Below are 72,089 nucleotides of genomic sequence, written 5' to 3'. Positions count from 1 at the left end.
GGTAAGGCATGCCACCTTCCGGTGGAGATTGAGCATAGAGCCTATTGGGCGGTTAAGCAGTGTAACATGGATTTCACCAAGGCGGGTGTAGCTAGAAAATTGCAATTAGAGGAGCTTGAGTGTCTTAGGAACGAGGCATATGAGAATGCTCGAATCTACAAGGAAATAACTAAGGCATTTCATGACCACCATATTCGAAAGAAGGATTTTCAAGAAGGTGACGAAGTTCTCCTCTACAACTCGAGGCTCAGATTCATGCCCGGGAAGCTCCGTTCAAGATGGGAATGACCCTTCAAGGTGAAGGAGGTAAAGCCTTATGGAGTGGTGGAATTGTTTGACCCTAGAAGCGATGCAACTTTCAAGGTGAATGGACATAGAGTGAAGAAGTACCATGGCTACAAGTCTCCAAAGGAGCTAGAGGTGTTCCTGCTTATGGATGCACCTAGAGGAGGAGAAGCTTAAGCGACTGACCGTCCAACTTAAGGACGTTAAAGAAAAGTGCTTGGTGGGAGACACCCCACCGTGGTAAGATCTTCCTTGTATATACCTTCTTGCTTCTAGCTTTAGATTCTTGTGAATTTTGTGATTTCTTGGTGTTGTTGAGTTCTTAGAAAGGCTAGCTTTGTTGATTTTGTTGAATTGTTAGGATATTCATATAGATTTCATTACTCTTGGTATGGATGGATTGTTGAAGTTAGAGAAAATACCTTATTTTGGATAGTGCATGAATTTGTGTGTGTTTTCTTGACTATCTAGCTTGAATACCTGCTAGGAATGTGTTAAAATATCTTTCTCTATGTTGTATAAAAAAAAGGGGATGCACGCGTGCGCGTCGATTGCGTTTTTCGCAATTCTGGGTACATTTTCCCGAGAATTGCGCAAGCATTGTGCAAAACACACAGCTGCCAACCCATGCGTGTGTGTGAAGCACGCCTGCGCGTCTCCTGCCCCCAAACTTGTCCACCCGTACGTGCACACGACGCGTACGCGTCGGTTGCTCAGCGTGCCACTCTTGGTACATTTCACTCGAGAGTTTCACAAGCATTGCGTGAAACGTGCAGTTATTCCACGCTTGCGCACGCTGTGATGCGTATGCGTCCCTCGCCTGTTTCCCTACCCACGCGCGCACGGGGGTGGTGCTCGCACGTCTCTTCCCTTTTTTTAATTCCCACGTGCGCGTGGCGTGCGCGCGCGCGTCGATCTTGCGACGCAGATAATGAACAAGGGCGCTCTGTTTCAAACTTTCCTTCCTTCCTTTCTTCTTCTTCTTCTTCTTCCCCTCCCTTCTTCCCCTTTCCTCTTCCCCATTTCTCTCGCCCACCACCATTGACGACTTCACCCACCGGCGACCACCACTTCCTGCGGTCCCTTTTCCTCCCTCCTCTTCTCTCTCTCTCTTCTCTCTTTCCCTTACTCTTACTTGCACCTCATCTTCTCTACTCCTCTTAAGGTCATATTTTTTTCCCATTCTCTTTATTTTTACTTTATGCCTTTCTTTCTTCATTGAATGTCTTTACTTTCTTTTAATTCTCTTAGTTGCACTTTGTTAAATTCTCTCTTGTTTATTTGCTTTTTCCTTTTTCTTTACCATTTTATATGTATGTTGAATTTTGCTATTACCTCTTGCTTTGATGGGTTGATTTGTTATCTTTTGAACCCTTTGTGATTATGTGATATTGTTTTGATGTTGGGTATATCATTTTGGGTATTGCACTTTTGCATTTATTCAATGTGCTTATAGTTTGGATGTTGCACGCCAAGTGTTTGTTGAATTGCACCTATCATATTTTTAGTCAATTTTGACGCTATACTTCCAAATTGGTGCTCTTCTATCAACACACTTGCCTTTTTATTGTACATTACGCTCATTGCATTTCCTCTTTACCACGCATATGTGCATACCCATAACTTGCTCCCATAGGACATATTGCAAGAATTGTATTCCAACCCTCTCTAACTCCATTCTTATTCCTTTTTATTTTGGAGTTAGCTTGGGTACTTGATTTTCTTCGCTATCTCTCTTGCATATGTCACTTGGGGATGTTGGCAATGCTTGAGTTTATTCTTCTCATGCCTTACTTGCATGCTGTTTTCACTCTTGCATCCCATGCTAGTGTATTGCTCCGTATTTCAATAGTTGTCTTGCTTGCATGTTACAGCTGTCATGTTTGCATGATACCTTTTCTTTTGTGGCACTTTTTTTTCTCACTAGCATGTTATAATTTGAGTGTGGTCTCTTTGAGTTTAATGTCTTCTTTTTCCTCACCTTTTTCAGATGGCCATAAAAAAGGACAAGGAAAAAGTACAGAAGAAGCCGCCTTCCAAAAGGGCACCTCAAAAAGCCACCGCCAAAGCGCAACATACGCTCAAAGCCAAACCTCTCCCCAATAAGGCGCGAAGCATCATTAAAATTTATAACCAAGAGAAGGACAACCCAGCGAAAAATTCCACTAGGTTTCCCAACCGCTATTGCGAACTCATGTTCCCCATCGTGATTGCACGGAATTATCATTTTGAACCCCTTCTTAACCCTCCGGGTCATGTAGTTTAGTTTATCATACCTCGCATTGAGCGACGAGGATGGGGCTTTGATGAGCGGATAATTTATACGCTTTTTGGCATTGTTTTTAGTATGTTTTTAGTAGGATCTAGTTACTTTTAGGGATGTTTTCATTAGTTTTTATGTTAAATTCACATTTCTGGACTTTACTATAAGTTTGTGTATTTTTCTGTGATTTCAAGTATTTTCTGGCTGAAATTGAGGGACTTGAGCAAAAATCAGATTCAGAGGTTGAAAAAGGACTGCTGATGCTGTTGGATTCTGACCTCCTTGCACTCAAAGTGGATTTTCTGGAGCTACATAACTTGAAATGGCGCGCTTCCAATTGCGTTGGAAAGTAGACATCCAGGGCTTTCCAGCAATATATAATAGTCCATACTTTGGCCAAGAATTGACGACGTAAACTGGCGTTCAATGCCAGCCTTCTGCCCAAATCTGGCGTCCAGCGCCAGAAAAGGATCCAAAACCAGAGTTGAACGCCCAAACTGGCACAGAAACTGGCGTTCAACTCCACAAATGGCCTCTGCACGTGCAACACTCAGGCTCAGCCCAAACACACACCAAGTGGGCCCCGGAAGTGGATTTATTCATCAATTACTTACTCATGTAAACCCTAGTGACTAGTTTATTATAAATAGGACCTTTTACTATTGTATTAGGAATCTTTGGTCTCAGTTTTATTTCATTGTTCATCTTAGGAGACTATTGATCTCGTTTAGGGGGCTGGCCATCTCGGCCATGCCTGGACCTTCACTTATGTATTTTCAACGGTAGAGTTTCTACACTCCATAGATTAAGGTGTGGAGCTCTGCTGTTCCTCAAAGATTAATGCAAAGTACTACTGTTTTCTATTCAATTCTTCTTATTTCGCTTCTAAGATATCCATTCGCACCCAAGAACGTGATGAAGGTGATGATTATGTGTGACGCTCATCATCCTTCTCCCTTATGAACGCGTGCCTGACAAACACTTCTGTTCTACATGAATTAAGCTAGAATGAGTATCTCTTAGATCTCCTAACCAGAATCTTCGTGGCGTAAGCTAGAATGATGGCGGCATTCAAGAGAATCCGGAAGGTCTAAACCTTGTCTGTGGTATTCTGAGTAGGATTCAATGATTGAATGACTGTGACGAGCTTCAAACTCGCGAGTGCTGGGCGTTAGTGACAGACGCAAAAGGAGGGTGAATCCTATTCCAGCATGATCGAGAACCGACAGATGAATAGCCGTGCCGTGACAGGGTGCGTGAGCATATGATTCACTGAGAGGAGGGGATGTAGCCACTGACAACGGTGATGCCCTTGCATACAGCCAGCCATGGAAAGGAGTAAGACTGATTGGATGAAGATAGCAGGAAAGCAGAGGTTCAGAGGAACGAAAAGCATCTCCATTCACTTATCTGAAATTCCTACCAATGATTTACATAAGTATCTCTATCCCTATTTTATTATATTAAATTTGAAAACACCATTATCACTTTATATCTGCCTGACTGAGATTTACAAGGTGACCATAGCTTGCTTCATACCAACAATCTCCGTGGGATTCGACCCTTACTCACGTAAGGTATTACTTGGACGACCCAGTGCACTTGCTGGTCAGTTGTATCGAAGTTGTGACAATTATGAATTAAGATCAAAGCACCAAGCTTTGGAGCCATTACCAGGGATTGTTCGAGTCTGGACATCACAATTTCGTGCACCAGGCTTTCTCATGAGGAGACCACAAGAAGCTAATCTCTCGTGGGTGGTAGAGTTCTATACCAATTACTTCCCACCTTCTCTTCAGACTGTCTTCATGCGCCGGAAGCAAGTTCCAGTTCCCGAGAAAGCTATTCAAGAAGTACTCCGAGTCCCACCCATACCGGATGAGGTAGATGGTTACCAAGAGACCCTCCGACAACGCGATGACTTTGATTATGTTTTTGATTGGGATGCTGTCCACCGGGTTATTGCCAAATCGGATACATTTTGGACCCGAGGAAGGCTTAGGCCCCGACCTAAGGGCATTCTTGCGCGCTTTCTGACCGTCGAGGCTAGAGCATGGACCCAGATCTTGTCTCATTGCGTGTTTTCCAGCACTCACGAGACCGTGATCACCGCGGACCTTGCCTTACTAGTTTGGTGTATACTCACAGAGCGGCCGGTTAACATTGCTCGCCTCATCCACCAAGCCATGGGTCATGTTCATGCCAAGGGTAACCTACTCTTCTCGGCCTTGGTGACGGAGCTAGTTGCTAATGCTGGTGTTCTCCGGGAGGCTAAGGATCGAAAAGCAATGATTCCGGTAGAGGGCGACTGGTGCGCAGAAATTGTGATTACACTTTGATTATGTAAAATTCATTGCTCTTTCTTTCCCTGGCAATGGCACCAAAAACGCGATGCCAATACCATGGTTCACAACTTCACACAACTAACCAGCAAGTGCACTGGGTCGTCCAAGTAATACCTTACGTGAGTAAGGGTCGAATCCCACGGAGATTGTTGGTATGAAGCAAGCTATGGTCACCTTGTAAATCTCAGTCAGGCAGATATAAAATAGTTATAGAGTTTTCGAAAATGATATAATAAAATGAGGATAGAAACACTTATGTAATTCATTGGTGAGAATTTCAGATAAGCGTGTAGAGATGCTTTCGTTCCTCTGAATCTCTGCTTTCCTGCTGTCTTCATCCAATCAGTCTTACTCCTTTCCATGGCTGGCTTTATGCAAGGGCATCACCGTTGTCAATGGCTACATCCCCTCCTCTTGTAAAAATGGTCCAAATGCTTTGTCACAGCACGGCTAATCATCTGAGGTTCCCGATCATGCTGGAATAGGATTCACCCTCCTTTTGCGTCTGTCACTACGCCCAGCAATCGCGAGTTTGAAGCTCGTCACAGTCATTCAATCCCAGAATCCTACTCGGAATACCACAGACAAGGTTTAGACTTTCCGGATTCTCATGAATGCCGCCATCAATCTAGCTTACACCACGAAGATTCTGGTTAAGAAATCTAAGAAATACTCATTCAATCTAAGGTAGAACGGAAGTGGTTGTCAGGCACGCGTTCATAGGGAATGATGATGATTGTCACGTTCATCACATTCAGGTTGAAGTGCGAATGGATATCTTAGAAGCGGAACAAGTTGAATTGAATAGAAAACAGTAGTGCTTTGCATTAATCCTTGAGGAACAGCAGAGCTCCACACCTTAATCTATGGAGTGTAGAAACTCTACCGTTAAAAATACATAAGTGAATAGAGGGTAAGCATGGCCGAATGGCCAGCCTCCCATGGAGGTCTAGAGATCTAAAAATGATCAAAAGATGTCTCAAACAATAGTAAAAAAGTCCTATTTATAATAAACTAGCTACTAGGGTTTACAGAAGTAAGTAATTGATGCATAAATCCACTTCCGAGGCCCACTTGGTGTGTGCTTGGGCTGAGCTTGAAGTCTACACGTGGAGAGGTCATTCTTGGAGTTGAACGCCAGCTTTTGTGCCATTTTGGGCGTTGAACTCCACTTTGCAACTTGTTTCTGGCGCTGGACGCCAGAATTTGGCAAAGAGCTGGCGTTGAACGCCAGTTTGCATCATCTAAACTTGAGCAAAGTATGGACTATTATATATTTCTGGAAAGCCCTGGATGTCTACTTTCCAACGCAATTAGAAGTGCGCCATTTCAAGTTCTGTAGCTCCAGAAAATCCATTTTGAGTGCAGGGAGGTCAGAATCCAACAGCATCAGCAGTCCTTCTTCAACCTCTGAATCTGATTTTTGCTCAAGTCCCTCAATTTCAGCCAGAAAATACCTGAAATCACAGAAAAATACACAAACTCATAGTAAAGTCCAGAAATGTGAATTTAACATAAAAACTAATGAAAACATCCCTAAAAGTAACTAGATTCTACTAAAAACATACTAAAAACAATGCCAAAAAGCGTATAAATTATCCGCTCATCACAACACCAAACTTAAATTGTTGCTTGTCCCCAAGCAACTGAAAATCAAATAGGATAAAAAGAAGAGAATATACTATAAATTCCAAACTATCAATGAAACATAGCTCCAATTAAATGAGCGGGACTTATAGCTTTTTGCCTCTTGAATAGTTTTGGCATCTCACTTTATCCATGGAGGTTCAGAATGATTGGCATCTATAGGAACTCAGAGTTCAGATAGTGTTATTGACTCTCCTAGTTCAGTATGATGATTCTTGAACACAGCTTCTTTATGAGTCTTGGCTGTGGCCCTAAGCACTTTGTTTTCCAGTATTACCACCGGATACATAAATGCCACAGACACATAATTGGGTGAACCTTTTTAGATTGTGACTCAGCTTTGCTAAAGTCCCCAATTAGAGGTGTCCAGGGTTCTTAAGCACACTCTTTTTTTTTTTTCGCTTTGGACCTTGACTTTAACCGCTCAGTCTCAAGTTTTCACTTGACACCTACACGCCACAAGCACATGGTTAGGGACAGCTTGGTTTAGCCGCTTAGACCAGGATTTTATTCCTTTAGGCCCTCCTATCCACTGATGCTCAAAGCCTTGGGATCCTTTTTATTTGTCCTTGCCTTTTGGTTTTAAGGGTTATTGGCTTTTTGCTTTTTCTGCTTGCTTTTTCTTTTTCTTTCTATTTTTTTTTCGCCTATTTTATTATATATTTTTTTTCTGCAAGCTTTGTTCTTTGCTGCTTTTTCTTGCTTCAAGAATCATTTTTATGATTTTTCAGATTATCAAATAACATGTCTCCTAGTCATCATTCTTTCAAGAGCCAACATATTTAACATTCTTAAACAACAACTTCAAAAGACATATGCACTGTTCAAGCATACATTCAGAAAACAAGAAGCATTGTCACCACATCAATATAATTAAGCTAAGTTCAAGGATAAATTCGAAACTCATGTACTTCTTGTTCTTTTGAATTAAAATATTTTTCATTTAAGAGAGGTGATGGATTCATAGGACATTCATAACTTTAAGACATAGTTACTAACTACTAATGATCATGTAATGAAGACACAAACATAGATAAGCACATAGCATAGAAAACGAAAAACAGAAGAAATAAGAACAAGGAATGAATCCACCTTAGTGATGGTGGCGTTTCCTTCTTGAGGAACCAATGATGTCCTTGAGCTCTTCTATGTCTCTTCCTTGTCTTTGTTGCTCCTCCCTCATTGCTTTTTGATCTTCTCTTATTTCATGAAGGATGATGGAGTGCTCTTGATGTTCCACCTTTAGTTGTCCCATATTGGAACTCAATTCTCCTAGGGAGGTGTTGATTTGCTCCCAATAGTTTTGTGGAGGAAAATGCATTTGAGGCATCTCCGGGATCTCATGGTGATGAGCTTCATACGCCTCTTGAGCTCCATGAATGGGCTCTCTTGCTTGCTCCATCTTTTTCTTAGTGATGGGCTTGTCCTCTTTAATGAGGATATCTCCCTCTATGTCAACCCCAGCCGAATTGCATAGGTGGCAAATGAGGTGAGGAAAGGCTAACCTTGCCATAGTGGAGGACTTGTCAGCCACCTTGTAGAGTTCTTGACGTATAATCTCATGAACTTCCACCTCTTCTCCAATCATGATGCTATGGATCATGATGGCCCGGTCTATAGTAACTTCAGACCGGTTGCTAGTGGGAATGATTGAGCATTGAATGAACTCCAACCATCCTCTAGCTACAGGCTTAAGGTCCAGTCTTCTTAGTTGAACCGGTTTGCCTTTTGAGTCAATTTTCCATTGAGCTCCTTCTACACATATGTCTATAAGGACTTGGTCCAACCTTTGATCAAAGTTGACTCTCCTTGTATAGGGGCGTGCGTTCTCTTCCATGTTTGGCAAGTTGAACGCCAACCTCACATTTTCCGGACTAAAATCTAAGTATTTCCCCCGAACCATTGTAACATAGTTCTTTGGATCCGGGTTCTTACTTTGATCATGGTTCTTGGTGATCCATGCATTGGCATAGAACTCTTGAACCATTAGGATGCCGACTTGTTGGATGGGATTTGTTAGAACTTCCCAACCTCTTCTTTGAATTTCATGTCGGATCTCCGGATACTTATTTCTTTTGAGTTTGAAAGGGACCTCGGGGATCACCTTCTTCTTGGCCACAACATCATAGAAGTGGTCTTGATGGGCTTTGGAGATGAACCTTTCCATCTCCCATGACTCGGAGGTGGAAGCTTTTGTCTTCCCTTTTCCTTTTCTAGAGGATTCTCTGGTCTTAGGTGTCATCAATGGTAATGGAAAAATAAAAAGCTTATGCTTTTACCACACCAAACTTAGAATTTTGCTCGCCCTCGAGCAAGAGAAGAAAGAATAGATAAAGAGGAAGAAGAAATGGAGGAGAGGGAGAAGGGGTTGTGTTTCGGCCAAGAAGAGAAGAGAGGGTTGTGTTATGTGAAAATGAGGAAGAATGGAGGGTTATATATAGGGATGGGAGGGGGTGGAGTTTCGGCCATTTAGGGTGGGTTTGGGTGGGAAATTGATTTTGAATTTTGAAGGTAGGTGGAGTTTATGAGGTAGGTTTATGGGGATGAGTGGATGGATGTGAGTGGTGAGGAGGTGATGGGGAAGAGAGATTGAGGTGATTGGTGAAGAGTTTTGGGGAAGAGTGTTTATGGGATTTTGTGAAAGAGAGTGGTGAGGGGTGAGAAGAAGTGAGTGGAGGTAGGTGGGGATTCTGTGGGGTCCACAGATCCTGAGGTGATCCTGTGGGGTCCACAGATCCTGAGATGATCCTGTGGGGTCCACAGATCCTGAGGTGTTCAAGGATTTACAACCTTGCACCAAATTAGGCATGTAAAATGCCCTTGCACACAACTCTGGGCGTTCAGCGCCAGGTTGGTGCCCATTTTGGGCGTTCAACGCCCATTTGTTGCCCATTTCTGGCGTTGAACGCCAGAACCATGCTTGTTCTGGGCGTTCAGCGCCAGCTCCTCTCCAGGGTGCAATTCTGGCATTCAGCGCCCAGCTGCTGCCCATTTTGGGTGTTCAGCGCCCAGATACTGCCCATTTTGGGCGTTCAGCGCCAGAACCATGCTCTGTTCTGGCGTTGAACGCCAGGCAGATGCTTCCTCCAGGGTGTGATTTTTCTTCTGCTGTTTTTGATTCCGTTTTCAATTTTTATATTTATTTTGTGACTCCTCATGATCATGAACCTATAAAGACATATAACTAAGAAAAAAAATATAGTTAGATAAATAAAAATTGGGTTGCCTCCCAACAAGCGCGTTTTTAATGTCAATAGCTTGACAGTGGGCTCTCATGGAGCCTTACAGATGTTCAGAGCATTGTTGAGACTCTCCAACACCAAACTTAGAGTTTGACTGTGGGGGCTTTGGTTGACTCTGCTTTGAGAGAAGCTTTTTCTGCTTCCTCTCCATGGAAGCAGAGAGAGATCCTTGAGTTGTAAACACAAGGTTGTCCTTATTTAATTGAAGGGTCAATTCTCCTATGTCCACATCAATCACAGCTCTTGCTGTGGCTAGGAAAGGCTTTCCTAGGATGATGGATTCATCCTCTTCCTTTCCAGTATCCAAGACTATGAAATCAGTAGGGATGTAAAGGCCTTCAACCTTCACTAACACGTCCTCTACTTGTCCATAAGCCTGTTTTCTTGAATTGTCTGCCATCTCTAATGAGATTTTAGCAGCTTGCACCCCATAGATTCCCAGTTTCTCTATTACAGAGAGGGGCATGAGGTTTATTCCTGAACCAAGGTCACACAGAGCCTTAAAGATCATGGTGCCTATGGTACAAGGTATTATGAACTTTTCAGGATCCTGTCTCTTCTGAGGCAATGTCAGTTGATCCAGATCACTTAGTTCATTGGTGAACAAGGGACGTTCATCTTCCCAAGTTTCAATACCAAATAATTTGGCATTCAACTTCATGATTGCACCAAGAAACTTGGCAGTTTGCTCTTCAGTGACATCCTCATTCTCTTCAGAAGAGGAATACTCATCAGAGCTCATGAATGGCATAAGGAGGTTCAATGGAATCTCTATGGTCTCTAGATGAGTCTCAGATTCCTTTGGTTCCAAAGAGGGAAACTCCTTATTGATCACTGGACGTCCCAAGAGGTCTTCCCCCTTGGGATTCACGTCCTCTCCTTCCCTTACAGGTTCGGCCATGGTGCTTATGTCAATGGCCTTGCACTCTCCTTTTGGATTCTCTTCTGTATTACTTGGGAGAGTACTAGGAGGGATTTCAGTGATCCTTTTACTCAGCTGGCCCACTTGTGCTTCCAAATTTCTAATGGAAGACCTTGTTTCATTCATGAAACTTACAGTGGCCTTGGATAGATCAGAAACTAAGTTTGCTAAATTAGAAGTATTTTGTTCAGAGTTCTCTGTCTGTTGCTGAGTGGATGATGGAAAAGGTTTATTATTGTTAAACCTGTTTCTTCCACCATTATTAAAGCCTTGTTGAGGCCTTTGATCCTTCCATGAGAGATTTGGATGATTTCTCCATGATGGGTTATAGGTGTTTCCATAAGGTTCACCTAAGTAATTCACCTCTGCTATTGCAGGGTTTTCAGGATCATAAGCTTCTTCTGCATAAGAAGCCTCTTGAGTACTGTTGGATGCAGCTTGCATTCCATTTAGAATCTGAGAAATCATATTGACTTGCTGAGTCAATATTTTGTTATGAGCCAATATAGCATTCAGAGTATCAACTTCAAGAAATCCCTTCTTCATAGGCGTCCCATTACTCACATGATTCCTCTCAGAAGTGTACATGAACTGGTTATTAGCAACCATGTCAATGAGTTCTTGAGCTTCTGCAGGCGTTTTCTTTAGGTGAATGGATCCACCTGCAGAAGTATCCAATGACATCTTTGATAGCTCAGATAAACCATCATAGAATATATCCAGGATGGTCCATTCTGAAAGCATGTCAGAAGGACACTTTTTGGTCAGCTGCTTGTATCTTTCCCAAGCTTCATAGAGGGATTCACCTTCTTTCTGTCTGAAGGTTTGAACATCAGCTCTAAGCTTTCTCAGCTTTTGAGGAGGAAAGAACTTGGCTAAGAAAGCCGTGACCAGCTTATCCCAAGAGTTCAGGCTATCTTTGGGTTGAGAGTCCAACCACACTCTAGCTCTGTCTCTTACAGCAAAAGGGAAAAGCATGAGCCTGTAGACTTCAGGATCTACTCCATTAGTCTTAACAGTATCACAGATCTGTAAGAATTCAGTTAAGAACTGAAAAGGATCTTCAGATGAAAGTCCATGAAACTTGCAGTCCTGCTGCATCAGAGAAACTAGCTGAGGTTTCAGCTCAAAATTGTTTGCTCCAATGGTAGGAATGGAGATGCTTCTTCCATGTAAATTGGAATTAGGTGTAGTAAAGTCACCAAGCATTCTCCTTGCATTATTGTTGTTGGGTTCGGCTGCCATCTCCTTTACTTGTTTGAAATTTTCAATAAGGTTGTCTCTGGATTGTTGTAATTTAGCTTCTCTTAGTTTTCTCTTCAGAGTCCTTTCAGGTTCTGGTTCAGCTTCAACAAGAATGCCTTTTTCTCTGTCCCTGCTCATAAGAAAGAGAAGAGAAAAAGAAAAGAAGAGGAATCCTCTATGTCACAGTAAAGAGTTTCCTTATTGTTAGTAGAAGATGAAAAGGAATAGGGGTGAAGAAAAATGAAGAATCCAAACACAAGGGTAAGGATAGGAGCAATGATGTGAGATGAAGAGAAGTGTTAGTCGATGAATAAATAAATAGAATAGGATGAGAGAGGGAGAGGATTTTCGAAAATAGTTTTTGAAAAAGAGTTAGTAATTTTCGAAAAGTAATTTTGAAAAAGGTTAGAAATTTTCGAAAATGAAAATCAAAAAAATTAAAATAATTAGTTAATTAAAAAGAAATTTTTTTGAAAAAAGGGGGAGATATTTTCGAAAAATAGAAAGAGAGAGAGTTAGTTAGGTAGTTTTGAAAAAGGTAAGAAACAAACAAAAAGTTAGTTAGTTAGTTGAAACAAATTTTGAAAATCAATTTTGAAAAGATAAGGAGATAAGAAGTTAGAGAAGATATTTTGAAATCAAATTTTTGAAAAAGATATGATAAGAAGATATTTTGAAAAGATATGTTTGAAATTAGTTTTTGAAAAAGATTTGATTTTTAAAATCACAATTAATGACTTGATTCACAAGAAATCACAAGATATGATTTTAGAACTCAAAGTTTGAATCTTTCTTAACAAGTAAGTAACAAACTTGAAATTTTTGAATCAAAACATTAATTGTTATTGTTATTTTCGAAAATTTGATATAAAAAAAATAAGAAAAATATTTTTGAAAAATATTTTTGGAATTTTCGAAAATAACTAAGAAAAATGAAAAAGATTTTATTTTTGAAAAAGATTTTGAAAAAGATAAGATTTTTAAATTGAAAATTTGACTTGACTCATGAAAACAACTAGATTTTAAAATTTTTTTGAAAAAGTCAAATCTAATTTTCGAAATTTTAAGAGAGAAAAAGGGAAAGATATTTTTTTGATTTTTGGAATTTTTATGATGAGAGAGAAAAATTAAAACATCATTTTCATGTTTTTCTCTTTTATTTTTGAATCAAAACAAGGAATGCATGCAAGAACACTATGAATGTCAAGATGAACACCAAGAACACTATGAAGATCATGATGAACATCAAGAACATGTTTTTGAAAAATTTTTAATGCAAAGAAAACATGCAAGACACCAAACTTAGAAATCTTTAATGCTTAGACACTAAGAATTCAAGAATGCATATGAAAAACACCATACAACACAAAACAAGAAAACATCAAGATCAAACAAGAAGACTTACCAAGAACAACTTGAAGATCATGAAGAACACTATGAATGCATGAATTTTCGAAAAATGCAAGATGAATATGCAATTGACACCAAACTTATAACATGACTCAAGACTCAAACAAGAACACAAAAATATTTTTGATTTTTATGATTTTTTAATTTTTTTTGTATTTTTTTCGAAAATTATTATGAAAAATAAAAATAAGGATTCCAAAATTTTTAATATGAATTCCAGGAATCTTATGCTTTTTAGTCTAAAGCTCCAATCAAAGGGTTAGGCATGGCTTAATAGCCAGCCAAGCTTTAGTATGTAACTCAGACATGACACGCCTGACATTCCCTACAGGCATGGCTTTACAGCCAGCCAGGCTTCAACATGCTTCATGAAACACTAGAATTCATTCTTAAAAATTCTGAAGAAAAATATATTTTTGAAAATTTTTTTTTTTCGAAAACAAAGGAGAAATTTTTGAAAGATTTTTTTTTTGAAAAAATTTTGAAAACTTTTTTGAAAAGAAAACGAAAAGAAAGTTACCCAATCTGAGCAACAAGATGAACCGTCAGTTGTCCAAACTTGAACAATCCCCGGCAACGGCGCCAAAAACTTGGTGCGCAGAAATTGTGATTACACTTTGATTATGTAAAATTCATTGCTCTTTCTTTCCCTGGCAATGGCACCAAAAACGCGATGCCAATACCATGGTTCACAACTTCGCACAACTAACCAGCAAGTGCACTGGGTCGTCCAAGTAATACCTTACGTGAGTAAGGGTCGAATCCCACGGAGATTGTTGGTATGAAGCAAGCTATGGTCACCTTATAAATCTCAGTCAGGCAGATATAAAATAGTTATAGAGTTTTCGAAAATGATATAATAAAATGAGGATAGAAATACTTATGTAATTCATTGGTGAGAATTTCAGATAAGCGTGTAGAGATGCTTTCGTTCCTCTGAATCTCTGCTTTCCTGCTGTCTTCATCCAATCAGTCTTACTCCTTTCCATGGCTGGCTTTATGCAAGGGCATCACCATTGTCAATGGCTACATCCCCTCCTCTTGTAAAAATGGTCCAAATGCTTTGTCACAGCACGACTAATCATCTGAGGTTCCCGATCATGCTGGAATAGGATTCACCCTCCTTTTGCGTCTGTCACTACGCCCAGCAATCGCGAGTTTGAAGCTCGTCACAGTCATTCAATCCCAGAATCCTACTCGGAATACCACAGACAAGGTTTAGACTTTCTGGATTCTCATGAATGCCGCCATCAATCTAGCTTACACCACGAAGATTCTGGTTAAGAAATCTAAGAAATACTCATTCAATCTAAGGTAGAACGGAAGTGGTTGTCAGGCACGCGTTCATAGGAAATGATGATGATTGTCACGTTCATCACATTCAGGTTGAAGTGTGAATGGATATCTTAGAAGCGGAACAAGTTGAATTGAATAGAAAACAGTAGTACTTTGCATTAATCCTTGAGGAACAGCAGAGCTCCACACCTTAATCTATGGAGTGTAGAAACTCTACCGTTAAAAATACATAAGTGAATAGAGGGTAAGCATGGCCAAATGGCCATCCTCCCATGGAGGTCTAGAGATCTAAAAATGATCAAAAGATGTCTCATACAATAGTAAAAAAGTCCTATTTATAATAAACTAGCTACTAGGGTTTACAGAAGTAAGTAATTGATGCATAAATCTACTTCCGGGGCCCACTTGGTGTGTGCTTGGGCTGAGCTTGAAGTCTACACGTGGAGAGGTCATTCTTGGAGTTGAACGCCAGCTTTTGTGCCATTTTGGGCGTTGAACTCCACTTTGCAACTTGTTTCTGGCGCTGGACGCCAGGATTTGGCAGAGAGCTGGCATTGAACGCCAGTTTGCATCATCTAAACTTGGGCAAAGTATGGACTATTATATATTTCTGGAAAGCCCTGGATGTCTACTTTCCAACTCAATTGGAAGCGCGCCATTTCAAGTTCTGTAGCTCCAGAAAATTCATTTTGAGTGCAGGGAGGTCAGAATCCAACAGCATCAACAGTCCTTTTTCAACCTCTGAATCTGATTTTTGCTCAAGTCCCTCAATTTCAGCTAGAAAATACCTGAAATCACAGAAAAATACACAAACTCATAGTAAAGTCCAGAAATGTGAATTTAACATAAAAACTAATGAAAACATCCCTAAAAGTAACTAGATTCTACTAAAAACATACTAAAAATAATGCCAAAAAGTGTATAAATTATCCGCTCATCAGCGACGTGGTCCCAACCGGAAAGTATCTCAAACCTCCGGCAGAACACAAGACCCTTGATATAGCCGCTCCCTCAGTTATTCCTACCACTTCTTCTACATCACAAGGATCTTCCCACCAACGGCTTGAAGACCTCCACAAGAAGATATATAGATATGAATGGCGGAACCAACGCCGGTATGCTTACATCAAGAAGCTTTTGAGTTGTGTGACTCCTTCTATGGAGGAACCGGAGATCTCCACATCCACCTCGTACTTAAGTGAAGAAGGCACTCGCGAGCGGGATAGTGGAAGTTCCAAACCCGACCACCACTTGCATCTTGCTAGTAGCACAGAGGACCGTGCTAATTCTTAAGTGTGGGGAGGTCGTTCGACCGATCTCCGTGGGTAATAATCTACTCTTTTCAACATTCATGGACTTTATTTCTCTTTTGTTTTGTTAATTAGGACACCTTGCATGTTTAGTTAGTTTTTCTTGTTAGGATTACTTGGTTAGTTAGGGTGATGATTTCTTTTCCAAGAAACTGTATTTTCAGGGTACCCTACCAATTTTGAAAATTTTTTTGCGATAAACTTGCTTGAAGAATGTATTTTGGAGTATAGTGATTAAGCTAAGAACACAAGCATGTGAGTTTTAAGCCTTATTGTGTGGTTATATCTTCTAACCATTATTTTCCATTCTTGTGTGCATTATTCTCTCTCTATGATTGCAATCCTTGCTTTGGCTGATTCTATATATCCATTACTTTGTGTATGAATACATTTACATGATTGAGGCCATCACTTCAATAGTCACTTTTCCCAAACAGCCTTAACCCTTTTATCTACCATTGCTAACCAATTTTGAGCCCATGATAAACCCTTTTTGTTCTTGAATGGAGCACATCAACACCCCTAAGTAAAAAACAATGAATGTCCCTGGATTTGGATCCTTGATTAGCTTAGGTGAGTAAAGGTGTGTATCATTCAAATGGGAGGGTGTACTTGGGAACTTGGGTAGATGTAAAGGTATGTAATTGTATTTGTAATTGAAAAATTTTGGGAATTGGGGACATACTCATGTATTGAATGATTGAACCATATGCATTAATACTTTTGTACATGAAACCCCAAAAAGGAGACAAACAAAGAAAAAAAATATATATATATATATAATATAAAAGAGAATGAAGGAAAAAGAATGTAAGAAAAAGAAATAGAAAAATAGAAGAAACAAGAATATGGAAAAAGAAAGCAATAAAAAGGGGACAAAAATACCCAAAAGTAAAGTAACAATAACAATGCATATGGAATGTGAACTAAAGAGAATGCATGAGTATATGAAAGGTGAAACCCATGGGTAGCTAGGCATTGTATTAGAATCATATAGGTTGTTTTGTGTGTGTAGTGAGATCTTAAGTTAATCAAGGATTCAAATTTCAAGCTCACTTGACCTCATACGTCCCTACCTTTACCCTAGCCCCATTACAACCTATGAACAAGACCTCATGATACTTGTATGCATGAATTGAGTAATTGTTGATTGTTAGATGAAAGACAAATCTTGGAAAGCATGATTAGAAGAGGATTGAGTGACGAACCCTATACACTCGAGGGAATAGAGCGTATACAGTTCCGGTGCAGGTTCGATGCTCAACCCGTTGTTTCCAGCTTTCACAAGCGTTCATCTCGCGAGTTATATGCACTTCATATTGATGTTCAAATTGGTAGGATTCATGGACTACATGTCATTTTAATCCTAATTGCTCATATGTGTTCTTGGAGGATAGATTTACCCTTGACCAAGTAGGTAGATGCCTTTGCATTAGTCGCATGTATTCATTTAGGTAATTTGCACTTCATGAACCCTTTCTTCCCATGGTCTTTGGTCTTTTTATTTTTAGCATGAGGACATGCTCGGTTTAAGTATGGGGAGGTTTGATAAACCCCAATTTTGTGGTTTATATTTGTAGAATTTGGGGGGTTATTATCAATATTTTCCATACTTATTCACAAGAATTGCATGATTTTGTGTTCTCTTCCTAATATTGCTTCATGATGGAAAACATACTTCTTTTGCCTTAAAATTTCCATATTTCGATCCTCTTTTATTGTCATTCGATGCCGTGATGTGTTTGTTGAGTGATTTCAAAGTTTATAGGGCAAGAGTGGCTTAGAAGAGAGAAAGAAAGCATGCACAAGTGGAAGGAACATGAAGAATTAGATTTTGGGAAATCAGCTTCGACGCGCAGGTGCACACCACGCGCACGCGTGGATGCAAGGAGTTGAGTGTGGCGTGCGAAGAATGGCGCATCCGCGTGGATTGGCATAATCTCCATCGACGCACACACGTGCATGACGCGCACGCGTGGATCACAAAAATTCAAGCGACGCGCACGCGTACATGACGCGTATGCGTGATGAGCTGCACGTGACCTCATTAAATAAAATCGTGCCTGGCGATTTCTGAAGTTGGACAGGACCAAATTGAAGCTAAATTTGCATGGAAAAGACCCAGGAACTCTAGGGGAAAAAGGGGGGATCATCCATTACACATGGAGACACAATTTTAGCTAGTTTTTAGTTTTTGTTCTTCTAGAGAGAGAAACCCTTATTCTCCTCTAGATCTAGTTTGATTTTGATCTCCCATTGCTGAAATTCTAAATTGGATTTTGTTGATTTCTAGTTTTGATTACTTAATTTGAATTCCTTAGTATAATCTTGTTTAGATCTTGTGTTAGATTCATGTTTTCTTGTTATTTCCCATTTTATATCCATTTTGTGAATCTTGTGGATCTTGAATTGTTAATGTTACATTGATGATTTCCATGATTGATTGTGTTATTTGAGTAATTTTCCATTGATAATTGTTAGTGGGTACTTTTTAAATTCAATTTAATTGCATTTTGAATATGTCTTTCAGTAATGCTTACCATGTGTTTGATAAAATGTTTCCTTTGATTATGTAGTAGTTTTTTTACTCTTGGCCTAGGCTAAGGGAATTGGGTAAACTTGAGTCATTGGGTCTAATGGATTTGGTGATTTGAGAACCCTTAGTGGTCAATTTGATAACCATTGACACTAGCCTACTACTAAGTCAATTGGTAGCTAGGTTGGGCCTTATGGATTGATGTTGATCAAACCATTTAATATACTTCAAGTATAGAAGTAAACTTAATGAGTTTGGTTTCTCATAATTGTCAAGATATGGTTATTAGACAAGGATAGTGATCCCAATTCCTATGCCTAGCCAAGAGTTGCTTTTATTATTCATATTTGAAACCCAAAAATTCCCATTGTTTAATTCTAGTTATAGTTACTTGTTTAGTTTTAAGTAGAATTATATTGGATGTTCTTTTATTAGTTTGAAATTGCTCATACCTTGCTTTAGTTGCTTGATTTAGTTTCTTGTACTTTAAGATTTCTTGCTTGAAAAGTTTCTTAGTTTAATTTCTTACTCATGACTTGCAACCCCGGAATTCTAACCAATGTTGATGCACATGTTTGCCCATTCCTTATGAGACGACCGAGGTTTGAATACTTCGGTTACTTTTATTGGGGTTGAACTTTGTGACAACCAATTCCTTAAAATTTGATTCGAGGATTATTTGTCGGTTGAGAGCTATACTTGCAACGTGAATATTCGTAGGGGAAGCAAAGTACAGAAGGGTATCGGGTACGAATGACATAAAGAGATCTCAGAGAGGACAAGATAATCAGAGCAAAATGGGTTGGCAACTTTAACGTGAGGAGGCTAGTGGCGACGTGCGGTTGAATACATCCGAGGTCAAAAAGGAGAAAAAAGAACAAGATTAACATGGGAACGGGGGGACTAAGAAGATCGAGGTAACGGTGACAAAAGAAAATCTCGATTGGTTGCAGAGAAGTCTAATAGGAGGGACGACAAAGGCCATTGACTTTTGTTCTTTGAAGGAGATGATTGAGATAAACTTGCCTCAAGTCATCCAAGTACGAGAACTGGGTGCGTATAAAGCCCTACTGACATTTGATTCTGTGCTGAGCGCCGAAGAAACCTACACTTTTAAAATGAATAGTCTTCTACAAATTTTCCATAGCGTATGGAGATGGGAGGAGGCGGAGAGGAGTGAAACTAGGAGAATGTGGTTAGAATGCTTTGGAGATCCTTTATATGTATGGTCAGCGGACACCTTCAAAATGATAGGAGGTTAATAGGGGGAAGTAGTTAGGTGTGATAATTTGACGGAATCGTGCAATTCCTTTAGTGTTGGACGTGTGCAGATCGATACATGCGTATTGGATGTAATCAACAAATGGGTGTATATTACAATAGGTCTCAGTGGTTTTGATGTATTGGTAAAAGAGGTAGGACGAGAGACATATGGCCTGGGGTGTAAGTTGGTAAGTGCGGATGATGGAGGCACAAGCAGCAAACAACGACTGAACGGTGTAACATTTGACCTTACAGAAAATGTTATAAAATCGGTACGGCAAACAAACATACAGAAACTCAAGGACGAGGCGGTGGAGCTGTTGACGATGGTGACGAGGGACGGTGAAGAAAATAAGGATAGGATGGTACTTTCAGAAGAAATTTTGAATGAATGAAATTATGACAAATCAAACATCAATCTCATGAATATGGTAATGTATAATTCTAATCAAGAGAGAATTAAAGATAGTGCTGATTTTGTGGGAGAGGATTTTGTCGGTGATGAGGACGATTCGGAAAGGACAAGATCCGGAATTTTTGAAAGCAGGCTAAGTGGGCCGCGAGCGGGTGTCAAAGGGGGGAAAAATAAATCCAAACTATTATGGAAGTTGGGCCAGATACACTAGTTGCTATAACAAGGGCTTGCTTTTGCAATTGGGCCCTATCTCTCCAGCTGACCCAATTGAAACAAGCGTTGGGTCAGTAGCTACTGGTGGGCTAGGCGCTACTCAACCGGGTCGGGTTGCAGCTCACATCGCAGGTGCAAGGAACACCTCTCCTTGCGTAGCTACTCCAGGGAAGGACTACGGCGATGGGGCCGCTGAATCGAACGGTCACTCATGGTCATGGTGAGGCGGAGAGGGCAGAGCAAAAAATGGTGGAAAGCAAGCCATGACGACCGGTGTTGGTGGCTGCTCGCCTATCTCTGGCACGGTGAAGGGTGGGGATGATGTTGAGGGGACTACCAGGGAGGGAGTAGGTGTAGGAGTAGGTGTTGAAAATATTGGGGAAACAGGCGACAATCTGAGTTTAATATTAGATGAGAAAATGCTGGAAAATAAAAGGACATGGGATCTAGTAGTGGAATCTGGCACAATTCTATATGATGAAGAAGAGGATATTATGGCTATTCTCCAATCTCAGAATGAAGAAAATGCTCAAAAAAGAAGGTTGGCAAAACAAAAGGCAAAATCAAGGCGATGCAGACCCAAAAATACCAAAAAGGTGTGTTATAATATTCTAAAATAATTTTTTGTTCCTGGAATGTTAGGGGGTTGGGGGGAGATTGAAAGCTGAGAATGGTTAAGGACTTAAAAATGAAAAATAGGCTGAATATGCTAGGTCTAGTTGAAACTAAAACACATGTTGTGATGAGATTTGATGTTGCACGTCTTTGGGGTTGTAATAGTGTAGGATGGGAATATGTTGCGTCTGATGGTGCTTTGGGTGAGTTGTTGTTAATGTGGGATGATTTCATGTTCAAGATGAATAATTGTTATAAAGGGGAGAGATGGCTGTGTGTCGAAGGGGTCTTGTTAAAGAATAATTTCAATTGTGCATTCTTTTTAGTTTATGGTGCTCGTGGTAGAGAGGAGAAACTTGTTGTGTGGGAGGAGTTGAGCTATATTGCTGGATTATGTCAGACCCTTTGTTGCTTCATGGGGGACTTTAATGAGATTGTCCAAATAGAGGAAACAAAAGATGCAGGTAGTTTAACAATAGTTGTTGAAGAGTTTAAAAATTGGATACAAGATATGCATTTGGTGGATGGTAGGCGAAATCATGATCTCAAACTTTTCTCACAACTCTGCGCAACTAACCAGCAAGTGCACTGAGTCGTCCAAGTAATAAACCTTACGTGAGTAAGGGTCGATCCCACGAAGATTGTCGGCTTGAAGCAAGCTATGGTCATCTTTTAAATCTCAGTCAGGCGGATTCAAATGGTTATGAGGTTTTAATAATTAAGATATAAATAAAACATAAAATAAGATAGAGATACTTATGTAATTCATTGGTGGGAATTTCAGATAAGTGTTTGGAGATGCTTTGTTGCTTTTGAACCTCTGCTTTCCTACTGCCTTCTTCCAACCATGCATTACTTCCTTCCATGGCAAGCTGTATGATCCTCTCGGATGAAAACAAATCCATATGCGCTGTCACCGCATGGCTAATCATCTGTCGGTTCCTGCTAGCGTCGAAATAGGACCATTGTCCTTTTGCACACTGTCACTGCACCCAACATTCGCAAGTTTGAAGCTCGTCACAGTCATCCCTTCCCAGATCCTACTTGGAATACCAAAGATAAGGTTTAGACTTTTCAGATCTCAGGAATGCTGCCAATTGTTCTATCCTATACCACAAAGATACTAATCTCACGGACTCGGTTCGTGTATTAGATATCCAAGAGAGTATACTCTAGCTGTCGTCCAATGACTACGTTGAACATCATGTAGATCGCTTTGTGGTTGTCAGGCACGCGATCTTGGCTAAGCGAGTAACGAAGATTGGGTGATTGTCACGGGTCACCCCTTCATTCTGACTTAACTGAATTAAGAACAAGAGTATATCTTGGAGAAGAAGTAGGCGTGAATTGAAGGAAAAACAGTAGTAATTGCATTAATTCATGAAGAACAGCAGAGCTCCACACCTTAATCTATGGGGTGTAGAAACTCCACCATAGAAAATACATAAGTGAAAAAGGTCTAGGCATGGCCGTGAAGCCAGCCTCCCAAATGATAGTCTATGATTACATCCGTCCAAAAGATGGTCAAAAGACTCTTAAATAAATCACTAAAAGTAGTTTTTATACTAAACTAGTAACTTAGGTTTACAGAAAATGAGTAACTAAGTGCAGATAGTGCAGAAATCCACTTCTGGGACCCACTTGGTGCGTGCTTGGGCTGAGCATTGAGCTTTACACGTGCATAGGCTGTTCCTGGAGTTAAAAGCCAGCTTTGGTGCCAGTTTGGACATTTAACTCCAATTCTGGTGCCAGTTTGGGTGTTTTACGCCAAGATATTTTAGGCTGACTTTGAACGCCAGTTTAAGCCATAAAATCTCGGGCAAAGTATAAACTATTATATATTTCTGAAAAGCCCAGAATGTCTACTTTCCAACGCAATAAAGAGCGCGCCAATTGGGCTTGTGTAGCTCCAGAAAATCTACTTTGAGTGTAGGAAGGTCAGAATCCAACAGCATCTCCAGTCCTTTTTCAGCATCTGAATCAGATTTTTGCTCAGGTCCCTCAATTTTAGTAAGAAAATACCTGAAATCACAGAAAAAATATACAAACTCGTAGTAAAGTCCAGAAATGTGATTTTTGAATAAAAAATCATAAAAATATAATTAAAAGTAATTAAAACATACTAAAAACTATGTAAAAATAATGTCAAAAAGGGTATAAATTATCCGCTCATCAGTGGACTTGCCGCTTAATGACCATAAGTATACGTGGTTTAGAGGCTGTTCATGTAGTCAGATTGATAGAGTAATGGTCAGCCTGGAATGGGTTGAGGAGTTCCCAGAGACTCGATTAAGAGGAGGACCAAGGGGTTTGTCAGATCACTATCCATTGATAGTGGAAGATACCAAGATGAAAGACGTGCCAAGACCCTTCAGAAGTCTTGACTCATGGTTTACTCATGAAGGTTTTCTAACAATGGTTAAAGAGGAATGGAGGGATTTAGGGGAGATAAATTTCACAGATAAATTGAAGGTTTTGACAGCACCTCTGGGAAGATGGCACAAGGACAATTTTGGGGACATGGATAAGAAAATTCTGCAGTTTGAGGAAGAGATAGAGAAGCTAGATGACAAAGTAAGTAGCGGGGTGTATGATGGAACAGTGGAGGTGAGAAGGAAGGCGTTGGTAACCTACTGTGATAGATGGTATATCAAAAAAGAGTTGCACTGGAAACAAATGTCACGATCAAGGCATGCGAAGGATATGGACAAAAATACCAGATACTTCCACCAGATAGCTTCCGCTAGAAGGCGGAATAACAAGATTGATGCTTTGATGATTAATGAGAGGTTGTTAGGAACTTAGCTAGAATAAAGATTGCTATCAGAGATTTTTATAAGCATTTGTATCATCAAAAGGAGTCTCCTAGGGTGGGCTTCAGGGATGGATTGGTGACTAGGATATCTAAAGAGGAGTATGTGGAGCTAGAGGTATTGCCATCAGTTGAAGAGATTAGAAAGGCAGTGTGGGACTGTGAATCGTCTAAAGCACCGGGTAGTGATGTGTACAACATGAACTTTATTAAGAAGTGCTGCGATGAGATCGGGTCTGAGTTTACGGCAGTTGTGATTGCTTTCTTTCAGACAGCCAAGTTACCTAAGGATGCCAATATCACTTGGGTTGCTTTGGCTCCTAAGTTTGTTAGGGCCAAGGAAATCAAGTACCTTCGCCCGATTAGCATGGTTGGATGTGTGTATAAGGTGATCTCTAAGGTGTTGGTTAGGAGGATGAGAGCAGTAATGCCAAGGCTGATTGGGGAGACTCAGAGTGCGTTTGTCAAAGGTCGCAAAATACATGATGGGACACTCATTGCGTGTGAAACTGTGCATTGGCTCAAATTAAGGAAAAAGGAGGCAGCAATCATCAAGCTAGACTTTCAGAAGGCATATGATAGAGTTAAGTGGAGCTTTGTGGATATCGTCCTGCAGAAGATGGGTTTCGGGAGAAGATTGAGGGCTTGGGTTATGGAGTGTGTGGGCACAGCTTCTATGTCAGTATTGATAAATGGTTCACCAACAAAGCCATTTATGATGGAAAGAGGTTTGCGACAAGGTGACCCAATATCTCCCTTCTTATTTATACTTGTTGTTGACATTCTACATAGAATGATCGGCGAGGTAGTTAGAAACGGCCGTATTTCTCCTTTGATGGTTGGGGGAGACAACATAGAATTATCGCATCTTTAGTTCGCAGATGACACTGTTTTGTTTTGTCCGCCAAATGAGGAGACTATCAAGAACTACAAGAGACTTTTACGCTGCTTTGAGCTGATGTCGGGGTTAAGCATCAATTTTGACAAATCTAGTTTAATTCCAATCAATTGTGACCAACAATGGGTGGGTCGTATGTGCAGCTTGTTGGAGTGCAAAGAAGCTACCCTACCAGTCAGATACCTTGGAATTCCTCTAGGAGCTAATCTGAGGTTGTAAAGACTTGGAAGCCAATAATAGATAAGGTGGAGGAGAAACTAAGCCTATGGAAGTCAAAAGTGCTAAACAAAGCGAGAAAGCTAGTGCTTATCAAAGCTGTTTTAAATAGCTTACCAGTATATTACTTAAGTTTGTATAAGATGCCCAAGGCTGTTGCTGAAAAATTGATTTCATTACAGAGAAAATTCTTGTGGAGTAAGGAGGACGGTAGTAATGGCATAGCTTTGGTTAGATGGGAAGTGGTTCAGGCTCTAAAAAAGCTAGGTGGTTTAGGTGTTGGAGATACGATGATCCGGAATACAGCACTCTTGTTTAAATGGTGGTGGAGGTTTTCAAAGGAGGAATGTCTGTTGTGAAAGAAGGTGGTTTGCTCTTGTTATAATCTCAATCCTAATGAGCTACTATCCACACAGACATTACCTACTAGAGGAGGACCATGGAAGGATATCTGTCAGCTACAGATCAAGGAGCAACATGTAAGAGATAAGATGATCACTGGACTCACCATGGAGGTTGGTGATGGTAGAAGAACCCGATTTCAGGAGGACGTTTGGCTATGTTGTGGTGCTCTAAAGGATAGGTTTCCAAGGCTCTTCTCGGTTTTAATCCAAAAAGGATAAGTCATTGGGACTGTGGGTTTTGGGATGGGTTAGAGTGGATTTGGAACTTCCAATGGAGGCATGAGCTGTTCCAATGGGAGTTGGAAATTGTGAATCAGTTGCACGATGCTCTGAGGCTAGTTAAACTAGTGGCTGACAGAGATGATAGGTTTGTGTGGAAGTTTGATAGACAAGGTGTTTTTACTACTAACTTATTTGTGCAGGTGTTGCAGGAGGAAACACTCCTGGAGGACATAACAAGTTATAGCTTCACCAAGACTATTTGGAAAGCCTTAGTTCCTCCAAGAGTGGAGCTGTTTGCTTAGTTTGTCTTGATTGGCAGGGTGCATACGAAAGAAAGATTGTGTCGGTTTGGAATAATTAATCAGGAAGATAATATGTGTGCTCTATGTAAAAAGGATGTAGAAAATGTTCATCACTGATTTCTTGGATGTGAATTTACTTGGCAGGTTTGGTGCGCATGGTTAGTTCATCTTGGCAGGAAATGGTCCTTTCCTGGTACTATGAAGGAACATTTTCAAAGTTGGACAGGAGCAACCAATCGAAAGGAGGAGTGCAGAAATTGGTTCATTTGCTATTTTGCGATAGTCTGGAACATTTGGCTGGAAAGGAATAGGAGGATATTTCAGAATAAAGAAAAAGGTGTAGAAGACATTATTGACATGTCCTTTCTTAGTTACCAAGAGTGGAAGTATAAAGATCCCTTGTGTTGTTGATGGCTATGCCGAAGATGACAATGGGATTTGTTTGATTCTGTAAGCTGCTAGATGGTTTCTGTTTGTGCTAGTCTTTTTGGACACTGTTTCTTGCTCCACCTTGGTGTTGAGCTCTTTTGTTTCAAAAAAAAAATTAAAATTAAAAATTAGCTTCGTAATCCCTAAACTTTCAAATTTTATGGTTCACTCTCACTCTCACTTTCCCTCTTCTCTTCAATCGCAAACCTTCATCTTCTCTATCATTTACCTTACTGCATGCCACATTATCCATCATCAATCAATAGCAACTAATCCACCTTCCTCTATTTGGGTGACAATGCCCTTTTCTTCCTCCTGAATTCTCCTAAAATGTCTCTATTTATCAATATGGTCTGTATTTGTTCTAGTCATAAATTAAAAATAATTTTCTTTAAATTTAAATAAAGTCAATATTTCTCTTTTTCTAAGAAGTCACACAAATTTGTAACTCTACTTTCTTCTTTAGTTTGATTTGACGTGAGTACTTTTCGTAAACAAATTAAAATACTTAAAGAATAACAATTATACTTTTCAACAAGGTTCTGAAAACCGGACTGGACCGGCCGGTTCGACTGGTTTAACTACGAACCGGCACTGCAAACGGTCCGGTCCTTATCTGAAAACCGCAGAAAAAAGAACCGCTCAAGAACCGGCGAACCGGTCAAAAAACCCGAACCGGTGACCGGCCAGTTACGCTAAACGACGCCGTTTTACGTGTTAAAAAAATAAAAAAAAATAAACCCGACCACCCCCCTTTCTTCCCCCGAGCCCCGACCCCATTCATTCATCAATCATCATCTAAATCATCTCCAATGGAGAAGGAGAACCCTAGCCACGCTGCCTGAACCATAGCCCCCTGTCGCCATCCTTCGCCCCCGTGGTGTCGCCATCCTCAGCTCCAGCAACCCTCCAATCTCCATCGTCGCCTGGTTCCTGCCCAGTAGCCCTCAATCTCCATCGTCTTCATCTTCTCAAGTCTCAACACCAGCACGCAGTAGCCTCTCATCGGCGGTCCTCAACAGTCAACACCGGTAGCCCTCCATCGACCCCAGGTGAGTGACTCGTCCTCTGCTCATTTCTCTTTGTCCTTCGCCTCTGCTCATGTTCTTCCATCGATGTGAACTGTTAAATTTCTGTGAACTTAGACCTCGGCTTAATTTTCTGTGAACTGAACTGAACTTAGACCTCTGCTCATGTTCTCTTTCTCTTTGTCCTCAATGTGAACTTAACTTAGACCTCGGCTTAATTTTCTGTGAACTTCATTTGTGAACTGTTCAATTTCTGTGAACTTGCTCTGTGCTGATTTCAGTGCTCATCTTCTTCCTTCTTCGTTCCTCTGCTCAATTTCTGTTTGACTGTTTGTTGGTTAGCAATTAGCATAAGAAATTAATAATCTGAAAAGTAAGTGGCTGTGTTTGGTCAATTTGTGTTTGGTCCTCTGCTCAATTTCTGCTCTATTTTGCAGCTTAATTCCTCTTTGTTGCACAATTTCTATTTGTTGGTCAATTTGTGTTTGGTCCTCGGCTCAATTTCTGTTTGCTGCTGAGCATAAGAAATAAAAAATCTGAATGTTAAGCTGGCTGGTCTTCTATTTTGCAGCTCAACTTCCTCTGTGAACTGAACTTAGATTTCTGTTTAATTTTCTGGAACTTCATCTGTGAACTGTTCAATTTCTGTGAACTTGCTCTGTGAACTTGCTCTGTGAACTGTTCAATTTCTGGAACTCCATCTGTGAACTATTCAATTTCTATGTATGTTCATTGTGTTGTGTTGTGGTGTGTTGTGTTGTTTAATTTCATACATGTTCTATTAATTTCAGTTATGGAAGATAGTATTAATCAAGAAGCAACTGATGATAACAATGCTTCTGTGAATAATAACATGCCTGCCAATACTCCTATTCCGAATGATGCTGCTAATCCTAATTCCCGTAGTGCTAACGATAGTCAGTCACAAGGTTCTTCTAACCTTAGGGGAAAAACAGATTTAGCTTGGAAATATGTTGCTCTACAACACGTGAATGGAAAATCACAATATCAATGTTTATTTTGTCTACAAGTTTTCAATGGAGGTGGAATTCACAGGATGAAGAAACATCTAGTAAAGATTACTGGAGACGTGAAAAAATGTCCTAAAGTTCCATATGATGTGGAAAAACAGATGGAAAGTTTGTTGAAAGATATTCAGGCCAGCAAAAAGAAAAGAAAAGTAAGTTTTGGTGAAGAGGGTGGTGATGAGGTAGAGGATGCAATTGATGAGGCAATAGCTCAAGAAGAATAGGAACAGCAGCGTACCTCGAGTCAGCAAGGAGTTGGAGGCGATCCAAAGAAAAAAGCCAAAGTCATTCCTCCTATGTTTGCACCAAGAACAACTCCAGGAGCTCAACCAAGTATTAAAAGTGTTATGCAAAACAAAGAGGCGATACACGAGGTTGATAAACGATTTGCTCGGTGGCTTTTGGATTGTAAAATTCCATTTAATGCTGTGATGTCGCCATATTTCCAAGATATGTTGGATGGTGTTGCTGATATTGGACCTGGTTACAAGGGGCCTTCTTATGATAAGTTAAGGGTTCATTTGTTGGCTGATCTTAAAAGAGAAAGTCAAATGCTAGTTGATAGTTATAGGAGTGCATGGAAGGAAACTGGATGTACCCTCATGGCTGATGGTTGGACAGATCAAAGACAAAGAACGTTAATCAATTTCTTGGTGTATTGTTCTAAAGGTTTGTGCTTTGTGAAATCAGTAGATGCTTCCAGTATGGTAAAAAATGCTTCACACTTGTGTACTTTGTTTTCTGAGGTGATTAAATGGATTGGCCCAAATAATATTGTGCATGTTGTGACTGACAATGTGGCCAATTATGTTGCTGCTGGTAGGCTTATCAATAGAAAATATGATAATATCTATTGGTCACCATGTGCTGCTCATTGCCTTAATCTTATTTTAAAAGATATAAGCAGCATGGCGCATATTTCTAACCTTGCAACTCGTGCTTCAAAGATCACAGTATTTGTGTACAATCGTACGGTTTTCTTATCTTGGCTAAGACAAAGACCTCATTGGAGAGAAATTGTACGTCCTGGTGCAACCCGGTTTGCAATTGTGTTTATTACATTGAAGAGCATCTTTGACCGTAAAAAGGAGTTGCAACAATTGGTTGTAGATTTAATTTTCACTGATCACAAATTAGAAAGGAGTGCTACTAGTAGAGCTGTGAGTGCTATTATTCTAGACGCCAAATTTTGGGACGATTGCTTTACTGTATGTAAACTTGTGGGCCCTCTGATTTACTTGCTAAGGGTTGTTGATGCTGATGACCCCCCATCTTTGGGATATGTTTATGAAGGAATGCTAAGGGCAGAAGATGCAATTAAGGAGATTTTTAGGCAATCCAAGACTGCATATCAGCCGTACATAGATATTATCAACTCAAGATGGGACAAGCATTTGAAGAAAGATCTTCATGCGGCAGCTTACTTCCTAAATCCTAAATTCTTTTATAATGAAAATTATAAAGAAGCACCTGATGTTATGCGAGGTTTGCTTGATCTTGTTACCTTGTATTGTAAGTGTAACAATTTGGATTCAGTTCAGGCAATGAAAGAAATACATTTATATAGAGATCGGAAGGAAAGTTTTGATAGACAAGAAGTTATTCCAGCTGCATCTGAACTTAAGCCTGGTAAGAATATGGTTGAATATTTGTTTAATCAATAGTAACTTGTTTTGAGCTCCTATGTTCTTAATTAATATCTTATAATATGTTATGGTTTTATAATTGGTAGATGAATGGTGGAGGTTATTCGGAGGCTCTGCTCCATGTCTACAAAAGATAGTTGTTCGCATTCTTAGCCAAGCATCTGCTTCTTCTGGGTGTGAGAGAAATTGGAGCCTTTTTGACCAGATTCATACAAAAAGAAGAAATAGATTGGAGCATGATAGACTGAATGACATTGTTTATGTTACCTATAATTTGCGTCTTAAATCCAGGTAATATATGTTACATGAAATACTATATTGTTTCATTTGTAATCTTTATCATAATAAATTTGTAAATTATTAAATCTCCATATATTGTATTTAACTTTTTAGGAAGGAAAAGGAAAAAAGAAAGCAAAAGACACAGCATGATCCAATTGATTATGAAAGTATCAGTCAAGTTGACTTCTGGGTGACTGAAGAGGTTGTAGAGAAAGAGCCTGATCTTCCTAGTAATGTGGATGACTTATTGCGTGAGTATATTATATTTAGTTTCTAATGATTTATTAGAATGTTGTTAGTTTATAATATAATGATAACATTTCTATTTTATTAGGTGAAATTGATGCTGATTTATATCAAAGTGGCGGTGGTAGTAGTGGTCTTTATGCTGCATCTCTTTCTTCTGCTGATCAGGGTGGGAATGAAGGTGAAGATCATCCCACCGAAGCAGATTTGCAACAAGTTCTTGCGGATTTTGATTATTGATAAACCATGATGTTGGGATTTAATATTTAGATATGCTTTTATTACTATTTAACTTTTGAGTTTGGATTTTGATAAGATCATATGTATTTGGTTGATGATATTTGATGTAGTGTTTTAAATTTCGAAGATATTTTAAGATTTATATCAGACTATAATTATATTTTAGGATGTGTATTTATAATTTATTTATTATTCTACTCTAAAACGGTTTTTTCGGTTGAACCACCGGTTGAACCGGTTAGACCAGTAAACCAATAAATCAGTAACTAGAGCGGTTTGATGACCGGTCCGGTTTTCTGAACCTTGCTTTTCAATCATCTCAAAAGCTTTCTTTTTTACTATAAGAAAATATTCAATAAATTTTAACTTATGATAACAAATAACAAATTTGGAAATAATAGTACTCGTAAAATTTGATAATAAATCTGACAAAAATTAATTAAAAACCCCACCTTTTCTAAGTTAATTAATTTCTCCAACCTAAAATCTTAATTCTCACTCTCTCTCTCCTTATTCTCACTAAAAAACACAATACTCATCACAATCTCAAACTTCCGATTTTAAGCACCAAAACAAACACACTTTTTCATTAATAACTTCACTCTTTTTTTTTTTATCTAAAATGAATCGAGTTGAATTTTTATTTTAAATAAAAAATGAGATAATTTAAATCTGATGTTTATGATCGTCTTTTAATTTTGTGATTTTTTGGGTGCATTTTTTTTTTGTTTGCAATTTTATTCGTATAATTTAGATCTTTTAAAATAAAAAATAGTAAAATGATAAAATAAAATATTAATTATTATTAAATTTATAATATTTATTATATATAAGTCTTATTATCTTAATATAAAAATGATTTAATTCTTTATTTTCTTTATCATTCAGATCGTATTGAATTGGCTGAAAAAAAAAAACAAAAACAAAAAAAAACTAGAATCTAATGAGAGGCATTGAGTTCGGATTGGATCTTGAATTTTCCTACATTATTCAATTCATTCTAACTTGATCCATTATCCATATATACCTCTAATCTTAGCAACAAATCGAACACATTATTTAAGTATTGTGCTCATTATATTTGTGTGTGAGTTGTTTATTTTAAAAATATGTTATTCGTATAATGTAACTGAATGATTGCACAAATTACTTTAGGAAATTAAAAAAAAAATCATTTTTTAATAAATTAAAAAAATTAAAAGAGAATTCAGTATAATTGTGAAAGTAACATTAATTGGTAAAAAATTATATTATTTAAAATATTTTAAATAAACCACTATTATAAAAAACTGAAAATTTCAAATTGTAAACTTAAGTACAATGTAATAATACTTCAATAGAATGCAACAAACAAAACAAAAAATGGAATATCTCCTAGTAATAAAAAATATTAGCGGGTAATAACTAAACATGATCTCCTTAAGAGTAAAGCTCCCATACACTGAGTAAATTATGACAATATGATCGTATATATAAAAATCATAATATTCAATATATATTATCTCGAAAACAAGGATCAACAATGTATTCAATATTAAATGAAAATTTTCATAGGTATCTTTTCACAAAAAAAAAAGTTAATTATTATTAGATCTACTATTTTATAGTTTTTATTTCTAAGGTATAATATTCGTTAATTAAAATGTCCCCTTTTTTCTAAGTAAGTAGTCTGAAGTCTAAAAAAACAGAAAAAAAAATATACTCCAGAACAAAAATAGTAGGTGCATACTATGATAAAGAAGAAAAATAGTGAAGACACGAAGACTCAACTGTATAATAGTTAGATACATTTTTAAAAAAATGTGTTATTTTATTTTTATTAATTTTTTTAAAAAAATATTACTTATCTTTTAAATTTTTAGTTTTTAATCAGTTTTTTTATTTAAATAATATTATTTAATTAATTTAAATATCTATTTTTATAGAAAATTACTTATTTTTTTTTATAGAAAGTTAACTTATTTTTTAATTTTTTTAAAAAATTATATTATAGACATTATTTAAATAAAAAAACTGATTAAAAACTAAAAATTTAAAAGATAAGAAAATTATATTATAGACAATTTTTAAAAGATATCTAATTACACTATCTATTAATATATAATAAGCAACTAGTGCATGTTTCTTTGTTTAACAAGTGTATAATTTCTATACATGACAAGTGTATAATTATTTAGTTGTCAAATGACAGCAAAAGAAAATAAGTAATAAAGTCATGTATTTGGACAGTAAATATTTTACAAACAAAATGAGTATAACCTATTTAAATTATTCAAAGTAAATATTTTATAAAAAAAAATGGCACATCAACTTTTTCATGATACTATTTAAATAGCCAATCCTACGCCCTGGGAAATAAGCATTTTATAAAAGTTATCTCTCCTTATCACTTTCTCCCTATCAACTTCATGCAGAACCTGAAAAAAATGGAAGAGAATTTTGATTTAGTAACTGATGTGAATCCAAAAAAGTTTCAATGACATTTCGAAATGTATGTTGTTAGGATATGGGAGGTTTTAAGCAAATACAATGAGAAAGAGATTAGGTCGATTGAAATGATTCTCCAAGATGTAAAAGTATCATTCTCACACTGAAATATGTATTCTTTCTATTTACTGTTGATATTTTTATAGTAGTGTGATACATGAAATAGACAAAATATATTACTTATTTCCAAATCTGTTTGTAATGCTAAAATAGGGTGGTAAAATTCATTGCACTATTCCCTGGGGGTTGGTAAAAAAATGGCGTGGTGCCATTCTTGAGTTTCAGATGTACACAATGGCTAATTTTATTGTGTTCGACTACAAGTATAAGGAGAAGAATGGTGTGAGTAGGATGGTATTGACATTCTCCCAGAGGACTTTGGTCAATCATGTTAAGAAGCCAAGCTTTCCCCTTGACGCTTTCTGCCTTAAGTCCTATGTGAATCTTCTAACTGTTGACAAATTATCAGATTCTGAAATGTTTGGTGAGTGTCATATATACTTATAGCATAGATTATGCATTTAAAAAAGTTTGGGTTTATGTTCTATAGAAGCTAATACCATTATTAACAAGTGTAGATCTGATCGGAGAGGTTGTTGGTAAGGAAGATCCTAGGGACTTGATCACTAGCAAAGGGAAGGAGACTAAGCAATTGGTTATCATCCTTCAAGACCTTGAGTATGTATTATATACACATTTAAAGGTTTAAGTTAAAATTTTTTTCTTGACAATTTATGGTGATAGAACCTTATCCTTGGTTGTGTTATATATACTTAGAAACAACAGGATTAATTGCATTTTGTTTGGTGAGTTGGTTGACCATCTCCTACTGCACCTTGAAGAGGAGAGAGCTGAACCACTTATTGTTGTGCTACAATATTTTAAGGCAACAAGGTGGAATGGAAAAATATCGGTGCAAAGAAACTTTAAAATCTCGAAGGTCCATATTAATCCCGAATTAACAGAAGTCATCCAATTCAAGAGCAAGTTAGTGTTGTAGATCTTCTATATATTTTGATTTAAGAAAAAGGTAAACTCTTTAGTTTTATCTAACATTTTGTGACCATTAATGATTGTAGGTTAAGTAGTCCTGCCGTATCAAATTCGACCAGGATCAGCCAGGTCAAGGTGTCATCTCCTAATGCTTGGTCTGCCTTAGATGAGTTAAAACACGGAAGTGTGGCTATCAAGACAATAGAGGAAGCTCTCAATTTCATGGAGGTCTAATATGGCTAAATTTTACACAATAAATTTTGATATTGATGGATAACACTACTGTAAATTGATAAAAAAACTAATCTTATTCAAAATCATTGATGACTCATATCCTATATTATTTTCACATCATTGTAGGAAGGTCCCATATGGATATTAGGGACGATTGTATCCATCAATGCGGGAAAGGATGATTGGTTTTACAAATTTTACAGAAGGTGCCCTAAAAAAGTTGAAACCCCATTGGAAATAGATATGAATGTGGCAAGTGCGGACACACACACAGAACATCGGCTCTTAGGTACAAATTAGAGGTAACGGTGTGCGATGGAACAGGGAGCATGTCACTACTCCTGTGGGATAGAGAGACCATACAGTTGTGTGAAAAGTCAGCGGACAAGATTATTTGTGAAAATGTAAGTAAATTTTGAGTTTATAAACTCACATTCCTTTAAAATTACTCTTAATTATGTTGTGTATTTAGGAACCAGAACACTGAAATAGTTGTTTTGATCTATGTACTTGGTTAGGGAGTTGGAGAAGATTATTACCCACAATTGCAGGACAATATAATGGATAAACGAGTGTTATTTAAACTAAATGTGAAGTCTGGCAATATAAAGCAGTATGATTTAGTGTACACAGTGATAAAAAATTTTGACGATGAGGATATTATCATGAAAAACATGCTAGAGAGCCTTCCTAATAAATTGGCTGCTAATGAAGATGTAATTATCTCAAATTACATGTTCCCACACACATTGTTGTTCTTACTTTGGTGAATCTTTAATGTGTTATCTATTTTTTAATAGGGTTTGTCTATTCTTATGACAAGTCTTTAACTTATAAAAATTATGAAATTAAACCTATTATGTGATAATGTATGATAAAACATCCTCCAATATATATACTTAAACAATTAGAAAAAGGTGTGAACTAAAAATCAAATGCCACAATTGAATAATGCATATTGAGCTAAATTTAATGAATATGTATTTAAGTTATTGATTTGATCTACTATTTGACAGTTAAATAATATGCACTTTAGTTATGAGTTCGCTATGAGTTGATATTTAGTCCCAAAACTTAAAATTTATATTTTTAATAAGATAAAGATGTAATCGGAGAAGAATAAATAGGATAAAATGGTAAATAAATTAGATGGTGACATTTAGGAGAATCCTTCATAAATTGAATATATCAAGAAAAATACATAATAGCACTCCCAAATTCCAACTATGAGCTAATTATTTTAATTTTTTTTATCTAATTAAAACTAGACAGCCAAAACTCATGGAGTTGGATCTGATTATTAACTGTTGACAACAAGGAAGAAAGTCATGGCAGAACTCACAAATGCTTCCTATTATTAATTGTTTAAGTCTCATGTGGTATTTCAAAACTTAATGACAGTGAATGAATACATTAAGTTGGAAAAAATTGAAATACTTTGCATGAAGAGTGTCAAGTCCAATTTTTGTTGGGAGAGGAAATAAAGTACGCATGATCACATTGTCAATATTGAATGTAGTGCAAAATCTGAACAACTTAGCAAAAAGTGTGTCAAGTCTAATTGTTTGGGATAGAAGAAATAAAGTAACCTGCTCAGATTATCAATGTTGGAGATAAGTATGCCCAAATAGTGAAGAAAGTTATTAGCGTGATACTATAATGGAGGCTACATTGTCAAAGCCTTGATGAAATAAAAAGTAATTTAACCATGTCATACTAATGATACTATGAGTAATAATTCAAAATTTAGAACAGGCTGCTAATGTATAGATCTATGCTGCATAAGGTGATCTTAAAGCAGTTTTGAAGAAATTAGGATACTGATAAACCCCATATTTAGGGTTTATCTTGTATTGATTTTAGGAGATTTTATCACCTTTTACCCACATTTATTTAATGAAATAGCATAGTTTTATGATTGTCTCCCAATTTGTGCTTAAGTGTGAAAACATGCTTTCTAGGTCCTTAATTAGCTAAATTCAATTCACCTTTGATTCCACTAGATGCCTTGATTTGTTTGTTAAGTGATTTCAGGTTGAAAAGGCTAGGATGAATCAAAGGAGTGAAGAGAAAAGCATACAAAGTGGAGAACACATGAAAAAGCCAAAGATTTGGATATCTTCATCTACGCGCACGCACACTGTACGCGCACGCGTGGATCACGAAAACGCAAGGGATGCGTACGCGCACTGTACGCGTACGCGCCGGTGGGCGCACGTGATTTTTTAATAGAAAACGTGCCCAGCGATTTTTGAGAGCTGTGGGGCCCAATTTGCAACTAACTTTGGCGCCATAATGCATTTAAAGGACCAAGGATTGAAAGGAATCAACACTTAGCATCATTTACACACATTAGGATTAGTTTTAGTTAGTTTTAGAGAGAGAAGCTCTCACTTCTCTCTAGAATTAGGATTAGGATTAGGTTTAGTTCTTAGATCTAGGTTTAGACTCATGCTTTCTTCTACTTTTGCTTCTAAATTCTTGTTGTTGCAATCATGATTCTTCTATTCTTTTGTTGTAATTTCCTTCATGTTGCTTCTATCTTTTGTTGTAGATCTACTCTTGTTCCTTCTCTACTCTTTCAATTCAATTAGAGGTAATTCATAATAATTGTGTTTCTTTTAATTGTTGTTGTTAATTCTTTGCAATTAGTTGTTGTTAGATTTTGCTCTTGTTGTTGATTTACTATGTTTTCCTTTTATGCCTTCCAAGTGTTTGATAAAATGCTTGGAAGGATGTTAGAGTAGATTTTAGTGCTCTTGGCTTGGGAAGGTAACTTAGGAACTCTTGAGTTACTAATGTCCAAGTGATTGACGATTGGGAGCCATTAACTCTAGATCTCACTAATTGAATTGGTGGAGAACTAGGACTTTTGGACTTGGATTGACATAGCTCATTTGACTTTCCTTTATTATTTAAAGGATGACTTAATAGGGTTGATCCTTGCTAATTCTCATGTTGTGGTTAGTGATAAGGATAGAGATCCTTGACCACCAAACCTTGCCAAGGCTTTTCTAGTTGTTAGTTTATTTCACTTACCATTTATATTTCTTGCCTATTAGCCCCAAAACCCCAAAATACATCTCATAACCAATAACAAGAACACTTTATTGCAATTCCTAGGGAGAACAACCCGAGGTTTAAATACTTCGGTTTTTAGGATTATTAAGGGTTTGTTACTTGTGACAAACAAAATTTTGTATGAAAGGACTATTGTTGGTTTAGAAACTATATTGCAACGAGAATTCAATTGTGAAATTCTAAACCACACAAGGATCTGTTCATCAGATACAAATAAGCTCGTGTGTACTAAATCCGATTTTCCATCCAGTTTGGGCTACACCTCACTAATACATCTATCAAGAAATGAGCTTAACAGGGGATTTTATCAAAAGTAGGCATTTAAGGTCCTACCATTATATAAATTTGTAGTTTTATTGGTCATGAAGTCTTATGCTACACACTCACCATGCTAAAGGTTCTAACTCATCACAAGTAATGAATTAAGCAAATCATTGGTATCTGAAGTAAACAAATCATGAAGTCTTATTTTATACCCTACATTCCGAGTCTAGGTACAACACCAATCCAGGCTCTATTTGTATGCTATTCAGACTCACAGAAGAAATTTCTCCAAACTAGCAATCAGTCAATGCTTTCACGAGGTTTAAGGTTTTTAAGGAATGCCATACATATCATATTACCAGTAATAAGTCAGAATTTAGACCAGACTGCATAATGAGTGGTCAGAATTGTGTGGCTCAATGATGCAAAAGGTGATATTAAACCAGTTTTCAAGAAACTAGGATAAAGATAACATTGTGGATACTAAAACCATTTTTTATGAAGTTTGGGTTAGAGTTGACTAATATAGGAAGCAAGAAATAGTGTTAAGAAGGACATTTGTGATTTTTAATGTCTGGGGGAGGATTTTATCAAAACTAGGTTATTATAACTAAGATAATTTTGGTGGATGTAGTTATATTGGTCAGCAAGTATTATGCTAAACACTTAACGTGCAAAAGGTTCCACATCATGACAAGTAACGCATTAAAAAAATTATTATGATCTTCTTACCCAAATTTACTTAGTTTTTTTGAATGATGAGTGTCCCCAAATAGATAGTTTCAAACTAAAATACAAACATATAAAAAGGATATAATGAAAAAAATCAAGAACAATAATTCAACAAAATTTAACATAGTTTTGGTAAAGCACTTTATGAAAAATAGATTTTTGAAGAGTAAAGATTATAAATTGAAGAAGATTTTCATGTTCCCAACAAAGATATCAAAATATTTTGACAAATGAAACAAGTTGCATGATGAGTGTTCAGTCAGGTTCTTATTCATGGTAAAACATTTCATGAAAAAGCATGATTTGATATTACTTCTTTAAAAGAACGGAGAAAGATTTCTATGTTTCCAACAAAGATATCAAATTAACTTCACAAATAAGTACTCTGATCAAATGGTCAATATTCATAGAACATATATCATAATAAGGAAGGGATTCAGAGTCTAGATACAATGCCAATTCAATCTCTATCTGTATGGTGTTCAGACTGACAAAAGAAATTTCTCCAAACTGGCTATCAGTCAATGCTTTCACAAGGTTTAAGGTTTTTAAGGGATGCCAGACATATCATATTACCAGTAATAATTCAAAATTTAGACCAGGCTGCATAAGGAGTGGTCAGAATTGTGTGGCTCAATATTACAGAAGGTGATATTAAACTAGTTTTCAAGAAACTAGGATAAAGATAACATTGTGGATACTAAAACCATTTTTTAAGAAGTTTGGGTTAGAGCTTACTTGGGAATAAAGTGCTCTAATCACATTGTCAATATTGTAGGGACACATATGATGATAATTAAGAAATTCATACTATAAGTGAAACACTAACCGAGGCTCTATCTGTATGGTGTTCTGCCTGATAGAAGAAATTTCTTCAAAACAGCCATCACTCAATGCTTCCTTGAATTTAGAATCAACTAAGGGATAGCATACAAAGATAGAGAGATTAATAAGTTAGAAAGTAGAGCAGGTTGCATAAGGACTGATCAATATAGGTGATGCTTGATGTGTAACACCCTACTACACAGAATTTTACGCTTAAGTCGTAGAACATAGGTAGTGTGGTGTTACGGACCTCTAAATAGCAAAATAAATACATAATAGAGAAGAATATAATATACTAGGAGCCTTGAAACAAAATGGTAAACAAAAATCGCAAAAAATGAAAAGTGCAACGCTCAACGGAAAAGATTACTTGCGTGCTAAGAAACTAAATAGGAACATGATAAAAAAAAATAAATAAAAGAAGAAAGGAAAGCCAAGGAAACATCATAACTAGCCCCTGACTCAGCCTGCGAAGCTAAGGCTGGCCGGAGGATACATATATACATATATATACATAAGAGTTCCCAAAATATCCCAAAATACACCAAAATATCAAAGAAAACTCCTATCTCTCCCTCAACATCTAAGAGGAGCAGCATATATAAGTTACTTGGAGAGTAAGCTAAATACATATATACATATATACAGGTAGAAAGTCCAAATATGCCCAAGGACTACTTCGCTTCCCAGGATCCAGACGCCTAACGAGGAGCCTTTCGACCTGCATTTGAAAAACAACAATACAATATGGAATGAGAACCGGAGGTTCTCAGCATGGTAAAAGTGCCACGCGTATAAGAAATACGGTCCTGAGAATGCCATAGGCAATCCTAGAACTCCGTTATTCAATTAACCAACTTAAGTACTAAACAGAAGCCATAAACAGGGGTAGGTATTCTAAATCTGCCTAACTTACTCAAGTTTAACCCTAACCCAACGCCAACCCATTTCTCCATTTCCTCTATCATTCATAATGTAATAGAAACAAGCAACCAAACAAGTTCACGCACAAGTAATGATTAAATAGTATAAATAGCAAGTATAACAAATAGTAGGTGATATATATATCAGTTAGGCAAACTCAGGAAATGCATAGCAACCAATACAAATAAATGCATATGATGCATGCCTGTTCTATGGCTGATGGGGCCCACCTGTCGGTTATCCAGCCAACCCGACAAGTCCGAAAACCTTGGACTGTCCCCCGTCGCGCATCCCCAAGAGTCTATGCATAGAGTTCACATTCATTCATCATATAATCACTCAATGGGGGCTATCCATACTCAGAAATTTAAACGTGCCCGGTCACCCTTACGACGTAGGGTCAACAGAGTGTCGCGATTCAACCTGGAATACGTGGTGGCAAGCCACGGTTCTTACCCAGGGAAACTCGTATCTCAGATACCATCATTAACATTTCATAATCATTCATTACTTACTCATCATGTCATTGCACCTTAATACATAACTCATCATAGCCCGGAGCAAGTGGGGCGAAACCACAATTCTTGCGTCTACCCGGGGAGCCTCTATACTAACCAACCTGGAGCAAGTGGGGTGAAATCACAACTCTTGCGTTTACCCAAGAGGTACGTTCTCATATGCCCAGGAGGAATAAAGGAGGGGATCCTAACCTCCCACCATCTCGATGGGGGCGATTTTACAATACCAGGAGGAACAGAGAAGGGGATCCTCACCTTCTACCATCTCCTGGGGTCGCACTTTCAAGAAAGAGTGCTCAGGTGCGATATTTATTCCTTTCATTATTCAGTTTTGTGACACTTATATATATATATATATATATATATATTTGTACCACCTGCCTTCTCACACCTAAATTACCACCTTTTCGACTTTACTTCACCTCCAAGTTACCCTATTTTCCTAGCTTCTTTTATCTACTGGACTTAACACTATACCTTAAGTCTAAAAGGAAGAAAATGGAGGTTTAGAAGTGAAAAATTAGTTAAAAAACAGTCAAACCTGGTTTTTCCAGCAGGCAGCATCCACGCGTACGCGTAGGCCACGCGCACGCATGGATCATACATCAAGTCACGCGTACGCATGAGTCATGCGTACGCGTGAATATGCACACACGCGTGCGCATGCCTCTCGCGCATGCGTTGCCAAAATTCTACGCCATGCGTACACGTGGATGGCGCGTTTTTAAAAAAAATGGGACAGAATGCTCAGAAGCATTCTGCAACCAATTTTTGCCACCCTGCAATACAGCTTTATACACCAAACTTGTAATGTCCATAACTCTCTCTACGAAATTCCATTTTTCACAAAATTAGTATCAATCAAAAGCTCTTAAAACCATCTTTTATTTGCAATAAATCACACCTCAAACTAGAATTTATGGAGTAAATTATGGACCTTCAAAGTTCACCCAAAAATCATTTTTGCTAAAACACTTTCAAAACCTCATTTTCACCACATTCATAATTCCTTACCTATAAAACATACATTTGCTAACACATCCATTTTCACCTCATCAACCATTTCAAGCTATTTCTAACTAATCCAATGAGCCATAATCTTAACTTACATTTAGCATAAAACATATATAAATATATGAACAACCCTTTACAATTACCATTCCACTTATGCAATATCAACCTTTCACACACAATATTCCATCAACATGTTACCAATCCATTAATTCCATCATCAACCCTCACACATACATTAAACCATCAACTCACATAACAACTTTCAATAACAAACACTAACCATAATCATCAATTTATATCAACACCAACACCACCCATCATAAGCAAGTCCAAGGGCATAAAATTAATAATCTCAAGGCCTTCTAATCCCAATATATGTTCACCAACAATTATGCTAACAACAATACAAAGCTACTCATTAAATACCTTAACAATTCAACTTATCCTACGGTTCCTCTAACCTAAGTTTTCACAACACCGTAAATATTAAACGTGAGAAACTTAAACCATACCTTGGCCGATCACTTAATTCACCCAAGGCAGGCTCACAACGCACAATTACAGCCCTTCCAAGCTCAATTAAACAGCCCTAAAACAAGCCTTGGTCACCAATAAACCTCCAAGTAATCCCAATTTAATTCCAATGTATAAACACCCACTTAACATGCACCTAATACACATATATATGTTCCAATTTAGTTTTCTATTACCAAAAACAAGATTGAGCTAGGGTTAGAGTGTTCTTACCATACCCAAATGCTCAATAGCTTGAGCCCACAAGTTCCGGAAGCTAACTTGAATCTAGAACACAAAAATTGGACAAGATTCACCATAGGTTTTTCAAGTTTACCAAGAAAGAGAGATAGAGATTCTGAACTTAATAGGAGACTTACCAGTGAAATTGTTTGGATAGAAAGGTAGAGCTCGACACGATGAGCGCGTGGCTGCGAACGGTGCGGCGATCGGAGCCCGGATGGAGGAGTTATGGTGGATCAAAGGGTTAGGGTTTGAGAGCTTCTCTCCCTTTCCTCCAATTCTGTTTTGGCATTGCAGCAACTAATGAGGGAGAAGAGAGATGCTGTTTCCTTTATATTATGGATCCGGTTGGACCCACGGGCCCGGTTTGGGCCTTGGTTCAACCGGATCGATCCTTCCGGTCCAACTTTGGGCCAAATAATCGAAATTGGTATCAAAATTCTCGTTTCGATGAGCTCTATCCTATTTTGATATTATTTTTGAATTTTTAGCTTTTCTAACTAAAATTCAATTTATTGACTAATTATTTACCGATTTTAGCAGGGTTTACATGATGTTGCAGAACTTGATCTGCAAGCAATTTTCAAGAAACTATGATAAAGTCAATCTGGTGAATACTGAACCTGATTTTCATATAGTTTGGGTATGACCTCACTACTAAATATAAATGAATAGAGTAACTTGCTGAATTCGTGATTTCTAAATATAAACTAAAAAAAATTACTAACAAAATTGTTTCAAAACTTTGTCAAAAATATCATCTCGATTGTTGAATATAAATTTTTTAGTAGGCCTAAACTAAGCAGGTGTAGTGGCACAAACCAAGCAAAGTACTAAATAATTCATTATGTTGAGGTGTATAGTTGAATATAGTTATTAAATTATAAATATTGATAGGATGTTTTATGATTCATGCTGACATATTTTTTGTAACTTTGGTAAAGCATTAGAGGGAATAACTTTAGTTGAATAAAAAAATTAGAATAGAGAAAAATTTTTAGCAAGTCAAAGAAAGTTAGAAAGATAAGAAACTTTTATGAATAGTTTATAAAATATATAAGACATATTTATACTGGAAAAATACAATGAGCCTTCCTAAAAAATTATCATTAGGGTGGGAGTCTCGAGTATTTCTTAAGTGAAGTTGGAATGATAGCCTTTGTTTTTCTACAACAAAATATATACTAAAAGAGTCTACAAAATGAGATGTAGTTATCAAGGTTATCATATTGGTGCTAAACAATAGAATTATTTATTATTTTTCTCGATCCCAGATGGTGCAATTTAAAAGCAAAGAATTAATGCCTTTGGAATTACTATAGTTATAAAAGTGGATATTTTGACTAATGAATGCTAATAAAGTATAAGTGAATACATGTTTTTCTATTACAACAATAGTTTTTGTTAGCACATGGGAGATTATACTAAATAAGTTAAAAAGAAGTGTCATCGATTTTCGAACCAAATAAAAGGGAACACACATTCATTACTTTTAGTAAGATTCAATAAATAAGTTATCTGAATATATATATCTAGAAAATAATAGATGTATTGTTTATAAAGCTTATTTTAACAAAGTACAAAAAACTGACCAAGAAGATATACAATTCAGAAAACTTTGAAAACTGTGATGAAAGGCAGGTAAATGAGAGGAAAAATATTATGCAAAAAAAATCAAATAAATTGTGTATTACAAAAAAAAATCTTTGTCAAAACTATATCATGTGTGACCTAGGAATTGTGTTAACAAGAATATTTTATTATATAGTGGTGATATAAAAAATGAGTACTTCACAAACTATTGCTCATTAACTCACCCCTTTCAAATGCGAAGACACATTGGCTATTCCCTGATTAATCACCACCGATAACACTTGGCAAACATGGATAGTATCAAAGCACCAACAACCCAACCATTACCTAATAACATGTCAACCATAATTTTAAACTGTTTGTCTACAATGGAAGGCACAACAACGAAGAAAGCACAACTACCTTATCTCGGTCAGGACATACTTTTGAAGATATTTACCAAGAGTGATCCAAAGACGGTGGAAAGATGTAGATGCTTAAACAAGACGTAGAATGGTAGGCTTTCTACCCCCAATGTTTGCCAAGCAGAATTGGTTCGAGAACAAAGACAAGAATAGGAATGTAATTATTAGAGTTGGTCTTCCATCTATGGAAGAAAATTCCATATGGTTTACAAGAACCAATGTCGATTGTCCTCAGCAGATCCCTCTAAACATTCCAATTGTGATAAATCAATTCGGTTGGTACTTGATTATTGGTTCTTGCCACGGTGTGCACTGTATACAGTTTTCTCAAGAAGGATTAGATTCCAGTCTCCTAATTTGGAATCCATTAATTCAACAATTCCATACTATTTCTGATGAAGCAAGGCAGCACTGTTGCCATGTAGTTTCTCTTTATGCATTTGGGTTCCTGAACCATTCAATGGAATATTGCATTGTTCATGTATACAAGAAACACTACTCAGATACTAACATGTCATGGAGTCTCTATAGTTCAAATGACAATTATTGGACTCATTCTGGGATTGCTCAGACCCAGGTTCAGAAATTGAGCCCCAAATCAATTGTGGTCGATGGATTTGTATATTGGATTGGATGGAATGGTCTTAACTTCACTGATCCTTCAGTGATAGCAGTGTTCTCACTGTAGCAACGGGTGTTCTATCAAAACGAAGTCCCAGTTGAGGCGAAGTCCATGGACCATGCACTCACACACTTTTACGACGGTGTTGGATTTATATCAACTGAGAAAGTTGGATATAACAAAACCGTGTTAGTATGGTCTATTAAGAGAGATTCCCAAAATCAGCTTTGGTGGGAAAAGAAACTTAGGGTTTCAGGTCTTGGCGTTCCTTACAATCCCACCATGTTCCCTTAGAAGGACATCATTTTGGTTATGGAATTTAGGACAAGGTTTGCAAATGATGCTAAAAAGATAGACCTCTTGCTTTCAAAATTGAGGAGCCACTTTGTAAGGAGGGAGCATTTATTGCACCGGAGCTGGGAGGATCATATGTCTGTAAACTCAGTCACGCTTCATGCAGACAGCCTTTATATGGTGTGATGATTTGTCAAGGCTGGAGTAGTTAAATAGTATGCTGATTGTGTTGTAGTCTCTAGATCTTAAGTTGTTAGTTTATGGTTTAGTGTATGGAATCATGGCTTACATTAATGTCTTTAGAGTCATTAGGCATTAGTTGTTAGTAAAGCCAGATGGGTATCCCCATTGTATGGAGTGTGTCTTTAGTTGTCTTATGTTGTGTAAGTGTTAGAGTTGTATGTTCTTTTCTAATTTGTTGTATGGTTCATTCAAATGTGTGTAAGTTTATTAGTACCAAGCTACTTTGTTTTATGTTATTGTTATTTCTCATTTTTAAATCAAGTCATCATGCAGGTCTCGTGTGTGGATCGATCTATCTATTACAAAGTTTAACAAGTAATATGGAATTAGAGATTATCCACTCATATTTAAACTATTATTCCACAACTAATTTTAACATATTATGCAGAAATTGGTAGTAGAAATAATAGAGGTTAGTTCAAACTTACACATGGTAGTTTCATCTTAAAATAAACATCAACCTCATGTATCCGACTTTCAATTTTAGGTGGTCCTTAAAAAGAAATAATGTGACATATAAAAATAAGTGAATTATATAATAAATATATATATGATGTATCCTACTTGCATTAGGGTGTATTTATGTATCATTCTTTCAATCCCCGTATATGCAAATTGTTTTGATAAGAAAAAAGTAGAAACTAATTTAAAAAAGCCAATAACCCATAACAATATTATATATATTTTCAAATTAACGGTATAAAATATACACTTCACAGGACAAGAGAATCCACTAAATGAATATTTTCAACCATTCATAGAATAGGATGAAAAAATTGCATAGATATTTGCATTGAAAAACTTTAATTAACTATGTTTAATTCAAAACTGGCGTACTTAAATGGCAGAATGACTTGATTTAAAAATTAATCAAACAAAGTGTTAATCTACATCATTGGTTCCTATGAAACAATTATTGCCATTCACTCAGCACTTAGGCTTAGTTTGGTAAAGCTTTTACTTTTCAAAAGTAACTTATAAAAGCTAATTTTTAAAAGATGGCTTTTTAAAAGTTGTAGCATTTATGTTTGGTAAATCAAATTAAAAATGGCTTTCGATAAACACAAGTAACAACATTTGTGTTTAGTAAAATAGCTTTTAAAATTTAAAAATACTATAATAGACATAAATACAAGTATTAAATTTGAAAATTATTTAACATATGAGGTTATATTAGACTTTTAAATTTTGAAAAGCACAAGAAAGTTTTAAAAAGCTCTATCTTAGGTACTTTCAAAAGTATCTGAATCTTTTAAAAGCTGCAAGCACAAGCACATGGTCTTTTTGATTTACCAAACACAAAATGAGGAGCTTGAGCTTTTAAAAAGCACAAGCACCTCTTCGAAAATCTTTACCAAACTAAGCTTTAATCATGTCAATAAAAACAAGTGTTCCACTTTAAATGGAGTAAGAATCAATTCACAACTAGAAAATGGATTAATACAGACAGATTTACAAATAGATTTAGTCTTTATTACAGACGGATTTTTGGTTACCGATAAAATTACCGACAGATTTTGTCCCTCTATAAAAGCCCCGTCGGAAATTATTTACCGACGGATTTTTTCCTGTTGGATAATTACTGACGGATTTTTACCAGTTATCAATGGATTTTCTCTCTGTAAATTCTCCATCCATTTCTCGAAGGCGACGAAGTTTTCGACGGATTTTTCGTCTATAATTTGAACCTTGGAAAATCATCTCCCACTTTGATTATAGACAGAAAATCCGTCAGTAAGGTAAAATAGAATTTTTTTATTTTTCCAATTACAAAATAAACTTGTTTTCATACAAAATAAATATAAATTTAATACAAATTTTATCTAATTTGTATTCAAATATTTATAATATTTCAAAAAATAAACAAATCATCATATTATCAAACTAAAAGAAAAGTACTATAAACAAGCAAGTCAATATAATTCAAAACATAAACAAAGTGTATTGATCATCAACTATAATTCCTAGTATATTGTTCAACCATACTAAAACTATCAGCTATAGTCTTCAGTGTCATCTTCATCCTCATCATCATCATAGTCCTCATCCGAAGACATTGAGGGTGGCAGTGGTAGTGGAACTACATTAGAACTACTTGACGCTTTAACCTTCTCATAATAGCTAACATAAGCCTCATTCCATCTCTTCTGTTTTAGCTTTTCCTTCTTGACCTTTCCAATTTCCAGTTCCAACTTTTCTAACTTCTTTTGAGTCTTTTCCAAAGGAGCCAAGTGTGTATCTAACAACTTACTAATACGCTCATATGTTTGTTGAGTAACATGATGAAAAAGCTCTTCATTGAGATTATAAATCTGTTCTCGCAAATCAGGAACAGAATTTTGATTTTTAGGTGCTCTTTCAGATACAGAATTGGCAAAAGTAGTTCCAGACTTGATAGAGCTAGAAAAGAATAACCCTTTTTCGTAAACTCGATTCTTCTTTTGCCCACCACACACTTCCTCCTAAATCAAGTCTTCATCAATTGGTGATAGCTCCATTCCCTGTGCTTGAGCCTCGGCATGTTGGGCCTGAACTTCTGCCAACTTTTTTATAAACTTCTCCTGTTGCACAATGATTATATCAATTATATAAATCAAGTTTCAAACAATATAGTACACAATATATAGTATACTTTTAATAACTATATATTCAATAGGTGAAGTTGATTAGCTCTAATGTCTTGCATCTCCACAATATTTTCTAATACTCTGCCTAATTTTTATTCGGTCATTTTGTTTTTAAGTAACAAATATGAATATTTGAAACTACCATCCATCAGAAATGAATAATCTAAGGGACATACATCTTATTTTATTTGTGTACATTTAATTATTTATGTAAATTTATAAGGCCATAATGGGATTAATGGCCTTGATATAATGATAAACCATATTACATGGAAGTACAGTGCTTGTTCCTCCAGTTTTCATACTCTAGACAAATTATTATAACCATCTTCATAAGTACATAATTGTGCATTATGTCCAATATTGAGACTCCAAATATAATTCTTGATGACCAAAATCACAAAGATGAACACTGCAGTAGGGATGCAATAGATTCCAACCAACCCCAAATGCAATGTTAATGTCCCAGCACCAGTTTTCCACCGTCCACCATATCCAACTAATGCAACAAGTGAATGCAGTACATTCCAACTAATGCAACAAGTAATGCAGTACATTCTAAAATCAGTGATGGCAGAAAGCTCTAGCAATGACACTTTCCCTCATGACTGTAGCGGGAAGAGACGGAAAACAATTTTGCAAATGTTTGAATGCAAAGTAACTGAGCTATCTTGCAAGTAAAGTAGCAAATCATCAATGACCAAAGGGAGAAAACTTAAGTATCAGAACATGTGGGGCATTGCAATTTTAGCTTCAGACAACAAAATTGTAAATATTTTAACTCAAATATATACATGCATGTGTGTATATAAATATTCAAGTGGCAGCATGTACATTAATTTAACATTTATGCTATATCTCACATGAGTGTCTTGAGAGCGCTTGTCCACCCATTTAGACTTGTCACTTTTAAGTGTGTGGGTTTCTTTGAAGACCTCCTCGTGGGTTGGTGTACGGCCCAACTGCTTCTTCTGTTCCACATAAAACACAAAATAAGAAAAATTTTACATAAATATATGTCTATTAAATAAGATCTAAAGCCACTTAAATTATGTTACTATCCTCTCTATAGTTGAACTCAATGGAATAGAACCACCGCAATGAACAGAACCACCTAAGAGTGACGCTCGATTCTCCCTTGCTTTTTTCCTTATATTTTTCCATTTCTCATCTGTTTCCCAGTACCTTTCCAACACCTTTTTGCAAGCAGGAATTAGACATTCGTGGGTCGTATCCACACCCTCACAGATATCTAACATCATTTGCCTAAATCACTTACTTGTCCTATACTTGAAAGTCCTCCAGAAAAACTCATCATCATCATCATCAATAAGAAAGTGGCTCTGCACATACTCATCAAGTTGCTACTTATAAGATTCAAATCACATGAACAATATTCAATCAAGTTATGATTAAAGACAAGTTATGATTAAAAAAGAAAGAACAAAGAAAACAAAGAGCACATAACTCTTTCACTTTGACTATATTACACACAGAACAAAAATAAGAACAACATTATAAATTGCTCCAAATAGAAATTGGTGCTGCTATTGAAAACTAGGGCCTGTGTTAAGCCAAATTTAAAATAGTTTCTCACTTGTTCTATAAATCCAAATAAAATCAACTATCAACTAATCACCTACTATATTTCAATCCAAAATAATTTTATTCAATCCAACACTTTTTAACTTCCACTCCTTAAACCAAAGCTCCTTTATCGGAAGGGGGACATCTCCAAACTTTTTGTACGGTTTATCATATCGTTTCTTGATGATCTCTGTAATCTTCTGAGAACCAGGAAGGAAAGGTAACCAACTGATAATTTCATAAAGAATTGAAAAGTTAGGAAACTAAAAAAATAGTTTTAAGTCATTAGCACTTTAATCTAAAATTAAAATATAGTAGTAAACATATATCTTTAGTCTATTAGCACTTTAATCATAATCAGGAAGCATATAACTAGTGAAAACATATACAAACAAAATTAATAATTACCTTGTTTAATCAACATGTATTTAGTTGTGGAGAGATCCAAATTTTACCTTGTTTTTCCATCAGGAACCAATCTTTCTTTTGTGACACTATTAGGAATCGATGTAGTCTCCGATGGAGGAGATGTACTAGAGCTTCCAGGTGTCTTTGAATCAACTAATAGACTAGAATTGCGAAGCGGAAGAGGAATCGAAATTGGAAGAGGGGATGGAAGAGGGGGACCCATACATCCTGGAGTAGGCCAACTTGGTGGAGGAAGACCTCTGTAGCCTGGATTAAGTACCATCAAATACGGTTGCTGGCTAAGTGGTCCTGACTGAAAATCTGGCACAATCGAAGTCCCAGAAGAAGTGGAGGTGGTTGAAATAGCGGCTGCGGCAGTGGTACGAGAACCTCTATGACCCTTGACATCTTTACCCTTGACCTGAGGAGCCATGACCTACATATATATTAAAGACAATATTAAAATAATATTAAAGACAAATAAATGCTTTATTATCTGATATTTATTTCTGAGTAACCTAGCAATGATTTATGTGCATGGCTGCACACCACACAGTGTAATGTGTTGTAGATCTGGTTGGAGAATGAGTGAGAGACTTTAGTCAATTGTAGGTATAAAAGCAAGTAGCTTAAGAACTTAATCACAATAAATAGGAAGGAGAGAAAGAAAAAATGGGAAAATAACGAGAAACAGCTATGTTAATCTGTGTGTTCTACCACTGAACCACACTGTTTATGCTTTTTTCAGATTTACAGCTATGTTAATCTTGCAGTATACCTATCTGTCCTTGCTAATTCAGGATTACAATATTACTCCTATCTTTTCTTTTCTTTTCTTTTCTTTGGTTATATATACCTAGGTCAAATTGTTCTCACAAAAACGTGTTTTTCCCCCTTAATATAATATAAAAATTTATCTGTTCAGAATATTAGTGTGATCTAATAAGGATACTCAGTTTTGTAAAATGTTTAAAAGAGCGATAATTTTTCTTATAAAATATCAAAGTCTCACATCAGGATGTATAAACAAATCAAGAACAATATATGTAAAGAACAATATAAGCTAAAACAATACAAGCTAAAAATGATTACCCTATTAAAAATTAATATCATCATCAAAGTCTGCAACATCATCATATTCATTTTTATTAGCCCCAGAACTAGAGTCGATGGACAATTCGACAATGCGGTCCTCTCCAAATGGAGACTTAAGACTGATAGGAGGCTCGGTGTCAGAAATCCTAGAAGGATTGCTCTCATCCGCTTGATAAGCTACATCATTCTCTTCCTCATCCTCCTCTACATGTACATGATTGATTTCAATTCGACCTCTTGGTTTAGTGTTTACAACAACACGCCACATAGACTTGCAATTTCCAGGATAAGGTAAGAAGTAAACTTCTTTAGCTTTTTGGGCGACAATGAAAGGATCATAGTGGCGATATCTTTTACTATGGTTGACTTCAGTTATTTTGTAGTCATTATGAATATGTGTTCCATTTGGACGACTTGGATCATACCATTGACATCTGAACAAAACAACTAGATTAGAGTCACTACCAGTGTATTCAAGCTCGAGTATATCTTCTAATACTCCAAACCAATCACTTTTTCCATTGCCTATATCACCTTTAACAAACACACCGGTGTTATCAGTTTTTTTTCTTTTTGCCCTTGCAAGAGTATGAAATGTATATCCATTTACTTTATAAATTGGATAACTTGTTGCTTTGTTTGAAGGACCCCAAGAAAGTGATTACAAACTAGGATAAAAAATTTCATTGCATTGAATTTGAACCTAGTTAGAAACATGAAACAAATTATTTAATAAAAGTGATATTTGATGCAAATCTTTAGTTAGAAACCTTTATAATAAATGATACGAATTTATGCACTTACATATGATGCAAACCAAGGGGGAAATCGTTGGATTCAACCTATCATATATCCACACTCGATGGTGCCAAGACATTTCTTATGAATTCGATATTTTTAGTACCTATAAATCATCCAACACAAGCAACATTTTATCTATCATACAACACCCTATTAATATTTAACCATAACAATGCAATACAAGTAATATTTCATTTATCATACAATACCCTAGAAATCAATGAAGTTTACAACACAAAATTACACTAACTTGAACTCCAAGCAAAAAGTTGAAGAGATTGGACCAAAAATCTCTGAGCGAACACACAAATTAGTCTTCTAATAATCAACTACTATGCAATGAGAGAGAGAGAGAGAGAGAGAGAGAGAGAGAGAGAGAGAGAGAATGTGTGTATGTGTGTGTGTTTTCTTTCAAAAAGTGTAGCATTATTTGAACTTGTAAGATGAATCAGGCTATATATATAGAAATAAATTAAAATAAAAGGTGACAATATATCAGGCTATATATATAGAAATAAATTGTGCTATGTAAAAATAATCAGGCTATATATATAAACATAAATTGTGCTAGGTAAAGCATTAAATGTTTTAAAGGCAATTTCCCAACCTTCTTTATGTGTACTTAAGTCATCTCTCTCTATCATTGAATTGAGTATAGTAACACTTCTCTTCCATTGAGAATTTTGTTTATAGGAAGAATCAAGAATCTTATTGATTATACTTCCTTATCTGTGACTAAATAAAATTTAAAAATAGGTACTTATTTAGAACCAAAGAAAGTATCCTTAAGTTACTTAAATTCCTACTAACATGACATGAAGCTACCACCCAAGTTACCTAAGACTGCGCTATAATTGAGATTGAGGGATTAGGACTGAGTATAACTAAAATTTCTGTTCACATAACATTTGCAGTTGTCCTTCTTGCTTTAATAGCTACTAATGGTAAATTTTCTTTTTTAACTTTGCTTTATTTTTTAGAACATATTAAAAAGTTTATATAAAACTCTAATTATATCAAAATTGTGCATATGATATCTTTTATAGGGTTTGGTATCCCAAGGATACTAACAAACATGAGTATTAAATGTGAAGTCCAAGATGATTGCAAGATTTTAAAAATCCTTTGTGTCCCATGGAGAACTTTGTGTAAATAAGGCAAATGGGGTTGCTGTCTACCAAAGAAAACAAGCAAAAAATATCATCATAACAAAATCAACTGGGAAAAACAAGGATAAAGTAAATGTGTCATTGAGAATGTGTCATTGAAAAATAATAAATAAATAAAACTTAAGGCAATTGAAGGGAAAGAACCATAAAACCAACCTCCAAATATGTCAGTTTGAAGAACTCACTCGCAGAAAAACTCGCGCCAATTGCGCTCCCCTCTGAAACAACAGCAGAAACAGTCCCACTCCACCTGCTAAATAAATGTAGATACAACAATGCATTCTATATTGACGTACCACTATACCAGAAAGAATCATAATGATGTCATCCTTAAACCATGACAGAAATAATTATAAATTAGTTATTAGACATCTTCAAGACTTCAACACAGAAAGAAACTGCTGTTTGTAAACAATGCAAAATTCAGAAATTAGCAAGGATCCTGACCCAAGTTTAGCTTTCAACAGCATATCTTTTAGTGGGTTAATAATAGTTCCATACTTTATCTATGAGAAGAGTAAAAGATACAACACAGTATACCAAGAATTATCTCAATCGGCACCCATGACGATATACAAAGTCCATTTCCCCAAAAAGCAAACTAATGCAGAACATGCATATCTATAACAAACAGATTACGGTGAAGACAAACACACTAGCACTTACTCTTTCCAAGCGTTGGAGAAGTGCAGTTTTGAATTGGCGAACACCTCGACCACTTGAACTAGGGTCCAACTTGTGAGCTTTCTCAAAGGCAAAAAATCGGCCTACAACAAAATAATAAGTTAATAACAGACAAAGATGCACATTTTTATTAAAAAATAATAATAATAAATAACTAAAAAAATAAGTAAGTCATGAATTTAGAAAATGCTATTAGCATATATGGAAGTTTATCACTTTGATATGAGTTGTAAATCAAGATTAGTTATTACTACATGATCAAATTGTAGACCAAATTGTAATAACCATTTTTCTTATTCTAGTAAATTTTCATATTCTTCGCTTTCTGCATATTCTCTCTTTTTGCTCTCCAATCACCGCGATTCTAAACAACAAATGCAATCAACTTACAGAGATAAGCCAGGTTGAGAGGTCACCACTGAGTCAACTAAGGCTAATCCAGCACCAGCAGCAACAATTTAAATTTTTCCCCCCAAGGGTTTATCCAGTTGGTTGATTTCCTAACATAAACAATTTCCTGCTCTTCCAAAACTTAAGTCTATTAAACAAGTGTACGACACAAGCTAAATTAAATCCTCAAAAGTGTTCAATTGAGCAGGAAACTAGCAAAGAATAATGAATTAGTTGACAGGTAAATTCTCAAATGCGTATTTGATAATTAACTAATGTTACCTGATAAATTTCAAATTGCATGAATTATTATTAGAGAAAAAAAAAGCCATGAGTATTGCAATGTTAAACCCTCTATAAGCAAGATATAATCACAAACAGTTACAATGCATATCCCTAAAAAGAAGAATCTAACCTGCAGTAATAGTTTCACTGCTTGAAAATCTAACCAAAGAAGATTCTAATCGCTGCACTTCCTAAAGACAAAAATCATTCAAAATTAAATTCCTGATGCAGGAGGAAAACACACAATTATGCAGAAAGGTAGTCCAGCTTGGTCCAATTTCAGTTATGCCAGCCAGAGCAAGAAGCCTGTGAGACTTCAGCAAGTGCAACAAAATGAATCACACATGAAGTTTTTTAGAAATCCAAAAACCATTTATTTCAGAAAAAAATGAATAAATAAATCTTATCCCAGTACTATTACAATTTTATAAGTTCTTCCAAAAAATCATTGCTTTGTTTAGTGTTTGACAAAAATTAAAGCTGTGAATCCATTCCTTTACCAGCAACTGATTGACCCTTCTATAATTCTGCAAGTGAGAAGTTGAAGAGGAAGCCAATATTTAGCATCAAATAACCAATGACAAGAAGCAGAAACTCAGAGAAAATCAGCAATCTCAAGATAAAAGTGGAAGCCACGATGAACGAATCTCACCTCAACTAAACTGAATAGATGGTTGCAAATGTTGTGAAAGTAAGATTGGTAATGTTGTTCCTAGGGTTTGCAAAAGTTGTGAGAGTAAGATTGATAAAGTGAGCTCGGAGAGTGTGAGATAGAGTGAGCTCGCGATGAGAGTTTGAGACAGAGTTACCTAAAATCAGAGAAGAGAAGGGGCAACAGCCAAAAATGGGGAGGAGCAGTGAATCAGAAATGACGCACGGCGAGGAGGGGAGGAACCCTTCGCGATGGCGACGCCACGAGCTCAACTCAGAACTTCGTGCGACGGCGAGGAGAGGAGGAATGATGCGAAGAGGGCCGAGTAGAGCTTCCCCAGATGACGAAGGCACCCACCGTCTGTCCCCGCAGGTGGCGACAGCACCTTCTACTGGAGGAGAAGAGTTCGACGACACCTTTGAAGAGGGATGAGGGTGAAAATGAGTTCATAGGTCAGGAGTGTAAATGGAGCTCGATAGGGTGGTGATAAAATTAGGGTTAACTCAATATTCTGACGAAAAATTTTAAATTACAGACGGATTTTTCGTCTGTAATAATTTAATAAAACGCAGCATTTTGTCTATTTAATTACAGACAGATTTTTCGTCTGTAATCATCTTTCATGAAAAAATTTAATTTTACTGACAGAATTATCGACGGATTCTGTTTTTTTTCTGTAATTTATGCTAATTCATTTTTTTGTTTTCCGACAAAAAATCTCTGAAATTTCATCTGTATTTCCATGGGATAAAATCCGTCGGAAATATCCATCTGTAATAACTAGTTTTCTAGTAGTGATTACGGATGGATAAGAATAGGAACAAATTTATCATTTTATACTATATATTATATAATAAAGATGTTTTTAGTTGATAAGTCCTGTAATATATTTTTTATTATAAGAAGTCTTTATCACAAGATAAATCAAACACCAAGGTCACATAAATCGAAATTCCACCCAAGCATAGTTGGGTCAAGCTTACTTACCAAAGCATCCCACAAGAGGGTTAATGTAGTTAAAGCATAGATAAGTGTAAGGCATTTTATCTAGGTTATTTTCATTTTATTCTCAGCATTCACATTCAGCTCATAAAGAAAGATCTTGAAAGTCATAAATGATATTGGAATCTTACTCCAACATCAACACATAAACAAGGATGCAAATGCAAGAAGTATTATACAATGCTAAATAAGTTACGTGGTTAACGCTTCCAGGGATTTATTTTACTTATTCTTCATAGCTTATTAGCAATGCTAAATATAATAACTAGAAAAAATTAAATAATTTCTCTAATTTAAAGATCAACAAATTCTTATAGTTTTGTAGTATAGAAGGTGTTGTCACAAGAAAGCAAACAAAACTCACTCACTTTTTTTTCTTTGGTGTATTTGAATATTTTCATATTGTAGAATCCTAATGCTAGAATGATGTTGAAACAGTGGGAATGACAAGCATTTCAAATGGATAACAACACTCCATTGATAGCTAGAAATAGAAGAAAGGGTATTATAGATGAAAAGAAGAAGAAATTTCAAACTTTTAGAAGGGATTGAGAGAATGAAACACTACAAACCAGTCCGCTAAAGCATATCAGTCTAAACATATGGTCACCTAGACGAGGTAAATTAATGACTATTAATAAAGTTTTCATTTAGTAGCTTGGAAAATATCAATATATTTTTATGAGGCAGTATATGAGAAAGTAATTTATTTAAACTACTTAATTAGTATTTTTTGGTGCTATTATTCAGATGAAGGAAGTTTCAGTGTATTAAAAAACAAACGAAAAGCTGATACATGTATCAAAGATTTCGAGATGCAAGGTTAGTATCATGTGCAAGTTATTCAGAATACTACTACAGATTATATGTTAACAATAAGGGCAGTCTTAATACTGAAATCTGATTGTAATTATTTTTTTAGGAACAAAGAAAAACTTAAAATCGACTCAATCAATAATATTGGGTGAAAATAAGGAAAATCAGCAAGTTTCTGAGAGTATGCATTTTAAACCATCAATCACAACTTCCTCACACCATTGTTAACAACAGTTGGATCATTACAACTTTTGGCCCTGAATAGACCACCTGTAATGAGTAATTCTGAAGGTATGCACACACTAAGCTTTAATGTTTGGTTCATTTTTTAGGATTGGTAATTTTGCTGAAGTTTTTAAGTTTGTTATATAAACAACCTCGCTGCTGACAATGTCCTAACAAAGATCACGGACATGGAGTGCAGTGAAATGTATTTAAAGAATAAACCCACTATCCAATTGTCTTATAGAAGCAATTAGTCATTGGATTATGTATAGTTAATTCAAAAGCATAGTAAGATCCAACAATGGGTTCGCCAAAATACACCATGGCTAGAGTAAAGGCAATAGTCTTAGATGACAGTTATTTATAAACTCTATTCACATCTGTCAGTTTGAAAGAGTATGATTTTTTGAGTATTTGAAAATTTCTTTGATTCAACCACAAGAATTAATAGAAGAGAAAGAGCTATTAAGCTTGCTGGTAGAAGGCAACCATCTAATAAACCCACTCAATCAGGTTCAGAATAAAAAGTAGTACTACTAAATCATATGGATCACAAATTTATTTAGACAAATTCCAAGTTTGTGCCTTAATATGATTTACAACACACTAATTTTTGTTTTTTAAATTTAGATACTACATCTACTCTTATGTCAAATAGGCCACTTCAGTTGCAAGATAGACTACTAGGTATATCAAAATTTCACTTTGTTAACTATTTTTTAGTTCATTTGATCAAGACAATATGAATAGTGATCTTATGAAGAAAATAAAAGGTTGGTAATATGTATTTGTTTGCAGCCTCTTGCGATAGAGTATTCAATGCAATTACACACGTAAGAAACACTATCTTTGAAACAACCACCATAGCAAACGGGAGCTTCCAGAGTGACATGCCAAACACTCATGATTGTGACAAAACAGAGGTTAACTCATCATACAAGGAAGTTGACAGAAGAGGTAAGTACATGTTATTCTAAATCAATTTCCATACTTATAAATTAAAAAGTATTAGGCTTTAGTGTAATTAAACTATTTTCCAAATTATATATATAGTTGGTGAATTGACCAAATATTTCCTTGGAAATTATAAAGGTGATGTAGACCAAATGGAAAAAAATAGAAGATGCAGGGCTGTGCTTTTAGGCAGTATAAAAAAAAGTCACAACACAACAAACAAATAAGGTACAAATCTTTAGTCGTTAGGCTTCATATGTCGACTTTGGATTTGATTTCTTTATTATTGCAGTCGGTAGACCTCGGACCAAGAACTTAACCGATGCAAGTTGTCCCCCATTTCAAAATGAAGGTATAATTTGAAAATTGCTTTAGATAAATGTATTATAAGTTAGCTGATTATCTCAGTCACCAGTGACGAATCCAAAAAAAAATTTAATAGTGGAAGCAAAATATATATAACATGATAATAATTTTATAATTATATTTTATTATTATAAAATTTAATTAATCTTCTAGCTATTTAACTAATAAATGAAAACACTTATATAGTAATTTAAATAATAACATATAACTTAGAATTTTATTCTTTTAAATTTGATATTTTAAAAAGATTGAATAATTCTTTCATTATTAACCAATTAAATATTTCATTTTTTATATATATCATTAAATAATTATTTAAAAATTCATGTCTTATAAAATTACAAAATTAACTCTTTAAAATATTCATAATTAATTTTTTTAATTGATTTCGTTATTACTAACAAAACTAGAACTAACTTCAAAAGAAGAAACATCAATAGATATCCGTATATATGGATCTTACTTTTTATTTTAACTATTCTCTGTTGTTAGTTAATATTACTATATTTCAAAATTCAAATTGCTAATGGGTCTTATTATTCAATAATATTTAACCATGTAATAAAAAATACAACAATATAATTATAAAATAAAATGAAAATAATTGAATGAATTAAAAATATAAAAAATAAAAATAAATCTTTAATTGAATAAAAAAAATTAAAGAATGAAGTTAAGGATTTTTACTAGGAAACAGAGAGTCAAGAACAAATAGCAAGAAAAGAGAATTAGAAATTTAGAGAGCATAAAAAAATTATGCTTTTAGTACTTAAGTTTAAACTACTGACTTAATTTTTAATTATCTTATTATTATTATTATTTAATTATTTTTATAATCACTATGATACTATTATAAATAGTGAGATCTTTTTTCTATACATTATAGAAACAGAGATAGATTTAAAAAATTATAATGGGGTTAAATTTATTTATTGAGTGGGGCAAATAATTTTTTATCCCATATACTACATGTAACTCTATAAAATTTTAATGGGGCACTTGCCCCCACACTCCCTAACGTAGATCCATCCCTGTCAATCACATTCATTATTATACATTGGACTTTTGGTGATGTATTTAGTTGCAGAGTATTGGCACATGGGAGATACAAGCCATGAATGCGAGAATTGCCATGCATTGTTTTGCTATGACAAAAGGATACAAAAGCACTACACACAAATGATCCGAAATATACATTGTGCTATGGGGGAGGTCAAGTAGTTGAGATTCCTCACCTACAAGAAGCCCCAAAAATGTTGTATGATTTATTGTTTAGTAATAACACTAGAAGCAAACACTTTCAGAACAACATTAGGACCTACAATAGCATGTTTCAATTCACCTCTCTAGGTGATAAGATTGACCGAACGGTTGCAAAGGGTAAAGGTCCACGCACGTTTATTCTATATGGGAAAAACTACCATTTAATGGGAAGCCTCATACCACAAGAAGGGGATCATGCCAAATTTGCACAGCTATATGTCTTTGACACGCACAATGAGATTGAAAATTGCATTTCAGCAATAAGGTATAAATCTTTGGAATAAAATAATTTTGTTGGAGATGCTTTTGTTTTATACTTTATATTTTTAGGGGGAAAATCAAAATTACATGGCAAATTATATGGGTGTCTTGCAGCGGAAAAAACACTGATAAAGTTCACAAAGACATTGTTAGAGATTTGAAGATCATGTTGGACCAACACAATGTGTTGGTAAAGGCATTTCGTATGGCTGGCCAAAAGATTAATGGTGATGCCACATCGGTAGTGAAGCTTAGATTGTTGGGAAAGCAGGAAAACGATGGTAGAAGGTATAACCTACCATCAACAAACGAGGTGGCAGCATTAATTGTGGGTGACTTTGATCTCGAAAAAATAGATAGGGATATTGTTGTCGAGACTCGAAGTGGAAGACTTCAGAGAATAAATCAGCTTAATCCTTCCTACTTAAGATTGCAGTATCCTTTGTTGTTTCCTTATGGGGAGGATGGTTTCAAGGAGCATATACCTGTTAACAAAAGACGTACTAACTCGACCAAGGGCCGCGAAGATGTAATGATGAAGGACTTTTTTGCATTTAGGATACAAGAAAGGTTAGCTGATGGTTCTCCATTGCTGTATTCAAGAAGATTATTCCAACAATTTTTGGTGGATGGATATTCTATGGTTAAGTCTGCTAGACTAACATACATTCGATTAGACTAGGACAAATTTAGGTGTGAGATGTACAAGGGAATAAGTGAAGATGTATTGATGGGTGAAACAACATCTTCATCAAGGGGTAAATGTATCATACTTCCGTCATCTTTCACTGGAGGGCCAAGATATATGATACAGAACTATCAAGATACCATGGCAATTTGTAGGGTTGTTGGATACCCAGACCTCTTCTTAACTTTTACTTGCAATCCTAAGTGACCTGAGCTTGAGGATTTTCTAAAGAATAGGGATCTAAATGCTGAAGACCGTCCTAATATGGTATATCGAGCCTTTAAGGTCAAATTGGATCGTTTAATCCAAGACATCAGAAAGAACAATATATTTGGAAGGGTCGTTGCAGGTAAAATTACTTGTAATCTAAAATATATTTTGAAGTTTACTTAAACATTGTAGTGTCTTATTTCCCCCAGTACAATGTGATATGGTTTTTAATTTTAATTATTTACGGTCAACTCAACTACTCACCTTGAGAACATTGCATAAGAACTATATTACGCACAAAATTTGGACCGGGGACCGATGGATAATCTAAAAACCACATGCTCTTTCACTCTATCAAATTACTTCATACTTTCAAGGTTATTTTGTGAACTAAATTTGTTTAATTGTTTCATTTGTCTATACTATCGAATTCCAGAAGCGTGGTCTACCCCCATGCACACATCTTGGTCTTCTTACATCGAGATGACAAGTATCCAACTGCAGATAATATTGATCGAATCATAAGTGCTGAAATACCAAATAAGGACAGAGATCCACTATACTATGAAGCTGTAGAAAAATACATGATGCACGGTCCATGTGGGAGCATCAGGAAAGACTCACTGTGCATGAAGAATGGAAAGTGCATTAGACACTTTCCTAAGAAATTTGTCAACAACACTACTATTGACGAGGATGGATATCCTGTTTACAGGCGAAGAGATGATGGAAAGACAGTTAGCAAATGTGGGGTTGAACTTGACAATCGTTATGTTGTCCCACACAATAGGAAGCTTCTTTTGAGATATGGGACACACATTAACGTTGAATGGTGCAACCAATCAAGATCAATCAAGTACTTATTCAAGTATATTAATAAAGGAAACGATCGAGTAACTGCCACATTTTACAGCAGTGGCACAACCGATGTAGAGAATGATGAGTGTGATGAAGTTAGCATGTATTATGACTGTAGATATATATTTCCATGTGAAGCAGTTTGGAAAATATTTGGGTACGGAATCCACTTTAGAGACCCTTCTGTGGTATATTTGGGGTCCAGGTGAGCAACCTATTATTTTTCAAGATCATGAAAATCTAGAAGATGTTGCTAAGAAGGCTTCTGTGAAGGAATCTATGTTTCTTGGATGGTTCCAGGCAAACAAGAAGTACAGTGAGGCTCAGAGTTTAACATATTCAGAATTCCCATCCAAGTTTGTGTGGAAGCCACTACTAAGGAAATGGTTCCCACGCAAGTCTCATTCAGTTATTAGACGGATATTCTTTGTGCCGCCAGGATCAGGAGAAATATACTATCTTCGATTACTCCTAAATTTTGTGAGAGGCCCAACTAGCTTTGAGGATATTAGAACTATTGACGGTATTCTATACCTTACATTTAGAGAAGCATGTTATGCACAAGGTATTCTAGATGATGACAAGGAATATATCGATGCTATTGAGGAAGCAAGTATCTGGGGGTCGGGTCAATATCTCAGGAAACTATTTGCAACATTGTTGTTTTCAAACACCATAACTAGACCAAAACATGTATGGGAAAACACATGGAAATTACTTTCGGATGATATCCTACATAAACAAAGGAGGTTACTTAACAACCAAGGTAATTACTGACTACCACAAACTTTATTAGTTTATTGGTTTGTTTTCTTTGATATTATGAAAAAATTTAGTATTTTTGGTACAATGGTTTAATAGTAGTTTTTGCATCTAATGAAATTTGTAATTAACACCATATAAAGGATTAGTATAATGACTCAATCTAGGTGATGTTCTAAACTAAATTTGGTAAGATTCAAATATAGGTTTTATTATTTAGGGTAAAATTGTGTTTATGACCATATCTGTACTAAAATGAATAGAAATTGACATTATTCCCATTAACAGGTGTCTCCCTTAAAAGCAAGTCAAATTCATTATAGCATTTAAAACATGTCGTGTAGTTTTATAAATAAACATGTGTTTTTTTTCATACCTTTAGTAACTGCAGAATTATATTATGTCACTTTCTTCTCAATACCCATCATTGATTGCATCTCTTTAGTAAGAAAATTGTATCCTTTCCATTGTTGCAATCAGATTTGCTGTATAAGAATAGATTTAGCAAAATATCAGCTATAGAACACGGATTATAGGCACATGATATAAAAATAATAATTTTAAGTGCCCGAGATAGATTCAAAATTTAGAAGTTTTAATTTGAAAATATAAATGTGAAAAATTGGTTTCAGTGAATTTTTCTGAGTCAGAAAATGTATTTTCTGCGAAAGATCGAGAACCGGCAGCCGAACCGGTTTAAGCCTGTCCGGTACTGTGTTTTGAGAAAAATAAAATTTTGGAAAAATTGATTTATTGTTTTGAAAGGAGAAAAATAATTTAGAATTAAAAACCGGGCACTAATCTTAAAGGTTTTGGCCCAAAGTGGGCCAAACGGACCAAAAATGCTAACGGGTTGGACCGGGCCCATCTCCAATATATATAAACTCATTTAATGAGCTTTGAGCTCATTTTTCCACCCTAAGAGAGAGAGGGCCGCGGACTTAGAGGAGGAGAAAGGGGTGGTGCTACTATTCACCTCCATCTTCCGGGAGCCATAACTTTTGATCCGGAGCTCCGATTGACGAGCCGTTTGCGACCACGCGAAGCTCTCATCGAGCTCTACGTTTCTATCCAAAGAAATCTGGTAAGATCTCTCTCTTCACGTCCGAGTTTCCAGCCCTAGATTCTGCGCATTTTCATGTATAGTTTATGAGTAGATTTTGTTGTTTTGCTTGTTTAGGTGATCTCTAGTAGCGGGTAAATATTAGATTTCACCCCTAATCTCGTTGGATAAGGTAATATTCCACTAAACTCTTGTATTTAGTTGTTTTGTGTATCTTAGGTTTTGATTTTGATGATATATGTGTTGTTAGATTGAGTTTTGGTATTTGTTGGAGTTGATTGAGGCGTTGGAGCAAGTTTGGTGGCTTCGTTTTGATGTTTGGAACATTTTGGGAATCGGCCAAGGTATGGTTTCAGTTTCCTTTATGTAATATGTAATGTTTATGGACACTTAGGCTAGTTGACCCTAAGATAGGATTGAATGTTGTTGATGTATGAATATTTAAATGTGAATTGATGTAAATTGTTGGTTGTATGGGATTAGTGTGGTTGATGATGATTAATGAGATTTGTTGGTATTAATGAGTATTGATAATTGGGGTTGTTAATGGGGATTGGTTGATGTTGTGGTAGTGTTGTGGGGAAGGAATTAGAATAATAATGATAATGATTATATGATTTGATGATGATCGTTGGTATTTTAATTATTATGAAGGTTGATGATGAATGTGAGATTTATTGTTGTTGATGGAGGTTTGTTGATATAGATTTGGTTAATGATGGAGAGAGTATGATAATGATTATTGGAAAGTATGAGGATTTGTGTTGGTAGTTGAGATTGTTGTTGATTGATTATGATTATGAGAGTGGATTTATGATTAAGTGGGAAGTTATGAATTTGGTAATGAGATATGGTATAATGGAGTGTTTGTATGAATTTTGCGCTGTTTTGGTAAGGTTGATATGTGATTGAATTGGTATTGGATTGAGGTTTGGGTAAGAATTGGGTTTGTGAGATTTTGGGTAAAAGTTGATTTTTGGTGAAATTCGTCTAATCATAACTTTTGCCTCGATTTTCAAAATTGGTTGAAATTGGTTTAGAATCAAGGATCTTTGAACACCCTTTAAATCGGTATAAAGCTTGTGAAATTTGGATTTCTGTAGAGGAAGTTATGACAATTCAAAGATTGGTGTTGAAATCTGAAATTATGCAGAGTTGCAGAATTTCAGGATTTTCTGATATGTGCGGATGCACAGCCTTGTGTGCATGCACAACCCTGCAAAAATGTTATTCTGTGCGGGCGTACAGACCTGTGCGTACGCACAGGCAGGGAAAAGGGCTCTGGTGGCAGCACTGGCACAGGTTGTTCGCGCGCACATCAATGAAGCATTACGACCTGTGCGAACGCACAGTCCTGTGCGCACGTACAAGTCGGGAAGGATCAGTACCTGTGCGTACACACACCCAGGTGTGTACGCACACTTTGAAAATCTTCCTGGGCGTGCGCACGCACACCCCTGTGCGGATGCACACGCCCTGTTTCATAATTTTAAACTTTGTTTTCAACTATTTCACCTTCCCGACAAGGTTGTCAGCTTCTATAACACAATTTTAAGACTCTTGGGCTTATTTTAGAGCATTGAAATATGGGAAAGGTCCTAGGGGTTTAAGTTGGGTTTTCCTTTAAAAAATTAGAAAATGGAGGCCTAGGTTTCTGGTGTACTGAGAATGGGCTGGATGGAGATTAAAGAAGAATTGGTATATGAGATGAGAACTGAGGAACTATGAATTCGGAATGGAAATTATGAATTGAGGACGGTTGAGATGAGTTGAGGACTCGAAGAGAAATGATGATATTGATGAATATTGAGAATTGATAACTGAGAGTGATTTGAGATGAGGAATGATAATGTCTGGTGATGATTTGATGATGAGGAAATAATTGGATTATATGAGAGTGTGCGGAGCCTATATCTCTGGCGTAGCAGATTGTTCTACTGCATGACTAGTTGTTGTTTCGAGTGTGCAAAGCCTATATCTCCGGCGTGGCAGATGTTTCTGCCGCATGATTTGTTGGATGTTGAGAGTGTGCGGGGCCTATATCCCCGGCGTAGCAGATTGTTCTGCTGTATGATTTGTTGTGGTTATTTCCTTCTCTGCTGCAGGAAGTGTGCGGGGCCTATATCCCTGGCGTAGTAAACTCCTTATTACATGAGTGTGCAGGGCACTATATCCCTGGCGTAGCAGAAGAGCTGCTGCATGAGTGTGCAGGGCACTATATCCCTGGCATGGCAAAAAAGGCTACATCTGGGAGGATGTGTCGGGTTGGCATTTACGGACCGACAAGTGATATCACGAGCCAATAGGACAGACATTCATCATATGCATCTTCTATATGCTTGCTTGCTTTGATTACTTGAGTTTGCCTAATTGTATAATATGCCTACTTGCTTCTTGACTTACTTGTTACATGTATGAATTCTACCTGTGCTTTCATTGCTTGCATTATCTGTGTTTGTTTGGTGCTGAAGAGGTTAGGTAGGCGGTGGCGATGGGATCGCACGGAGGTTTGGATGGCGAAGGCTGTGGGATACAGCGGTGTGACTAGTTCTAGTTAGAAATCCCCTAAGTTAGAAAATCCTGCTTATGGTTTATGGTTTAAGTTCTTTATTTATTTATTTATGTTAAGCTTGAATATCGGTTTGGTGTGAAGTCCTAGGATTGCCTTCGGCGTTCCGGGGCCTTACATCTTACATTATTGGGCACTGTTACCATACTGATAACCTCCGGTTCTCATTCCATACTTTGTTGTTATTTTTCAGATATAGGTCGTAGTCTGTAAGACCCAGAACTTTAAAAAGTCTTATTTTGATCAAGTCTCAAATCATATTGTTATTTATAGCCTTAATTTCGGAAATCATTTTATTAAAGATAATTAAGGCAAGTTTTGATTTATGGGATTTGAGATAAGTTATGATTATTATCCAATTTCACAATTATTGGATTATTTTCTATATTCAGAGTATAAAGTTGGTAGTTGTGAAATAATAAGGATTTCTATATGATTTGAATTAAATAATTAATATTTTCAATATTAATACTGCTACTTTGGAAAATAAAGGATTTAATTATATTACTCCTAATTATTTGATTTGGATATTTTATTGAAAATAATTTGTGAAATTGGTGAGCAAATAGTATTTTCTATACATAATTAGTGTTGGATTTAAATTGGGTTTCAATTATTATATTATCCTCAATTTATGTGGAATTACAAAACTACCCCTAGTTTAACCCTAACCCTAATTTTGATACACCATCCCCAAAAACCCTTCTCTTCATGCTGCGCAGCCAACAGTCTCTCCTTCATCCTCTTTGCTGCGCAGATGAACACAAACACACGCACACAGTGAGACCCAAGGGGAGAAAGAAAACGAAATAGAGGGGGAAGAAGGAAACAGTTCGCCGGCGGGGGAGGGGAGGAGAGCGACGCAGCCGCCGAGCCCGTCACCATGCCGATCACCTTCATCGCCGCCAGTTGAAGAGAGATGTGATGGAGAGAGAGGATCCGCGGAGGGAGGCGTCCCCGTCCCCCTGAGGCCGCACTGTCGCCGCTGCTTCTCCCAACGATGCTGCTGCACGAGCCGGAGGAACTCGTCTCTGTTGGAACCGCCGCACCCAATCCAGCTGCGCCGCCGTCCTTGCGCCGTCGCAGAGCAGATTTGAGGCGAAGGAGAGAGCCGCGATGGGGGAAAGGGTCGCGCCGCCTAGTAGCCGGTCTGCTCGTCGCCGGCTGTTGCCGCGAGCTTGCCGCCGCCGTTGTGAAGGATCTGCCATTCCCTTGTTGCCGCTGGAGAGAGGGAGATCGGAACGAGTAAGGAGGAGGGTTGTGTCCGCCACCATCTGAGCTCGCCGCTGCAGGTGATGGCAAGCTGAACTGCAGCCAGAAGAGTGTTCAGGTCGTCGCAGGTGCCGCTGCCGGACAAGGGAGCTGCGTCTCTGTGATACTGACCGCCGGGAGTGGTTCTGTGACTTCCAGGACCGCCGCCGAAGCCTCTGGCTACTTCTGCCGTCGCCGGAAAACTCTACCGGTAAGGGCTTTGAATTTGGTTTTCATTCGTTTAAGATTCCGGAAGCTTTATCACCTCTGTATGTGGGTTTCAGTTACCAACGCCGGAGTCCGGTCGCTGCTGTCGTTTGAGATGGCTGCCGGGCTGCCGCCGAACCGGTTCAGAGACCGCCGCTGTTCGGTTCAGCCGTTCCTTCTTCGTTTCGATAAGTATGTTTCAGAAAGCCTCGCGTTAGTATTTCGTTTTGTTTGGTTAATGAATATGAATTTTGGTAACGTGGGATAGAGTCCTAATTATTGTATGTTGCGATTAGTGTTGCTATGGTTATTGTGAACGTGGCTGTGAGCTGAGGTTTTGGTTGTCGTCAGTTCGGGTTGAGGCGGAAAGGACTTGATGAGGCGTTTGGATTATGGAATTGCGTTTTGAGGTAGGGGCGCTTTCCAAAAACTATAGTTTATTATTGGAATTATTACATATGGGTACTGATGTGAGATATTGTGTATTTGGTGATTGTATCTGCCTTATGTATTATTTGATTGACTCGAATGACTATGGATGTTGGTTTGGCCGAATTGTTGTGTGGCTTGTGAAATGTAATGTTTGAAGTTGATTCTTTAAAGATTTGAAATGAGTTTAATCCGTTGAGGATTGGTTTGAATTGAGTCAATTATTTTGATGATGTGGAAGATAGAATACTCTTGAAATTCAGCCTGTGTGGCTTTAATTGATTTGGTTTTGATAAATGATTTATTGCTGAACCGATTCTTTAAAGCTTTGGAAATGAGTTAAATCGGTTGATATTGAGTTGATTTTTGAAATGGCTTCCTTGAGATATGCCACTGAGGCGACTGTTGGATTTAGCTTGCTTTTGAATTGATTTCTGGTTTTGAGCTGTTGAAAAGGAATGAGAAACAGTTTAGTTGGGACCCGAACCGGGTGGCAAAAGTCCAAGTTTTAGGGGAGGTGCTGCCGAAATTTCTATAGAATCCGAGTCCTTATTTGAAATGTTAATTGGGGAATTTTGAGTTTAATGCCTTTCCTATCTATTTTGAGGATTGTGAAATTATGGCTTCTTTTATTACCTTTACTTAGAACAATTAAGAAAGCAATGAAGTTATGCTTTGAAAGAATTATTGAAAGGAGAATCATGATTTCTCCTTATTTTCCAAGAAGAACAGTATGTCTTTGGGTACAAGTCATTCGAAAGAGAATTTTGCTTTGAGGCTGTTTTAAAAGGTAAAACGGGTTTATGTTTTTCTCTATTAAACACAAAGATTGTCCCTTGGGAGAGTTTTCGTGATTTTAAAAGGAATTGGATTTCGATTGATGAGCCTCATTATTTTGACGTTTTAAATAAGATTCAAAGTATCTTTTGAACTCTAGTTTAACACAACAAAAATGATTCTCTTATCAGTTTGAAACGCTTCAGATTTAATTATGGAATTGAAGCCGGTTTTGTTTAAGTAAAGGAAATGATTTTGAAAGAAGTAAAGGTTACGTGACTCGGTTTGGCTTAGATCCTATTTTCTTACTCAAATCAGAAAGCCAATGTTTTAATGATTTTAAATGATTTTGGCGAAATGAGATATGTTATTCTCCCCTAAAGACTTGGGACTCTGCCGAAAAACTGTTGTTATAAAATCCCATCGTTGGATGGATGATTTTGAATACTGTGAAACAAATCCTTAACTTGCCATGGTTTTGGAAGTTTTGGAAAGAGAATGCCAAGAGTGGCTTTGTTTTAAAAAGGGAACTCACTTTGAGTAAATTCGGCTTATGAGCCTGAGATGATTTGAGAAATGAGATTTCTAAAGCCATGACTGAAAAGAGTTGAAACTCGATTTCAAAGTGAAATGAATTGAGAAAATGATTTATGGCTTAAATGCCGACTTTATGAATTTAATGATGTTGAATGGTGGAAGTGCTGTTTTGTTGTGAGCCGGAATGGCTGTGTATGATTATACATATTGGTTGGTTCTGGATTGAACCGTGAGCCGGAATGGCTGTGTATGATATGAATATTGGCTGGTTCTGGACTGAACCATGAGCCGGATGGCTGAGATGGATGTTGATCCATGGATGAGATTGAATGCATGTTTATGCTGAATCATTGATAAATGTGAATGTTGCACTTCCACTATCTGATATACGAGTTTCCCTGGGTAGTAGCAGTGGCTAGCCACCACGTGCTCCGGGTCGAGACTTGATACTCTGTTGACCCTATGTCGTAAGTGTGGCCGGGCACTGTGAAAGGCCCGGATGAGCTCGCCCCCGTAAATATTCACCAGTGAGGGTGATGGATATGGATCATGATTATGATCAAGTTTATGATGAGTACAACTCGAGTTGGGGATGCACGACAGAGGGACAGTCCAATGGTTAGCTACCAGGACTTGTCGGGTTGGCTCTATAACCGACAGATGATATCATCAGCCACTAGGGACAGGCATGCATCATATGCATTTGTGTGACATTGGTTGGGTGTGCATATTATACTTGGTTTGCCTATGTGATTAATTGCTAACTGTTCTACTTGTAATAACTGTTTGTTTGTGCTTGAACTTCCTATCTGTGTTTGCATCTGGGACTCTGTTGGATTTGTGGTGACTGGTTGTTGGTTGGATTGTTTGGGCCTAGGGCCGTGGTTGGAAAGAGATGAACTGATGGTTGATTTCGGTTTTGTGTTTCTGGTTTGGGATAAAATTATGAAAGGCTATTTTAGTTCCGCATAGATAAACCGTTTTGAAAGGCTTTTGAGTTTTGAGAATTGAATGGTTCCTCTTTCAGTAAAGATTTTTGACTTTACTTTTATTGAAAACCGTGTTTTTGAAAAGAGGCATAAGAAGGTTATTAATCACTGGTACGGTTTATCTTCATGTATCCTATTACAGTAATTCCCAAAAACCCTCTACTGAGAACCCTTTCGAGGATGATGTTCTCACCCCCCTACATTTTTCCCCTTTCAGGATATGGGCGCAGAAGTTACGAAGAGTTCTTTTAGTTGTGGTTGAAATGCTCTGTATTGCTTTAGACTATTATTTGTACCCTCGCCTTTATCTTGAGATATTCTGTAAGAGGGATAGGAATTGTATTGGATTATGTTTGTAATATTATTTATATATATTTTTGTATATATATGGATGTACTCTTTATGAGTTTTGTAAGTTGTATGGTATTTATGGACGTATGTTATCGGATGAAAGTTTTTGGGAGCGGTATTGCGGTTTAAAGTTTCAAACAGGCTCATATTTTAGTATTAAATAAGATAAGTGTCGTCGTAATGTCCGACCTATCAGAGTCGCGCAGCCGGAAGCGTGAGCTTTGGTAGTTAGGGTGTTACATTATGGTATCAGAGCAGTTCTTCCTGTAGAGCCTGAGGAATGGACTGACTATGCTTCAGTTGCATACTCTGAGCGTTTGTCATGTATTAGGTCTTGTCGAATGACGAGAATTAGAGCTTTATGCACATGACAGTCTATTGATTAACGCTGTTAGTCTTGCATTGCATAATTCCTGATATTAAGTTCGGCCGGCTTAATACTAGTGAAATATGTATATGAAAGCACTGATGGGTTATCATAGATGAAATCCTAGTTTTGAGTAAAGCGAATCGCGGGTTTTGGAAAAGTTGGAAACTACTTCTCGAGGCTATTCAGTTGTGTCTTGAATTCTGTTCGAGTTGACATGTTCTTTCATATCCTAACTTGAAGTTCTTATTTGCTAGACCTTTTGAAGAGTAATTTGATGTCTTCACTCTATTCCTCTATCCATATGTATTCTTGTTTGACCTTAAGTGCATATGCTGGTTTAAGATCTTTGTTGCATCTATCTTTCTCTGTTTGAGTTCTTCTTGATTCAAGTATTCTTTGATATAGCCTTGAACCTGTCTTAATGTGCTGTGACTTTTAACTCCGGATTCTGAGTCCATTCTTTGAGAAATTGTTGATTCAGTTTTTCTCTTACTTGACAGTGATCACAGCCAATTTTGAGATTTTATAAATTGCTGTTGATTAGATATATGCTTTTCTATATATGAGACTTTGAAATTATTTATACAGTTTAACAACTATTTCTTTCTAATACTTTGCCTGTACTTTTACTGGTTTACGCAATTGTACTTATTTTAAAAGTAAATTTTGACCTTCTAGTAATTTTACTATAGTTCCAAT

The 72,089-nt window shown here is 36.6% G+C and overlaps 5 protein-coding genes and 1 non-coding gene across 6 annotated transcripts; all 6 read left to right on the top strand.

The window, feature by feature from the left end:
• Positions 1-11,442: 11,442 nt before the first annotated feature.
• On the top strand, positions 11,443-11,550 carry LOC148565800 (small nucleolar RNA R71). Its single transcript, XR_015884486.1, has one exon. It is a non-coding gene; the product is annotated as a small nucleolar RNA R71 (small nucleolar RNA).
• An 11,704-nt stretch (positions 11,551-23,254) lies between these two features.
• Positions 23,255-25,861, top strand: LOC148565799 (uncharacterized). Its single transcript, XM_088487239.1, has 4 exons — positions 23,255-23,796; positions 23,889-24,657; positions 25,350-25,535; positions 25,655-25,861. Exons 1-4 carry the CDS (start codon positions 23,255-23,257, stop codon positions 25,859-25,861), a joined length of 1,704 nt encoding a protein of 567 aa, XP_088343365.1.
• A 2,832-nt stretch (positions 25,862-28,693) lies between these two features.
• Positions 28,694-29,601, top strand: LOC148565798 (uncharacterized). Its single transcript, XM_088487238.1, has 2 exons — positions 28,694-29,506; positions 29,593-29,601. The coding sequence occupies exons 1-2, from the start codon at positions 28,694-28,696 to the stop codon at positions 29,599-29,601; spliced, it is 822 nt and encodes a 273-aa protein (XP_088343364.1).
• Positions 29,602-29,641: 40 nt separating this feature from the next.
• Positions 29,642-30,760, top strand: LOC110262987 (uncharacterized). Its single transcript, XM_088487237.1, has 4 exons — positions 29,642-29,975; positions 30,079-30,283; positions 30,386-30,525; positions 30,609-30,760. Exons 1-4 carry the CDS (start codon positions 29,642-29,644, stop codon positions 30,758-30,760), a joined length of 831 nt encoding a protein of 276 aa, XP_088343363.1.
• Positions 30,761-33,541: 2,781 nt separating this feature from the next.
• On the top strand, positions 33,542-35,304 carry LOC148565797 (uncharacterized). Its single transcript, XM_088487236.1, has 7 exons — positions 33,542-33,731; positions 33,826-33,925; positions 34,327-34,468; positions 34,601-34,680; positions 34,749-34,878; positions 34,993-35,190; positions 35,275-35,304. The coding sequence occupies exons 1-7, from the start codon at positions 33,542-33,544 to the stop codon at positions 35,302-35,304; spliced, it is 870 nt and encodes a 289-aa protein (XP_088343362.1).
• A 22,231-nt stretch (positions 35,305-57,535) lies between these two features.
• On the top strand, positions 57,536-62,862 carry LOC148565796 (uncharacterized). Its single transcript, XM_088487235.1, has 7 exons — positions 57,536-57,551; positions 58,116-58,172; positions 58,284-58,442; positions 60,156-60,333; positions 60,444-60,923; positions 61,664-62,180; positions 62,227-62,862. The coding sequence occupies exons 1-7, from the start codon at positions 57,536-57,538 to the stop codon at positions 62,860-62,862; spliced, it is 2,043 nt and encodes a 680-aa protein (XP_088343361.1).
• The last annotated feature ends 9,227 nt before the right edge of the window (positions 62,863-72,089 follow it).

The sequence above is a fragment of the Arachis ipaensis genome, chromosome B5, assembly GCF_059453495.1.
Source record: "Arachis ipaensis isolate K30076 ecotype BB chromosome B5, ASM5945349v1, whole genome shotgun sequence".
NCBI lineage: Eukaryota > Viridiplantae > Streptophyta > Magnoliopsida > Fabales > Fabaceae > Arachis > Arachis ipaensis.
The sequence above is the reverse complement of the archived record's forward strand: the minus strand, read 5'-3'. Positions and strand labels throughout refer to the sequence as shown.

Bases quoted from the DNA above. Each gene is read 5' to 3' on its own strand.
- LOC148565799 (XM_088487239.1), top strand. From the start codon at position 23,255: ATGGTCAGCCTGGAATGGGTTGAGGAGTTCCCAGAGACTCGATTAAGA. The intron at 23,797-23,888 runs GTTGTTAGGAAC...GGTGGGCTTCAG, and splicing joins GCTTTGATGATTAATGAGAG to GGATGGATTGGTGACTAGGA. The intron at 25,536-25,654 runs GTTTTAATCCAA...ATTGTGAATCAG, and splicing joins GGTTTCCAAGGCTCTTCTCG to TTGCACGATGCTCTGAGGCT.
- LOC148565798 (XM_088487238.1), top strand. From the start codon at position 28,694: ATGCAAAACAAAGAGGCGATACACGAGGTTGATAAACGATTTGCTCGG.
- LOC110262987 (XM_088487237.1), top strand. From the start codon at position 29,642: ATGCTAAGGGCAGAAGATGCAATTAAGGAGATTTTTAGGCAATCCAAG. The intron at 30,284-30,385 runs GTAATATATGTT...TTAACTTTTTAG, and splicing joins AATTTGCGTCTTAAATCCAG to GAAGGAAAAGGAAAAAAGAA. The intron at 30,526-30,608 runs GTGAGTATATTA...CTATTTTATTAG, and splicing joins TAATGTGGATGACTTATTGC to GTGAAATTGATGCTGATTTA.
- LOC148565797 (XM_088487236.1), top strand. From the start codon at position 33,542: ATGGCTAATTTTATTGTGTTCGACTACAAGTATAAGGAGAAGAATGGT. The intron at 34,681-34,748 runs GTGCCCTAAAAA...ACACACACACAG, and splicing joins TTTTACAAATTTTACAGAAG to AACATCGGCTCTTAGGTACA. The intron at 34,879-34,992 runs GTAAGTAAATTT...GTACTTGGTTAG, and splicing joins ACAAGATTATTTGTGAAAAT to GGAGTTGGAGAAGATTATTA.
- LOC148565796 (XM_088487235.1), top strand. The intron at 58,173-58,283 runs GTATATCAAAAT...ATTTGTTTGCAG, and splicing joins GTTGCAAGATAGACTACTAG to CCTCTTGCGATAGAGTATTC. The intron at 62,181-62,226 runs GTTAGCATGTAT...CATGTGAAGCAG, and splicing joins AGAATGATGAGTGTGATGAA to TTTGGAAAATATTTGGGTAC.